We start from the raw sequence: 72089 nt of genomic DNA, 5'->3' as shown, positions 1-72089 counted from the left end.
ACCTGGACTCGCCTACCCCAAGGTTTCATTGACAGCCCAAGTATTTTCTCCCAAGCTTTGCATGACTGTTTACAATCTTTTCAACCTGAGAGCGGGTCAGTATTAATACAGTATGTCGATGACTTATTGCTGTGTTCTGATTCACTCGAATCGTCCTTGAAAGACACGAAACAGCTTCTGTTTCACCTTTCCAATACGGAACACAAGGTTTCAAAGGATAAGTTGCAGCTGTGCCAGTCCAGGGTAAAATATTTGGGACATTGCTTGACTCAAGGACTTAGACATCTCACCGCTGATAGAATTCAGGCGATTCGTGACATGACCCTGCCACAAACCCAGCAACAGATCCGCACTTTCCTTGGAATGTGTGGGTACTGCCGAAACTGGATCCCAGGATTCTCCATGCAGGCTTTACCTTTGCAAGAAATGGTCTCCTCGAACAAACCAGATCGGATCTCGCACACAGATGAGTCCGAATTGGCCTTTGAGAGACTCAAGCAGTGCCTATCACAGGCACCTGCATTAGGTATGCCAGATTATGAGAAGCCTTTTGAATTATACGGTACAGAAAGTGCAGGGTGCGCAGCAGGAGTCTTAACCCAGAGACATGGTGATGCCAGCAGACCGGTAGCTTACTACAGTGCACAGTTGGACACCGTAGCGCGGTCTCTCCCCACATGCTTGCGAAGTGTTGCAGCGATAGCTTTGCTAGTAAGTAAAAGTGAAGACGTAGTGCTAGTACACAACCTGACAATCCATACACCTCATGCAGTATCAGCCTTACTGAACTCCACCCAAACCAGACATGTCTCATCGGCACGGTTTACAAAGTGGGAATTATCACTGATGGCCCCTGTAAACATCACCATCAAAAGATGCAGCGCACTAAATCCTGCAACTTATCTGCCAAGTGTGCCTCGACAGGCACAAAGGGTGGAGGATGAGAATGATGGTGAAGGAGGATTTAGTGCAGATACTGATACGCATGATTGTATGGAATACCTGAATCAGAATTTCACTGCGAGACCTGACATCAGTGACAACCCACTGGAAGGCGTAGACTTTACTTTTTACACTGACGGTAGTTGCCACAGACAGACGGACTCGGGAGACTTGTGCACTGGATACGCAGTCGTAGATGACAGAGATATCATGGAAGCTGAACACCTGGGCCCACTGCACTCAGCACAAGTTGCTGAGCTGGTCGCCCTAACCAGAGCGTGTGAATTGGCCAAGGGTAAGACAGCCAATATATACACAGATTCTAGGTATGTCTTTGGAGTAGTGCATGATTTCGGGGCCCTATGGCGCCTCAGAAATTTTATGACGGCAGCTGGCACACCTGTAGCGCATGCATCCCACATAAAAAGGCTTCTAACAGCGATACAAGAACCAGACAGAGTGGCTGTTATCAAGTGCAAAGCACACACTTACAACCAAGACCCAATCTCAATTGGTAACAGCCGGGCAGACGAAGCTGCTAAATCAGCAGCCAGCACCCCCATACAAACGAACATCACATCACTGATGACATTCAACACAATCAACACACAAAAATTAATTGAAATGCAAAATTTGTGTTCTCTCCAGGAAAAGGCGGTCTGGAGGTCAAAGGGGTATGACCAGGAGTCCTCAGGACTCTGGACAGGTGGACACGGTAAGCCAGTGGCCCCCAGAGCATATCTTACAAGCTTAGCTGTGGCGGCACACGGTCTGACTCATCTGGGTAAAGAGGGTATGTGTAAGCTGGTGAGAGCCTACTGGTGTGCGCCAAGATTCTCTTCTCATGCGGGTAAGAGAGCAATGACATGTCTTACTTGCTTGAGGAAGAATATTGAAAAGTCAATACCAACAGAACCATCCCATATCACTCCGACAGACGGCCCTTTTCAGGTAATACAAATTGATTTCCTACAGTTACCACCCTGTAGGAATTTAAAATATGTGTTAGTCTGTATTGATGTATTTTCCAATTGGGTAGAAGCGTTCCCTGCTGCCACAAATACTGCTACGTTCACTGCAAAGAAAATTGTGCAGGAATTTGTGTGTAGATATGGTATCCCTCGAATAATTGAAAGTGACAGGGGTACCCATTTTACAGGTGAAGTCTTTCAGGTAATGTGCAAACTGATGGAAATTAATAGCAAGCTGCATACTCCGTACCGACCACAGGCGAGTGCGAAGGTGAAAAGAATGAACAGCACTATTAAGAACAAGCTGAGCAAAGTGATGGCTGAGACTGGATTGTTGTGGCCAGAAGCTTTGCCACTAGTATTGTACAGCATCAGAACCACTCCCAGGTCCCCCCTTAACCTATCACCCTTTGAGATTCTTTTTGGCCGACAACCTCATGTAGTGATAGACCCCCAGGATGATTTGAAATGCAATAACGAAGTGACTGTAACAAATTTGGTTAGGATTAGCTAGCAGCTGAGGAATCAAAATAGAAATCTAAAGCTGGTGATTCCTGACCTACCGAACAGTAATTGTCATGACATTGAACCTGGGGATTATGTAATGATTCAAAATTTTCTACGCTCAGGTTGCCTCATTGACAGGTGGGAAGGACCGTACCAAGTCTTGCTAACCAGCACGACAGCATTAAAGGTTGCCGAAAGAGAGACTTGGGTCCACTCGTCCCACTGTAAGAAGGTCGCTGACCCGGAGAGAACCCGTGACTGCCTCACTGACAGCAGCACATCCCTGCCTCACTGACAGCAGCACATCCCTGCCTCACTGTCAGCAGCACATCCCTGCCTCACTGACAGCAGCATATCCCTGCCTCACTGACAGCAGCACATCCCTGCCTCACTGACAGCAGCACATCCCTGCCTCACTGACAGCAGCACATCCCTGTCTCACTGACAGCAGCACATCCCTGCCTCACTATCAGCAGCACATCCCTGCCTCACTATCAGCAGCACATCCCTGCCTCACTGACAGCAGCACATCCCTGCCTCACTGACAGCAGCACATCACTGCCTCGCTGACCGCAGCACATTACTGCTTCACTGGTAGACATACACATTTCTGACAAGAAAATCTAAACTATTTTACTTACTTGCACTGTTATCCAGTTAAGTGTATATCATTAAAAATAATTCTAATTAAACAGCCTACAGTATACTGAACTATTTTCAAGTTTTAAGAGGAAGGATAGGCTACTGCTATGGAGTATTAGGGTCTTAGGGGCATATTCATAAACCTTAAAATGTCACAATTTTTACACTTCCCAGGGAATGTAGAAATTGTGACATTCATCAACTTTTGGAAATGCATTTTTTCCAGAGTTTGACAGTGAAACTGTTCGCCATCCTGAGATGTCGAACAGCTACCGAATCTCAGCACAAGTTGCCATTTACATGTGTTATATAGTGTGATCTCTGCAGCTGGATATCCCCGGTGATAGTTGCCGGCAGTAGGGGAAGGTGAGTGGAGGCCACAGCGAGACTTATGCAGCCAGAGAAGAACGGACCGGGCTGTCTCAGCTGCGGCACTCCCTATAATATATATATAATTTCCCAGCTCTGGCACTCCAAAGACTCCCATGTAGTTACTCCGCCCGGTGCTCTCCACGACACAGCCAGCACGGCTGCACACTACACAGACCTCCAATGTCAGCACTCAGGACTAGCTCTGAACAAATGACAGTAGACAGCTATGCTTGGGCAACGCTTCAGCGCCATATAGTGCTTTTATCAAGGCTTGATAAAGCTATATATATACATATATATATATATATATATATATATATATATATATATAAAAATCTCTTATTTGGGTGTTCTTCCTCTGTGTTCTTCAAGCGCAGTATTAAGAACACAGGGCAGACAAGTGTGCTGCAGAGGTGAAAATTATCACTTTCCGAAACACTGTCTTCTCAAAGGGGCCAGATACTTAAAAGGACAATCCTGTTACTAGCAAGATGAGGTTAGTAAAAGCATTGCCCTTTTAAATTTGACCATAAACACGAACAGAACCTCTGGGTTCGTAAATGAACCCCTTATTGTTTACTTCTTACAGCTCAAATGTTTCTGCCCATAGGGGTTAAATTGTTATGCATTTCCAGATAGAGATGAGTGGTTTGGATTTTAGGAAATCCGAATGCACCTGAACTTCTGGGATCCGAGTAAATCTGAGCCCTGGCTCGGGTTTTCCCGATAAGCTCAAATTCCAAATCGAGTCAAAATGTCATCCACCCGGATGCCATTTCAAGCCAGACTTGTTGCTATATGCTGCGCTCTGCTTTGCTTTGTCATCCATCTAAGGGCTGTGCAGTGTCTATCTAAGTGGCTGTGTGGGGTGTCCATCTAAGTGGCTGTGCTTTGTCCTTCTAAGAGGCTGTGCTATGTCCATCCACAAGTGGCTGTGGTATGTCCAGCCACACGCTGTTTCCAGTCCCCTTAGTCTAATTCCATCACATTGTGGTGCTACACTCCGCAGGCCCCACCAACTGAGTTGACATTCAGTAATCAGTGTGACTCAGTATTGTTTGTCAGTTGCAAAAAAAGTTAAAAATAAATATAAAAGGTTAAAAGTAAAAAAAAGTTATAAAAAGTAAAATAATTGTACAATTTGTTTGTATTGTTCTGTGCACTGCACCCCAGTATCCTGTACCCCAGTGCACTTTGTTCATTTTATATACATATTAAAGTGGTCTAACTCCACACAGTGTGAGCCAAGCTGCCAGCTGAAAAAAGAAAAGGATTAAAAATATATTGCTGTATAATTTGTTTGTACTGTTCTTTACACCTTACCTATCTCAGTATGCTCTGTGCCCCAGTGTGCTTTTTCACTTCACGTAAGCCCTGTGACTCCACGCAGTGTGAGCCGAGCTGCTGGTTAAAAAAATAATTAAAACGAATTGTTGTATAATTTGTTTGTACTGTTCTGTGCACTCTACCAGTCCCAGTATGCTCTGTAGCCCAGTACACTTTGTTCACTTCACGTAAGCCCTATGACTCCACACAGTGTGAGCCGAGCTGACAGTTAAACATAGAAAAAATATATACTGTATATTGTTGTATCATTTTGGCAAACCAAACAGGTCAATATCCCAACAGGGAAGTTTAGCTGGAATGGTTAGTGTTTAGCTCTTGGGAAAGGGTAGGGTGAGTAAGAATACTTCTCTCACCCCTGTCGGGATTGTGACCATCGGGATGCCGGTGTCAGTATTGCGAGTGCCGGGATCCCGTCCACTGGTCACGCATATCGTTCCCCTAAGAATAGTGGCACTGTACAAATAGGCATGTCACAGATTCCCTTTGACTACTGGAAGGCAAAAAAGGCAATTTGGATGTGTATTACTTAAGCTGCTTACCCTCCAGTGTGTACTCAGAAAGAGGCTTCAGCACATCTGGGAGCCTCATCAGCAATTGGCATAGGAGGCTAGTTCCGTAAAATGTGTAAAAGATGACGTTTATCAAAAATGTACTACAAATTCCATGTGGAAGACCACTGGCAATCATTGTAAAGCGCTGTGGAATATGTGTGCGCTGTATAAATAACTGGTAATAAATAAATATTACATCAAAGTACAAAGTACAGAGACTTTGTAATGGTGGATTCCAGCAGGGATGAACTGATATTGTGTGAGCATGATGTACACACTGATGAGGGTGAAGATGAGGATTGTAGTGACGACGACATCTTGCCACTGCAGAGCTGTCAACTTAGCTGCCTTAAGCCCATTGGTAGCTTGTTTCCCTAGTTCCAGAACATATATATACTGTATGATATGAACTCAGCTACTGTATATATTGTGCATCCTATCAGGAGTGAAGTACTATCAATGTAAATGTATTACTTTGAGGAGCATTTGTAAATTGTTTATATACTAAGACATGCAAGAACAATAAAAAAAAATTGTCTCTGACTGTGTAAGTGTAGTTTGTAATTCTGCTTCCCATAAATTTTAGACAATAACTTTGTTATGCAAATAATAATAATAATAATAATAATAATACTTTTATATATATAGCAATGTTTTTCCAAATGGACTCACAGGTAGAAATAAAATTGTATAGCCAGGGCTTAAAGTGGTCCTGGAGAGGTGGTGGAACACATTTACCCCGCCACCTACCCCCCCAACCTCACATTAAGCAGAGCCAGGCACCCTCTGTTTTCGGCACCCTCAGCAAACTATAAATTAGTGCCCTACTTCCCATACTTTATAAAGGGACATTGATCTCACAAAGAAGCAGCGTGGTCACATAATAGTACCCCCAATTCAAATTACTTGTCTTCAAGATGCACAGAGCCTACTCCTCTTTATGCCTCCACTTCAGCAGCGATGATAGCATGACATCACATATGTCGTGTTGGAAAAGGAAGCTACTAGGACCTGAGGAGGTTATGAATGCTGTACAACATACACAGCGTGTGTGAGTACCAGGAGGGGTGGGCTGTAGATGGAGGAGGACCATGGAGCCACCAGCATCATCTATTGATATAGGTAATCGGGCAGATTTTTCTGTTGGAATTACTGTGCAGGGCAATGGAGGTGGTGGAACTCAGTTCTACCTCGTCACTCCCACTTTAACCCCTGGGTATAGCAGTTGCTCATCTTGTACTTGAAAGTACCAGGCCAGGCAGCCATCTATTGCTCACTACATACAGTAGGTTATCTCTCCCGGAGGAGGATAAATGTCCAGTGACGTGTGTTGAAGTGAGGCCTTTCCTGTCATACTCCAGTATACTCCAGAATTTGACTATAAAAAATATATGAAAAATATAAAGAATATATTAAAAATATCTTCTTTGTATCATATTAATTGATTTTATGGTCAAAACTCTGGAGCAAAAAAGGCTATAACAGGTGTGGCACTGCCTCCCCTGCCCACCTTGTTCGCACATCTCTGCTAAAAACTCACCAGATTTCCAGCAGTATATACTGCTGCACCTGTGTATAATACCCACATGAACCCTTTGGCTCATATATAGTGTGTAAAACTGGCTCTGGCAGTAGCCTATGCCTAATTAGCAGAGGAGCATTTAGATCGCATGGGGCTCTAAACAAGACACCCATTTGGGGCCCCCTTCCTCAAACAATCCATAGCTGCCCCCCCACAGATTGTAGCAGACAGGCCCCCAATTAATTAATTGTAACAGGCAGCACCATCCCCACATATCTCTCCAGCACCATCCCCGCATGTCTCTGACCCTCACTACCACCCCCTCCCAGAACTTGCTGATACCCCTTCAAGGCTTACACACTCACTCACAGCACACATGACCCTCTTCAAAGCACCATGCGCAACAGCCTGTTCCTTTATTCAAGGGACCATATAGGCATTCGGTCCCATATTATCCACTTTATATGTCTCCCCTCAAGGGGTGAGACAAGGACCATACCTTCACCCCAAGGGCTCCCCCTGCACCCAAAAAACAGAAGCCATACCAGGAACATACGAGAGCACTGCACCTTACAGAAGACAAACAGGTCATGCATGATCTCCTGCTGGGGGTCGTGTTCCTGCCGCCAGCAGTGAAACTGCTGGAGCTCTTCACACAGCCGCTGCCATTCCCCTCTGCACCCCACACAACACCTAGGAGTACTGCTCATAAAGATGGAGCTCTTTATGCACAGCCACACCGCCGTGGCTGCCGGGAAACTTAAACCAACAGCAGGTGCTGCTTACCTGGCAACTCGCCTTACTCAACTTACCTGACTGTACCGCTCACTTTTATAAGCAGGTACTGAGGACCCTCCTCTAACTATGACTGTTCCATTCCCCCACTCATCCTCCCCTTCCGGCTTAGAGTGAATCTCAGAAAGCAGCTTAGCAGCTTCAGGGTACTGATGGCCTGCAGCAAGTGGCTGCTCATAATGAGTCAAATCGTTATGCTGCAGGCTGTGGGTCGCTTCACTACGGCGACTCCCTGGGACCTGCTAGACCCTAAGTAGCCCCCTATATTGCCTAGGGGTAAATCTGCTACTGCTCCTCAGCCATTTATCTCACTGCATGTCACTGTAAATATCACGGATGTGCAGTGACGTAAATGACTCAGGAGGCCCTGGCTAGTACCAGAGCCAGATATACACACAATGTATGAGCCCAAGGGTTCATGTGGGCATTATACACAGGTGTGGCAGTATATACTGCTAGAAATTTGGTGGGTTCTTTTGCTCATAGATATGCAGAAAAGGCAGGGGTGGCACTGCCTCACCTGCTATAGACTTTTTACTCCAGTGTTTTGTTTACTATAAATATAACTAGAATAATACAAAGAAGATATTTCTAATATATTCTTTGTATTTTTATAAAATGTATATAGTTAAAACTCTGGAGTATACTGGAGTAAGTCCGGAGAGGCCCTGCCTCACCTCACCACACGCAGGGCTAATTCTAGCCAATTTGGCTCCCAGTGCGAGATTTAAAAATGCGCCCCCACCCCCATTGACATAACAAAAAATGCGCACCCCCATAGATATAAAAAGAAAAAGTATGCGCGCTCGTTCCGCTATAAAATGGGCGTGGTCTCTGTAAAATAGGCATGGCATTGTCCGAAAAGACTACCTTACACCCCAGTTTTTGACCTTGCACCAACAGATCACGGCGAGCACAGGAAAAAAAATAAAAAAATAAATATTATGCCATACACCGCAATGCCCTTGATACATTAAATCCCCATTACGGCAGGCAAGAGTCCCCATTTTACACATTACGGCAGGTAAGAGTCCCCATTTTCCACAATATGGCAGGCAAGAGTCCCCATTTTCCACAATACGGCAGGCAAGTGTCCCCATTTTCCACAATACGGCAGGCAAGTGTCCCCATTTTCCACAATACGGCAGGCAAGTGTCCCCATTTTCCACAATACGGCAGGTGTCCCCATTTTCCACAATACGGCAGGCAAGAGTCCCCATTTTCCACAATACGGCAGGCAAGTGTCCCCATTTTCCACAATACGGCAGGCAAGTGTCCCCATTTTCCACAATACGGCAGGCAAGTGTCCCCATTTTACACAATACGGCAGGTGTCCCCATTTTCCACAATACGGCAGGCAAGAGTCCCCATTTTCCACAATACGGCAGGCAAGTGTCCCCATTTTACACATTATGGTAGGCAAGAGTCCCCATTTTAGACAATACGGCAGGCAAGTGTCTCCATTTTCCACAATACGGCAGGCAAGTGTCCCCATTTTCCACAATACGGCAAGCAAGTGTCCCCATTTTACACATTACGGCAGGCAAGTGTCCCCATTTTACACAATACGGCAGGTGTCCCCATTTTACACATTACGGCAGGCAAGAGTCCCCATTTTACACAATACGGCAGGCAAGTGTCCCCATTTTACATGTTACGGCAGGCAAGAGTCCCCATTTTACACATTACGGCAGGCAAGTGTCCCCATTTACAACATTACGGCAGGCCAGAGTCCCCATTTTACACAATACGGCAGGCAAGTGTCCCCATTTTACACATTACGGCAGGCAAGAGTCCCTATTTTACACATGATGGCAGGCAAGAGTCCCCATTTTACACATGACGGCAGGCAAGTATCCCCATTTTACACATGATGGCAGGCAACAGTCCCCATTTTACACATGATGGCAGGCAAGAGCCCCCATTTTACAAAAAGAAAAGGAAAAAGGTATGCGCGCTCGTCCCCGGCAAAGGGGGCGTGTCCGCTATAAAATGGGCGTGGTCTCTGTAAAATAGGCATGGCATTGTCCGAAAAGACTACCTTACACCCCAGTTTTTGACCTTGCACCAACAGATCACGGCGAGCACAGGAAAAAAATAAAAAAATAAATATTATGCCATACACCGCAATGCCCTTGATACATTAAATCCCCATTACGGCAGGCAAGAGTCCCCATTTTACACATTACGGCAGGCAAGAGTCCCCATTTTCCACAATATGGCAGGCAAGAGTCCCCATTTTCCACAATACGGCAGGCAAGTGTCCCCATTTTACACAATACGGCAGGTGTCCCCATTTTCCACAATACGGCAGGCAAGAGTCCCCATTTTAGACAATATGGCAAGCAAGTGTCCCCATTTTACACATTACGGCAGGCAAGTGTCCCCATTTTACACAATACGGCAGGTGTCCCCATTTTACACATTACGGCAGGCAAGAGTCCCCATTTTACACAATACGGCAGGCAAGTGTCCCCATTTTACACGTTACGGCAGGCAAGAGTCCCCATTTTCCACATTACGGCAGGCAAGTGTCCCCATTTTCCACATTACGGCAGGCCAGAGTCCCCATTTTCCACAATACGGCAGGCAAGTGTCCCCATTTTATACATTACGGCAGGCAAGAGTCCCTATTTTACACATTATGGCAGGCAAGAGTCCCCATTTTACACATGATGGCAGGCAAGAGTCCCCATTTTACACATGATGGCAGGCAAGTATCCCCATTTTACACATGATGGCAGGCAACAGTCCCCATTTTACACATGATGGCAGGCAAGAGCCCCCATATTACACATGATGGCAGAGGGGGGGAGAGAGAGGGAGAGGCTGACTTATGTTTGAAGTGGTTCTTCCCACTCTTCGGCAGCCTCTCCCTCGTCTTCGCGGCAGTTGGCTCCCCCTCCTGGCCTCCTCCCTCCTCCCGAGTACCCAGCTCAGGGGGCGGAGTTTCACGGAATGACGCAGGTGCGTCGTGACGTCACGGCGCACCCGCGTCATTTCGCGAAACTTCGCCCCCCGAGCTGGGTACTCGGGAGGAGGGAGAAAGGGGAATCAAAGAACACAAGAAGTGCCGCAGCGGGCGCAGCGGGCGCAGCGGGCGCAGCGGGCGCCCCGTGCGGTTGCACGGCTCGCCCACCGCAAGAAACGGCACTGACTGCAAGTCACTGGTAAATATACCAGAATGAAAGATCCATGGGTAGCTCATGAAACCTGATACTCCTGTGTCTCTGCCTGCACTGCATACTGTCCTGCTTGCAATCTGGCTGCCTGGTTCTGCTGCTGCATAAGAGGGAAAGCTAGTAATGTCAGTGTCCTCTGGCCAGGGGCCCCTGACAAAGGGTGGCACGGGGTAGAGTATGTCAACCGCCCCCCTCCCCCCTACTTAATCTGGGTATGCGCTGTGGTCTAGGAGGGAAGGGCAGTCTCAAGGGGAGGAGCACTGTGCCACGGGAATGGTGGGGAGAGGGGAGGTGTTATACCCCCCCAATTTTTTTAAATACACTAGGGGGAGACAAGTAAATACTTATATAGGGTTGGTACTGATACAGGAAGGTCTATAGACACTGGTAGGTGTGTGGGCTGGGGGAGGTTTGTACTACTGGGAATTTATCACCACTAGGGGGTGGGGGCATTGCTACATTTATGGCCTAAGGACACAGTGGGTGGAGGAGGTTGCAAGACATTTTTAATTAAAAAATGTAAATAGCTTTTTGAAAGTACAGTATGTTCTAAACATATTTAAATATTTTGTCCATTTTTTTTAAATTAACCAGGTAAGTGGGTAATGAACATTATCAGCTTGTTAACTAGAGATGTGCGTATGGCCATTTTTCAGGTTTTGGTTTTGGTCTTTTTTTTTTCTTCATGTTTTAGTTTTGTATTGGTTTTGCCAAAACAACCAATCTGTGTTTTGGTTCAAATTTTTTTTTAAATCATAAAAACCGCTAAAATCACAGAATTTGGGGGTGTTTTTGTTCCTACAGTATTATTAACCTAACCTCAATAACATTCATTTCCACTCATTTCTAGAGATGAGCGGGTTCGGTTTCTCTGAAACCGAACCCGCACGAACTTCATGTTTTTTTTCACGGGTCCGAGCAGACTCGGATCCTCCCGCCTTGCTCGGTTAACCCGAGCGCGCCCGAACGTCATCATGACGCTGTCGGATTCTCGCGAGACTCGGATTCTATATAAGGAGCCGCGCGTCGCCGCCATTTTCACACGTGCATTGAGATTGATAGGGAGAGGACGTGGCTGGCGTCCTCTCCATTAGAAATTAGATTAGAAGAGAGAGAGAGATTGTGCAGAGTCAGACAGAGTTTACCACAGTGACCAGTGCAGTTGTTGTTAGTTAACTTTTATTTATTTTAATATATCCGTTCTCTGCTATATCCGTTCTCTGCCTGAAAAAAAACGATACACAGCAGCAGCCAGTCACACAGTGTGACTCAGTCTGTGTGCACTCAGCTCAGCCCAGTGTGCTGCACATCAATGTATAAAAGGCAAAGCTTATAATAATTGTGGGGGAGACTGGGGAGCACTGCAGGTTGTTATAGCAGGAGCCCCCAGGAGTACATAATATTATATTAATTTAAAATTAAACAGTGCACACTTTTGCTGCAGGAGTGCCACTGCCAGTGTGACTAGTGGTGACCAGTGCCTGACCACCAGTATAGTAGTATATTGTTGTATGTATTGTATACTATCTCTTTATCAACCAGTCTATATTAGCAGCAGACACAGTACAGTGCGGTAGTTCACGGCTGTGGCTACCTCTGTGTCGGCAGTCGGAACTCGGCAGGCAGTCCGTCCATCCATAATTGTATTACAATATATACCACCTAACCGTGGTATTTTTTTTTCTTTCTTTATACCGTCGTCATAGTGTCATACTAGTTGTTACGAGTATACTACTATCTCTTTATCAACCAGTGTACAGTGCGGTAGTTCACGGCTGTGGCTACCTCTGTGTCGGCAGTCGGCAGGCAGTCCGTCCATCCATAATTGTATTATTATTATAATATATACCACCTAACCGTGGTTTTTTTTTCATTCTTTATACCGTCATAGTGTCATACTAGTTGTTACGAGTATACTACTATCTCTTTATCAACCAGTGTACAGTGCGGTAGTTCACGGCTGTGGCTACCTCTGTGTCGGCAGTCGGCAGGCAGTCCGTCCATCCATAATTGTATTATTATTATAATATATACCACCTAACCGTGGTTTTTTTTTCATTCTTTATACCGTCGTCATAGTGTCATACTAGTTGTTACGAGTATACTACTATCTCTTTATCAACCAGTGTACAGTGCGGTAGTTCACGGCTGTGGCTACCTCTGTGTCGGCAGTCGGCAGGCAGTCCGTCCATCCATAATTGTATTATTATTATAATATATACCACCTAACCGTGGTTTTTTTTTCATTCTTTATACCGTCGTCATAGTGTCATACTAGTTGTTACGAGTATACTACTATCTCTTTATCAACCAGTGTACAGTGCGGTAGTTCACGGCTGTGGCTACCTCTGTGTCGGCAGTCGGCAGGCAGTCCGTCCATCCATAATTGTATTATTATTATAATATATACCACCTAACCGTGGTTTTTTTTTCATTCTTTATACCGTCGTCATAGTGTCATACTAGTTGTTACGAGTATACTACTATCTCTTTATCAACCAGTGTACAGTGCGGTAGTTCACGGCTGTGGCTACCTCTGTGTCGGCAGTCGGCAGGCAGTCCGTCCATCCATAATTGTATTATTATTATAATATATACCACCTAACCGTGGTTTTTTTTTCATTCTTTATACCGTCGTCATAGTGTCATACTAGTTGTTACGAGTATACTACTATCTCTTTATCAACCAGTGTACAGTGCGGTAGTTCACGGCTGTGGCTACCTCTGTGTCGGCAGTCGGCAGGCAGTCCGTCCATCCATAATTGTATTATTATTATAATATATACCACCTAACCGTGGTTTTTTTTTCATTCTTTATACCGTCGTCATAGTGTCATACTAGTTGTTACGAGTATACTACTATCTCTTTATCAACCAGTGTACAGTGCGGTAGTTCACGGCTGTGGCTACCTCTGTGTCGGCAGTCGGCAGGCAGTCCGTCCATCCATAATTGTATTATTATTATAATATATACCACCTAACCGTGGTTTTTTTTTCATTCTTTATACCGTCGTCATAGTGTCATACTAGTTGTTACGAGTATACTACTATCTCTTTATCAACCAGTGTACAGTGCGGTAGTTCACGGCTGTGGCTACCTCTGTGTCGGCAGTCGGCAGGCAGTCCGTCCATCCATAATTGTATTATTATTATAATATATACCACCTAACCGTGGTTTTTTTTTCATTCTTTATACCGTCGTCATAGTGTCATACTAGTTGTTACGAGTATACTACTATCTCTTTATCAACCAGTGTACAGTGCGGTAGTTCACGGCTGTGGCTACCTCTGTGTCGGCAGTCGGCAGGCAGTCCGTCCATCCATAATTGTATTATTATTATAATATATACCACCTAACCGTGGTTTTTTTTTCATTCTTTATACCGTCGTCATAGTGTCATACTAGTTGTTACGAGTATACTACTATCTCTTTATCAACCAGTGTACAGTGCGGTAGTTCACGGCTGTGGCTACCTCTGTGTCGGCAGTCGGCAGGCAGTCCGTCCATCCATAATTGTATTATTATTATAATATATACCACCTAACCGTGGTTTTTTTTTCATTCTTTATACCGTCGTCATAGTGTCATACTAGTTGTTACGAGTATACTACTATCTCTTTATCAACCAGTGTACAGTGCGGTAGTTCACGGCTGTGGCTACCTCTGTGTCGGCAGTCGGCAGGCAGTCCGTCCATCCATAATTGTATTATTATTATAATATATACCACCTAACCGTGGTTTTTTTTTCATTCTTTATACCGTCGTCATAGTGTCATACTAGTTGTTACGAGTATACTACTATCTCTTTATCAACCAGTGTACAGTGCGGTAGTTCACGGCTGTGGCTACCTCTGTGTCGGCAGTCGGCAGGCAGTCCGTCCATCCATAATTGTATTATTATTATAATATATACCACCTAACCGTGGTTTTTTTTTCATTCTTTATACCGTCGTCATAGTGTCATACTAGTTGTTACGAGTATACTACTATCTCTTTATCAACCAGTGTACAGTGCGGTAGTTCACGGCTGTGGCTACCTCTGTGTCGGCAGTCGGCAGGCAGTCCGTCCATCCATAATTGTATTATTATTATAATATATACCACCTAACCGTGGTTTTTTTTTCATTCTTTATACCGTCATAGTGTCATACTAGTTGTTACGAGTATACTACTATCTCTTTATCAACCAGTGTACAGTGCGGTAGTTCACGGCTGTGGCTACCTCTGTGTCGGCAGTCGGCAGGTATCCAATACTAGTATCCAATCCATCCATCTCCATTGTTTACCTGAGGTGCCTTTTAGTTCTGCCTATAAAATATGGAGAACAAAAAAGTTGAGGTTCCAAAATTAGGGAAAGATCAAGATCCACTTCCACCTCGTGCTGAAGCTGCTGCCACTAGTCATGGCCGAGACGATGAAATGCCAGCAACGTCGTCTGCCAAGGCCGATGCCCAATGTCATAGTACAGAGCATGTCAAATCCAAAACACCAAATATCAGAAAAAAAAGGACTCCAAAACCTAAAATAAAATTGTCGGAGGAGAAGCGTAAACTTGCCAATATGCCATTTACCACACGGAGTGGCAAGGAACGGCTGAGGCCCTGGCCTATGTTCATGGCTAGTGGTTCAGCTTCACATGAGGATGGAAGCACTCAGCCTCTCGCTAGAAAACTGAAAAGACTCAAGCTGGCAAAAGCACCGCAAAGAACTGTGCGTTCTTCGAAATCCCAAATCCACAAGGAGAGTCCAATTGTGTCGGTTGCGATGCCTGACCTTCCCAACACTGGAGGTGAAGAGCATGCGCCTTCCACCATTTGCACGCCCCCTGCAAGTGCTGGAAGGAGCACCCGCAGTCCAGTTCCTGATAGTCAGATTGAAGATGTCAGTGTTGAAGTACACCAGGATGAGGAGGATATGGGTGTTGCTGGCGCTGGGGAGGAAATTGACCAGGAGGATTCTGATGGTGAGGTGGTTTGTTTAAGTCAGGCACCCGGGGAGACACCTGTTGTCCGTGGGAGGAATATGGCCGTTGACATGCCAGGTGAAAATACCAAAAAAATCAGCTCTTCGGTGTGGAGGTATTTCACCAGAAATGCGGACAACAGGTGTCAAGCCGTGTGTTCCCTTTGTCAAGCTGTAATAAGTAGGGGTAAGGACGTTAACCACCTCGGAACATCCTCCCTTATACGTCACCTGCAGCGCATTCATAATAAGTCAGTGACAAGTTCAAAAACTTTGGGTGACAGCGGAAGCAGTCCACTGACCAGTAAATCCCTTCCTCTTGTAACCAAGCTCACGCAAACCACCCCACCAACTCCCTCAGTGTCAATTTCCTCCTTCCCCAGGAATGCCAATAGTCCTGCAGGCCATGTCACTGGCAAGTCTGACGAGTCCTCTCCTGCCTGGGATTCCTCCGATGCATCCTTGCGTGTAACGCCTACTGCTGCTGGCGCTGCTGTTGTTGCCGCTGGGAGTCGATGGTCATCCCAGAGGGGAAGTCGTAAGCCCACTTGTACTACTTCCAGTAAGCAATTGACTGTTCAACAGTCCTTTGCGAGGAAGATGAAATATCACAGCAGTCATCCTACTGCAAAGCGGATAACTGAGGCCTTGGCATCCTGGGTGGTGAGAAACGTGGTTCCGGTATCCATCATTACTGCAGAGCCAACTAGAGACTTGTTGGAGGTACTGTGTCCCCGGTACCAAATACCATCTAGGTTCCATTTCTCTAGGCAGGCGATACCGAAAATGTACACAGACCTCAGAAAAAGAGTCACCAGTGTCCTAAAAAATGCAGCTGTACCCAATGTCCACTTAACCACGGACATGTGGACAAGTGGAGCAGGGCAGGGTCAGGACTATATGACTGTGACAGCCCACTGGGTAGATGTATGGACTCCCGCCGCAAGAACAGCAGCGGCGGCACCAGTAGCAGCATCTCGCAAACGCCAACTCTTTCCTAGGCAGGCTACGCTTTGTATCACCGCTTTCCAGAATACGCACACAGCTGAAAACCTCTTACGGCAACTGAGGAAGATCATCGCGGAATGGCTTACCCCAATTGGACTCTCCTGTGGATTTGTGGCATCGGACAACGCCAGCAATATTGTGTGTGCATTAAATCTGGGCCAATTCCAGCACGTCCCATGTTTTGCACATACCTTGAATTTGGTGGTGCAGAATTTTTTAAAAAATGACAGGGGCGTGCAAGAGATGCTGTCGGTGGCCAGAAGAATTGCGGGACACTTTCGGCGTACAGGCACCACGTACAGAAAACTGGAGCACCACCAAAAACTACTGAACCTGCCCTGCCATCATCTGAAGCAAGAAGTGGTAACGAGGTGGAATTCAACCCTCTATATGCTTCAGAGGTTGGAGGAGCAGCAAAAGGCCATTCAAGCCTATACAATTGAGCACGATATAGTAGGTGGAATGCACCTGTCTCAAGTGCAGTGGAGAATGATTTCAACGTTGTGCAAGGTTCTGATGCCCTTTGAACTTGCCACACGTGAAGTCAGTTCAGACACTGCCAGCCTGAGTCAGGTCATTCCCCTCATCAGGCTTTTGCAGAAGAAGCTGGAGGCATTGAAGAAGGAGCTAACACGGAGCGATTCCGCTAGGCATGTGGGACTTGTGGATGCAGCCCTTAATTCGCTTAACAAGGATTCACGGGTGGTCAATCTGTTGAAATCAGAGCACTACATTTTGGCCACCGTGCTCGATCCTAGATTTAAAGCCTACCTTGGATCTCTCTTTCCGGCAGACACAGGTCTGCTGGGGTTGAAAGACCTGCTGGTGACAAAATTGTCAAGTCAAGCGGAACGCGACCTGTCAACATCTCCTCCTTCACATTCTCCCGCAACTGGGGGTGCGAGGAAAAGGCTCAGAATTCCGAGCCCACCCGCTGGCGGTGATGCAGGGCAGTCTGGAGCGACTGCTGATGCTGACATCTGGTCCGGACTGAAGGACCTGACAACGATTACGGACATGTCGTCTACTGTCACTGCATATGATTCTCTCAACATTGATAGAATGGTGGAGGATTATATGAGTGACCGCATCCAAGTAGGCACGTCACACAGTCCGTACTTATACTGGCAGGAAAAAGAGGCAATTTGGAGGCCCTTGCACAAACTGGCTTTATTCTACCTAAGTTGCCCTCCCACAAGTGTGTACTCCGAAAGAGTGTTTAGTGCCGCCGCTCACCTTGTCAGCAATCGGCGTACGAGGTTACATCCAGAAAATGTGGAGAAGATGATGTTCATTAAAATGAATTATAATCAATTCCTCCGCGGAGACATTGACCAGCAGCAATTGCCTCCACAAAGTACACAGGGAGCTGAGATGGTGGATTCCAGTGGGGACGAATTGATAATCTGTGAGGAGGGGGATGTACACGGTGATATATCGGAGGGTGAAGATGAGGTGGACATCTTGCCTCTGTAGAGCCAGTTTGTGCAAGGAGAGATTAATTGCTTCTTTTTTGGGGGGGGTCCAAACCAACCCGTCATATCAGTCACAGTCGTGTGGCAGACCCTGTCACTGAAATGATGGGTTGGTTAAAGTGTGCATGTCCTGTTTTGTTTATACAACATAAGGGTGGGTGGGAGGGCCCAAGGATAATTCCATCTTGCACCTCTTTTTTCTTTTCTTTTTCTTTGCATCATGTGCTGATTGGGGAGGGTTTTTTGGAAGGGACATCCTGCGTGACACTGCAGTGCCACTCCTAGATGGGCCCGGTGTTTGTGTCGGCCACTAGGGTCGCTAATCTTACTCACACAGCTACCTCATTGCGCCTCTTTTTTTCTTTGCGTCATGTGCTGTTTGGGGAGGGTTTTTTGGAAGGGACATCCTGCGTGACACTGCAGTGCCACTCCTAGATGTGCCCGGTGTTTGTGTCGGCCACTAGGGTCGCTAATCTTACTCACACAGTCAGCTACCTCATTGCGCCTCTTTTTTTCTTTGCGTCATGTGCTGTTTGGGGAGGGTTTTTTGGAAGGGCCATCCTGCGTGACACTGCAGTGCCACTCCTAGATGGGCCCGGTGTTTGTGTCGGCCACTAGGGTCGCTTATCTTTCTCACACAGTCAGCTACCTCATTGCGCCTCTTTTTTTCTTTGCGTCATGTGCTGTTTGGGGAGGGTTTTTTGGAAGGGACATCCTGCGTGACACTGCAGTGCCACTCCTAGATGGGCCCGGTGTTTGTGTCGGCCACTAGGGTCGCTAATCTTACTCACACAGCTACCTCATTGCGCCTCTTTTTTTCTTTGCGTCATGTGCTGTTTGGGGAGGGTTTTTTGGAAGGGACATCCTGCGTGACACTGCAGTGCCACTCCTAGATGGGCCCGGTGTTTGTGTCGGCCACTAGGGTCGCTTATCTTACTCACACAGCGACCTCGGTGCAAATTTTAGGACTAAAAATAATATTGTGAGGTGTGATGTGTTCAGAATAGGCTGAAAATGAGTGTAAATTATGTTTTTTGAGGTTAATAATACTTTGGGATCAAAATTACCCCCAAATTCTATGATTTAAGCTGTTTTTTAGGGTTTTTTGAAAAAAACACCCGAATCCAAAACACACCCGAATCCGACAAAAATAATTCGGTGAGGTTTTGCCAAAACGCGTTCGAACCCAAAACACGGCCGCGGAACCGAACCCAAAACCAAAACACAAAACCCGAAAAATTTCAGGCGCTCATCTCTACTCATTTCCAGTCTATTTTGAACACCTCACAGCTCGCAATATTGTTTTTATTAGAGATGTGCGGCGGACACTTTTCGTGTTTTATGTTTTGGTTTTGGTTCTAATTCCCCGCTCTTGTTTTGGTTTTGGATTGGTTTTGCCAATACAACCCTTTCGTGTTTTGGTTTTGGATCTGGATGATTTTTGAAAAACAACATACAAACAGCTAATATCACAGAATTTGGGGGTGATTTTGCTCCTACGGTATTATTAACCTCAATAACATTAATTTTCACTCATTTCCAGTTTATTCTGAACACCTCACACCTCACAATATTGTTTTTAGGCCTAAAAGTTGCACCAAGGTGGCTGTATGACTAAGCTAAGCGACACAAGTGTGCGGCACAAACACCTGGCCCATCTAGGTGTGTCACTGCAGTTGCAGACAAGATGACACTATTCAAAAACTAGTCCCCAAACAGCACATGATGCAAAGAAGAAAAAGAGATGCAATTAGGTAGCTGGATGGCCAAGCTAAGCGACACAAGTGTGCGGCACAAACACCTGGCCCATCTAGGAGTGGCACTGCAGTGTCAGACAGGATGGCACTTTTCAAAACCTAGGCCCCAAACAGCACCTCATGCAAAGATGTAGAAGAGGTTGCAATGAGGTAGCTGTATGATTAAGCCAAGCGACAGAAACAATTGGCACATCTAGGAGTGGTACTGCAGTGGCAGACAGAAGGGCAGATATCAAAAAAGGCCCCAAACAGCATATGATGCAAAGAAGAAAAAAAGGTGTACTGAGGTTGCTGTATGACTAAGCTAAGTGACACAACCACCTGGCCCATCTAGTAGTGTCACGCAGTGGCTGAATGTCGAGAGTGGGCCGCAATTGTTCGGTCCACTGACAGCATCTCCAGCACGCCCCTGTCATTTTTTTTTAAGATTCTGCAATTGGTGGACTTATACGGCAGTACCCCAGGACTAATACAGCAGTACCCCTGGACTCATACGGCAGTGTCAGACCGGATGGCACTTTTCAAAAACTAGGCACCAAACAGCACCTCATGCAAAGATGTCAAAGAGGTACAATGAGGTAGCTGTATGACTAAGCCAAGTGAAACAAACAATTCCCACTGGAATTATACGTCCAAATCACTGGAATTATACGTCCAAATCACTGGAATTAAATGGCGAAATCACTGGAATTAAATGGCAAAATCACTGGAATTATACGTCCAAATCACTGGAATTAAATGGCAAAATCACTGGAATTATACTGCAAAATCACTGGAATTATACTGCAAAATCACTGGAATTATACACCCAAATCACTGGAATTATACGGCCAAATCACTGGAATTATGCGGCCAAATCACTGGAATTAAATGGCAAAATCACTGGAATTAAATGGCACAATCACTGGAATTATACATCCAAATCACTGGAATTAAATTGTAAAATCTCGGTATCGCCTGCCTAGTGAAGTGGAATCTAGATGGGATTTGGTACCGGGGACACAATACCTCCATTAGTTGTCTAAATCCCACTGCACTAATGGTGGATACCGGACGCACGTCTAACACCAACATAAGTGTCAAGGCCTCAGTTATGATGGCTTCCATCGCTATGTGAAGCTGAAGCACTAGTCATGAACATAGGCCTGGGCCTCAGCTGTTCCTTGCCACTCCGTGTCGTAAATGGCATATTGGGAAGTTTACGTTTCTCCTCAGACCATTTAAATTTCTTTTTTTGGGTCTTTTTACTAAACTTTGGCTTTTTGGATTTTACATGCCCTCTACTATCACATTGGGCATCGGCCTTGGCAGACGATGTTGATGGCATTTCATCGTCTATGTCATGGCTAGTGGCAGCATCTTCAGCACTAGGAGGAAGTGGTTCGTGATCTTTCCCTATTTTATCGTCCAAATTTTTGTTCTCCATTATTTTTTTGGAATTATATAACACAATATGAGGCACAGGAATGACTGATGGCTGATGACCAGGACACTACCACTGGTCTGATGCAGCACAACACAGCAACACTGTAAAGGTCTTGTTGTTATTATTATTATTATTATACGGCAGCAGTAGATATATAGCAGCAGCGTATACCACTGTCACTGCCTGGTCACTGGAATGACTGTTGGCCAGGACACTACCACTGGTCTGATGCAGCACAACACAGCAACACTGTAAGGGACTTGTTGTTATTATTATTATTATACGGCAGCAGTGGACATATAGCAGCAGCGTATACCACTGTGACTGCCTGGTCACTGGAATGACTGATGGCCAGGACACTACCACTGGTCTGATGCAGCACAACACAGCAACACTGTAAGGGACTTGTTGTTGTTGTTGTTATTATTATTATTATTATTATTATATTACGGTTTGTTAAAGAGTGCATGTCCTATTTATACAACATATGGGTGGGTGGGAGGGCCTAAGGACAATTCCATCTTGCACGTCTTTTCTTTGCCACATCATTCCAGGGGTGCTGCCCTATATGGGGTGCTGCCCCACTGCCATTTAAATCCAGGGGTGATGTTGCCTGTCTGCTGTGCTGTGTAATTCTCCAGGGGTGCTGCCTATGCTGTATAAGTCCAGGGGTGCTGCTGTACTTGATCCTAGGTTTAAATGAAAGCCTAGAGCAGATATGAAACAAGCTTCAACATCACAAATAGATTTGTGAAAACATAGCCGCAAAGGTGGAAATGGAAATAGCTATTTTGCCGAATGGTTTTTAAATAAAGTTAGGAGAGACCACATTTCATTTGTGGCCAAAGTCAGTGTGACTCAGAAGAGACTGAATCATAACCCAGCGCAACAGCCGGAGAGGTAAAAGGGAGATTTTCTGCCAGAGCATTAGAGAGAGGTTCTTCTCAATTATTTCATATTAGGGACTCACTCAAAAGAATGGCTCCAATTAGTCAATCTTAATTTTGATTTATTATTGATGTTCCACATTTTGGGATAATTTATTTAGAAGATGCGCATTTGTTGTACACAGATCTTCTTTTCCTAAGGGCTGCATAGGGTTATCGCAAGACCTCGCGGTGTTAAAAGAACAGAGTTTCAGTGATCTTGCATTGCATAAGCTTTCCATTGCACTGCAGCACTAGGTGGGCCAGGAGCTCCTGTGAGGCATAAACAGTTACTGAATAAGGCCCAGTATGGAGTCTCATGGTGGCTTACAGCCAGAAAGATGTCTTGCTTGCCAGGCTGAGGCATGCTGTGGGCACAGAGGTTATCATTGCTTCCTTCCACATTCCTACTTTTAGTATGAAATGCGTTTGGACTGTAGAGTGGGCTCAATAAAAAATATTACAGCACAGTCGTGTTTAGTACTTTACCAAACCCACCCGAAGTCAACTTGCCCCATCCGGTGCTGCTGTGGGGGCTCAGGAGGGGCTGCTAAAACATCTAATGGGCTGCTTTATTTAAAAATAAAATATGAATAAAATAAACAAGACACACAGGTATGCTCACATGCGTGTAACTGGGACACACAGGTATGCTCACATGCGTGTAACTAGGAGCTGTGAAAAACAAACATAAGGCATCTACCACAAAATATGTAAATAATAATGCAATAAAAAAATTGAAAAAAAGGAAACCCACGAGATTTTTACAAAATAAATCTCCAGACTCCATGGAGGGGAAATTACAGTATCCAATCTTGATCCTGTGGTATACACCAGTTTATTTGCATCCCAGCATTAAATCCGAGATTATCTTAATCCCTGAAAATGAAGAAGGGGGTACAATTTTGGAGGCTTTGGCCCTAAGTTTTTCAGTTTGTCCAGTAATGTGGTAATTAATAATTATATATTTGCTTGGTTGAAGTCCTTTCTATTCCACACCAATATAGGAGTGGAGGTGAAAGACTGTGTGTTGTTCTTGATTGCATGTGCCTCTCTAATTTTTAATGACCTTCTTGACACTGTCCTCTTCCTCTTGCCTATGGAGGTGGTATGTTTGTAGCTAGCTATGATTCAGAGAACTTGCCGAGCTTTTTCCAGGGGGACCACCTCTTGATGAAATGATGGGTTTATTAAACTGTGCATGTACTGTTTAAAAAACATAAGAGAGGGTGGGTGGGCCCAAGACAATTTCATCTTGCACCTCATTTTTTTCTTTGCATTATGTGCTCTTTGGGGCCTAGTTTTTAAATCTGCCATCCTGTCTGACATTGCAGTGCCACTCCTAGATAGGCCAGATGTTTGTGTCGCCCACTTGTGTCGCTTAGCTTAGTCATTCAGTTACCTCTGTGCAACCTTTTGGCCTAAAAACAATATTGTGAGGTGCTCAGAATAGACTGGAAATTAGTGAAAATAAATGTTATTGAGGTTAATAATACTGCAGGATCAAAATTACCCCCAAATTCTGTAATTTTATCTGTTTTAATGGTTTTTTTTAAATCATCCAGAGCCAAAACCAAAACTAAAACCCAAAAGTGTGGTTTTGGCAAAACCAATCTAGATCCAAAACACGAGCGGGGATCCAGATCCAAATCCAAAACACAAAACCCGAAAAGTGTCCGCCGCACATCTCTAAATTCAGAGTAGAGGACAGAATGGGGCAAAATGGGGGCGGAGCTTGAAGTGACCCAGCGTATGATGGTCCATTAACTTAGTTTATGTCTATATATAATACATACACCTTCAACATCACACACCCTGCTGTAGCACACAGTAGGCACATCTATCTATCTATCTATCTATCTATCTATCTATCTATCTATCTATCTATCTATCTATCTATCTATCTATCTATTTATCTATCTATCTATCACACACAGTGACTAACTGACATTGTCAATCACTGCTGAATTCACAATAGACAACAAGCCCTGTCCTATGTGCTGCTGATGATTGGCTGACCAGAGTTTCTATCACTCTGTCAGCCACCACCCCTAGCAGCAGCAGCAGCAGCAGCAGCAGAAACGCGAACACAGAAGTCCAGTCAGTGAAAGTGTGTCAAAGTCAGAAAAATATCACTATGCACACTGCCATATTTGCACCTCATACATGTCCGCGCTGCGCATGCGGGCGCTCTCCCGTGCGTGCGCATACCCGCTGTTACGTGCACCCGCAGGCGCACTGTATGCGCATTTACGGTAGAGTTTCTGTGTGCCCAGCGTGCGACTCAATCGTTACATAATTCAACCATATAATGTATTTTATAAGTTAATATTCCCCTGAGTCCAACAGGTATCAGTGGGTCTCAAATGGCTCTTTGACCTTAGAGATCCCCCAAACAATAGTTTGCATGTTGTGAGGGCTTCACATCTTCATATGCATAGCTAAAGCACAGGAATAGTAATTGAAGATTAATTGTATTCCGAATCAGTATCTTTCCCGCAGACAAAGTACAATAGCCTTTAATTACACTGAGCTTTGAGACTCAATGAGGAGGGCCAACACCTGTGTTTACGAAATGGGGCTGGATTTGTATACAGAAGAATGATTGCTGAGATGTCATTGTCTCAACTGAGAGTGGACAGTGGGACAGTATTCGCCAAACAATAGCTTCCCACAAGACAGGAATGTGTCGGTCATCACCCATTGTTTTGCATAAGCAAGGCCACTGATGCAGCTGGCTCACATGCTGTGAGGGACACACACACACATCTTGTTGTTGACACACCCCCACAGCTGGAATGAGGGTATGATATACCCACTGGAGATCACAGGGCTCACTCACTCACTCATACAGCTACCTGACACACAGCAAGCATGGCTGGATCATCACCAGGCTCCTTACGAAAGGCTAAGTATCATAATTTCAATATCTCATGGCTGATTGGCATAGATTAGTTAGTTTGGAGATACAAATGGCTTAAGGTTAACGAGGTTTGGGCAGTTGTGTGATTGTTGGGTGTTTCTGTTGATACTCTGTGAAGTCTGTGATGAATTGGAACAGTAGACAATCTGTAGCATAGCATTTGTGGTATTTGTTTGCCTGTGGTGATTTAAAATAGATTGTACTGGTTAGTTATAATATATCTTGTTAATCATAAATACCACCATGCAGTTACGTTTGAACATGTGCTGGTAGCAATGGCAGGCTGAGATGTGTGGTTACATTGTGATCTGGTCTTGTGATGAATATGCTCTGGTTATTGAGATACTGAAGTTGTTTGGAATGTGAAAGTGAATAAGATGGTTCTAGGAAGTTGGATTGAAATTGTGAAAGGTGATTTAGATGGTTTGGAATTGTAAAATCAGAACATATGCATTGTTTTGAGGCTTGGACATTTTGGAATAAAATGGAGTCTTGTGTTTTCTGCTATGTGATTGTGGTGTAGTAGAGAGTGCCATGTGTTTGGACCTGCAAATCTAAAATGGCTGCTGCCGGGTATTTTCCCCTCCCCCTTTCAGCCATGTGGTGTAGTCTTTGGAATCAAGTGGAGTTTTCCCAAAATGGAGTCTAGCTTCTGCCCCATGCGGCATTGTAGGGACAATTGTGTTGCTGGGTGTTGTGTATATAGGGACAGGCAGCATGGGTAAGCTCAAGTACTTTCTAAACAAAGATTCTCAGCATTGACTGACTGCGCAGCGATTGTTCCTCACATGTGTAAGCTTTCTCTGCAATCATATTTGTCTTCTTGTTATTGTGAGCCATTTCTTTCTCTCTCTCTCTTCTCCTCTTCCCCTCTTATTTTCCCTTAAACGTAATTGTATTGTATTGTATTTCCCGTGTAGTTATCTGGTTAGGTAGTCTATGTTATATTGTAGTGTATGACTTGTATTGTGTTAAATTCTTTTGCAAGTATATCATTCATAATATATATTTAGGCGTTGGACCCTGAGCACGGTATCTGTGTATTTCTTATAGTATTAAGTAATCTCAGAGCGTCAGTGACGCTCGAACAGCTTTAAAGGTAATAAGGTTATACTGTGTTGCATCTACACTCTCCCACTACACAGAGGTTTACAGTATAAGTACATTCCTTAAGGTATAGTTAAGGGAGTACCCTTGCGGTACTTTTTACGCCAATTGCGTACTGTGTTCTTTAACCTTTAACGTGTTTTTAATAGGACAAATATTATAGACATTGTCAAGTGTATGTTACTTTTTTTGTATCAGTCTCTTAAGTTGGTATCTAATATAAAACAAGGAAAGAGTGAGTTGGCTCCAGTTAAAGTATCACACAGTAACACAAAAACATTGAAAAACTGAGAAAAACATCGGGGGGAGAAATCTAGCGATGGTGAGGTAACAGTGGATCCTCAACATTGCAGAGTTAAACATCTGATGAAACATATTGGTGAAATGGTCTCATTGCCTCCCCCTACATCCCGCTCCTTCACAATCCCGACAGTCGGCATGCTTACCAACAGGGACTATTCCTACTCGTGGGTGTCCGCGATACCCATAGAGTGGGAATAGAACTTGTGGCGGGGTGAGCGCAGCTCGCAAGGGGCTTCTTGCACTGTCCCCTGCCCCCCCCCCCCCTTCCCTGCCTGCAATCTGCAGCCAGGATCCTGGCGTCAGGATGCTGACCGATGGGATCCCGGCCGCCGATATAACGATTATCACCCTGTAGAAACATAGAATGTGACAGAAGATAAGAACCACTAGGCCCATCTAGTCTGCCCCTTTTTACCATATTTTTACCTCAAACCTTATTTGATCCTGATTTCTTTGTAAGGATATCCTTATGTCTATCCAATGCATGTTTAAATTGCTCTACTGTCTTAGCCTCAACCACCTATGATGGGAGGCTATTCCACTTGTCCACTACTCTCTCTGCTAAGTACTTTTTCCTCAAATTTCCCCTGAACCTCCCTCCCTCCGGTTTCAGTGCATGTCCTTGTGTTCTAATACTTCTCTTTATTTGAAGAATGTTTCCCCCCTGGACTTTGCTAACTTAAAACCCTTGATATGTTTGAAAGTTTCTATCATGTCCCCCCTTTCCCTTCTCTGCTCCAAACTATACATATTGAGATTTTTTAGTCATTCTGTGTATGTTTTGTGATGTAGGCCATGCACCATTTTAGTTTACCTTCTTTGTACAGTCTCTAATGTATTAATATTAGTGATGTGTACCGGACATTTTTCGGGTTTTGTGCGTTGGTTTTGGATTCGGTTCCGCGGCCGTGTTTTGGATTCGGACGTGTTTTGGCAAAACCTCCCTGAAATTTTTTTGTCGGATTCGGGTGTGTTTTGGATTCGGGTGTTTTTTACAAAAACCCCTCAAAAACAGCTTAAATCATAGAATTTGGGGGTCATTTTGATCCCATAGTATTATTAACCTCAATAACCATAATTTCCACTCATTTCCAGTCTATTCTGAACACCTCACACCTCACAATATTATTTTTAGTCCTAAAATTTGCACCGAGGTCGTTGGATGACTAAGCTAAGCGACCCAAGTGGCCGACACAAACACCTGGCCCATCTAGGAGTGGCACTGCAGTGTCAGACAGGATGGTCGATTTAAAAAATAGTCCCCAAACAGCACATGATGCAAAGAAAAAAAGAGGTGCACTGTGGTCGCTGGATGGCTAAGCTAAGCGACACAAGTTGCCGACACAAACACCTGGCCCATCTAGGAGTGGCACTGCAGTGTCAGGCAGGATGGCACTTCAAAAAAATAGTCCCCAAACAGCACATGATGCAAAGAAAAATGAAAGAAAAAAGAGGTGCAAGATGGAATTGTCCTTGGGCCCTCCCACCCACCCTTATGTTGTATAAACAGGACATGCACACTTTAACAAACCCATCATTTCAGCGACAGGGTCTGCCACACAACTGTGACTGAAATGACTGGTTGGTTTGGGCCCCCACCAAAAAAGAAGCAATCAATCTCTCCTTGCACAAACTGGATCTACAGAGGCAAGATGTCCACCTCCTCCTCATCGTCCGATTCCTCACCCCTTTCACTGTGTACATCCCCCTCCTCACAGATTATTAATTCGTCCCCACTGGAATCCACCATCTCAGGTCCCTGTGTACTTTCTGGAGGCAATTGCTGCTGGTGAATGTCTCCACGGAGGAATTGATTATAATTAATTTTGATGAACATCATCTTCTCCACATTTTCTGGAAGTAACCTCGTACGACGATTGCTGACAAGGTGAGCGGCTGCACTAAACACTCTTTCGGAGTACACACTGGAGGGGGGGCAACTTAGGTAGAATAAAGCCAGTTTCTGCAAGGGCCTCCAAATTGCCTCTTTTTCCTGCCAGTATACGTGCCTACTTGGATGCGGTCACTCATATAATCCTCCACCATTCTTTCAATGGTGAGAGAATCATATGCAGTGACAGTAGACGACATGTCAGTAATCGTTGGCAGGTCCTTCAGTCCGGACCAGATGTCAGCACTCGCTCCAGACTGCCCTGCATCACCGCCAGCGGGTGGGCTCGGAATTCTTAGCCTTTTCCTCGTACCCCCAGTTGCGGGAGAATGTGAAGGAGCAGCTGTTGACGGGTCACGTTCCGCTTGACTTGACAATTTTCTCACCAGCAGGTCTTTGAACCTCTGCAGACTTGTGTCTGCCGGAAAGAGAGATACAATGTAGGTTTTAAATCTAGGATCGAGCACGGTGGCCAAAATGTAGTGCTCTGATTTCAACAGATTGACCACCCGTGAATCCTGGTTAAGCGAATTAAGGGCTCCATCCACAAGTCCCACATGCCTAGCGGAATCGCTCTGTTTTAGCTCCTCCTTCAATGTCTCCAGCTTCTTCTGCAAAAGCCTGATGAGGGGAATGACCTGACTCAGGCTGGCAGTGTCTGAACTGACTTCACGTGTGGCAAGTTCAAAGGGTTGCAGAACCTTGCACAACGTTGAAATCATTCTCCACTGCGCTTGAGTCAGGTGCATTCCCCCTCCTTTGCCTATATCGTAGGCAGATGTATAGGCTTGAATGGCCTTTTGCAGCTCCTCCATCCTCTGAAGCATATAGAGGGTTGAATTCCACCTCGTTACCACCTCTTGCTTCAGATGATGACAGGGCAGGTTCAGGACTGTTTGCTGGTGCTCCAGTCTTCGGCAGGCGGTGGCTGAATGCCGAAATTGGCCCGCAATTCTTCGGGCCACCGACAGCATCTCTTGCACACCCCTGTCATTTTTTAAATAATTCTGCACCACCAAATTCAATGTATGTGCAAAACATGGGACGTGCTGGAATTTGCCCAGATGTAATGCACGTACAATATTGCTGGCATTGTCCGATGTCACAAATCCCCAGGAGAGTCCATTTGGGGTAAGCCATTCTGCGATGATGTTCCTCAGTTTCCGTAAGAGGTTGTCAGCTGTGTGCCTCTTCTGGAAAGCGGTGATACAAAGCGTAGCCTGCCTAGGAATGAGTTGGCGTTTGCGAGATGCTGCTACTGTTGCCACCGCTGCTGTTCTTGCTGCGGGAGGCAATACATCTACCCAGTGGGCTGTCACAGTCATATAGTCCTGAGTCTGCCCTGCTCCACTTGTCCACATGTCTGTGGTTAAGGACACTGGTGACTCTTTTTCTGAGGTCTGTGTATATTTTTGGACACTGGTGACTCTTTTTCTGAGGTCTGTGTATATTTTCGGTATCGCCTGCCTAGAGAAATGGAACCTAGATGGTATTTGGTACCGGGGACACAGTACCTCAATCAAGTCTGTAGTTGCCTGTGAATTAACAGTGGATAACGGAAACACGTTTCTCACCGCCCAGGCTGCCAAGGCCTGAGTTATCCGCTTTGCAGCAGGATGACTGCTGTGATATTTCATCTTCCTCGCAAAGGACTGTTGGACAGTCAATTGCTTACTGGAAGTTGTACAAGTGGTCTTCCGACTTCCCCTCTGGGATGCCGATCGACTCCCAGCAGCAACAACAGCAGCGCCAGCAGCAGTAGGCATTACACTCAAGGATGCATAGGAGGAATCCCAGGTAGGAGAGGACTCGTCAGACTTGCCAGTGACATGGCCTGCAGGACTATTGGCTTTCCTGTGTAAGGAGGAAATTGACACTGAGGGAGTTGGTGGTGTGGTTTGAGGGACCTTGGTTACAAGAGGAAGGGATTTAGTGGTCAGTCGACTGCTTCCGCTGTCATCCAAAGTTTTTGAACTTTTCACTGACTTATGATGAATGCGCTGCAGGTGACGTATAAGGGAGGATGTTCCGAGGTGGTTAACGTCCTTACCCCTACTTATTACAGCTTGACAAAGGCAACACACGGCTTGACACCTGTTGTCCGCATTTGTGTAAAAATAATTTGACCAGGCATGTCAATGGCCATATTCGTCCCACGGACAACAGGTGTCTCCCCGGGTGCCTGACTTAAACAAACCACCTCACCATCAGAATCCTCCTTGTCAATTTCCTCCTCAGCGCCAGCAACACCCATATCCTCATCCTGGTGTACTTCAACACTGACATCTTCAATTTGACTATCAGGAACTGGACTGCGGGAGCTCCTTCCAGCACTTGCAGGGGGCGTGCAAATGGTGGAAGGCGCCACCTCTTCCCGTCCAGTGTTGGGAAGGTCAGGCATCGCAGCCGACAAAATTGGACTCTCCTTGGGGATTTGTGATTTAGAAGAACGCACAGTTCTTTGCTGTGCTTTTGCCAGCTTAAGTCTTTTAATTTTTCTAGTGAGAGGATGAGTGCTTCCATCCTCATGTGAAGCTGAACCACTAGCCATGAACATAGGCCAGGGCCTCAGCCGTTCCTTGCCACTCCGTGTCATAAATGGCACATTGGCAAGTTTACGCTTATCCTCAGACGCTTTTTAATTTTGATTTTTGGGTAACTTTACTGAACTTTTGTTTTTTGGATTTTACATGCTCTCTACTATGACATTGGGCATCGGCCTTGGCAGACGACGTTGATGGCATTTCATCGTCTCGGCCATGACTAGTGGCAGCAGCTTCAGCACGAGGTGGAAGTGGATCTTGATCTTTCCCTATTTTACCCTCCACATTTTTGTTCTCCATTTCTTAATGTGTGGAATTATATGCCAGTATCAATAGCAATGGCCTACTACTAAACTGCGCACAACTGAAATGCACCACAGGTATGGATGGATAGTATACTTGACGACACAGAGGTAGGTAGAGCAGTGGCCTGCTGTACCGTACTGCTATATATTATATACTGGTGGTCAGCAAACTGTGCAAAACTGAAATGCACCACAGGTATGGATGGATAGTATACTTGACGACACAGAGGTAGGTAGAGCAGTGGCCTACTGTACCGTACTGCTATATATTATATACTGGTGGTCAGCAAACTGTGCAAAACTGAAATGCACCACAGGTATGGATGGATAGTATACTTGACGACACAGAGGTAGGTAGAGCAGTGGCCTTCTGTACCGTACTCCTATATATTATATACTGGTGGTCAGCAAAATTATGCACTGTACTCCTACTATATACTACAATGCAGCACAGATATGGAGTGTTTTTCAGGCAGAGAACGTATAATACTGGTGGTCACTGGTCAGCAAAACTCTGCACTGTACTCCTCCTATATAATACTGCTGGTCCCCAGTCCCCACAATAAAGCAGTGTGAGCACAGATATATGCAGCACACTGAGCACAGATAGGGAGCGTTTTTCAGGCAGAGAACGTATAATACTGGTGGTCACTGGTCAGCAAAACTCTGCACTGTACTCCTCCTATATAATACTGCTGGTCCCCAGTCCCCACAATAAAGCAGTGTGAGCACAGATTTAGCGATGAGCGGATTCGGTTTTACTTGGTTCTCAAAACCGAATCTTATTGGCTATCCAAAACACGTGACATCAGTGAGCCAATAAGATTCGGTTTTGAGAACCGAGTAAAACCGAGTAAAACCGAATCCGCTCATGATGGCGACTGAGCACAGATATGGAGCGTTTTGCAGGCAGAGAACGTATAATACTGGTGGTCACTGGTCAGCAAAACTCTGCACTGTACTCCTCCTATATATTACTGCTGGTCCCCAGTCCCCACAATAAAGCAGTGTGAGCACAGATATATGCATCACACTGAGCACAGATATGGAGCGTTTTGCAGGCAGACAACGTATAATACTGGTGGTCACTGGTCAGCAAAACTCTGCACTGTACTCCTCCTATATAATACTGCTGGTCCCCAGTCCCCACAATAAAGCAGTGTGAGGACATATATATGCAGCACACTGAGCACAGATATGGAGCGTTTTTCAGGCAGACAACGTATACTGGTGGTCACTGGTCAGCAAAACTCTGCACTGTACTCCTCCTATATAATACTGCTGGTCCCCAGTCTCCACAATAAAGCAGTGTGAGGACAGATATATGCAGCACACTGAGCACAGATATGGAGCGTTTTTCAGGCAGACAACGTATACTGGTGGTCACTGGTCAGCAAAACTCTGCACTGTACTCCTCCTATATAATACTGCTGGTCCCCAGTCTCCACAATAAAGCAGGTTGAGCACAGATATATGCAGCACACTGAGCACAGATATGGAGCGTTTTTCAGGCAGACAACGTATAATACTGGTGGTCACTGGTCAGCAAAACTCTGCACTGTACTCCTCCTATAATACTGCTGGTCCCCAGAATAAAGATATTTGCACTGCAGACCACTGAAACAAAGTGAGAGGACTCCAGCCACGTCCTCTCACTATCATTTCCAATGCACGAGTGAAAAATGGCGGCGACGCGCGGCTCCTTATATAGAATCCGAATCTCGCGAGAATCCGACAGCGGGATGATGACGTTCGGGCGCGCTCGGGTTAACCGAGCCATATGGGAGAATCCGAGTATGCCTCGGACCCGTGTAAAAAGGGTGAAGTTCGGGGGGGTTCGGATTCCGAGGAACCGAACCCGCTCATCACTAATTAATATCCTTCTGAAGATATGGCCTCCAGAATTGAACACAGTATGCTAGATGAGGACATACCAATGACCTATACAGTGGCATTATTATTTCTTTCTGCTGCTGATTCCTCTCCCTATGCTACCAAGCATCTGATTAGCCTTCCTTATTGCTTTGTTACATTGCTTACCTGCCTTTAAGTCACCTGAAATAGTGACTTCTAGATCCCTTTCCTCCACAGTAGTTTCCAGTATAGTACCATTAAGATTATACTTAGCTTTTGGATTTTTGAGACCCAAGTGCATGAGTGTGCATTTTTTGGCATTAAACTGTAATTGCCATGATCTTGACCATTCCTCTAGTCTACCTAGATCCTCAGTCATTTGTTTTACTCCTCCTGGTGTGTCTACCCTGTTGCATACCTTTGTGTCATCTGCAAAAAGGCATACTTTCCCATTTGCAATGTCACCAATAAAGATATTAAAAAGCATTGGTCCAAGTACAGATCCATGGGGCACTCCACTGGTAACATTTCCCTTCTGTGAGTGGAGTCCATTTACTGCTGCTCTCTTTCTTCTATCCTGCCACCAAGATATTATCCAATCAACCAACTTATTATCCAATCCCAAGCTTTCGAGTTTATTTAGCAGCCTGCGATGAGGGACAGTGTCAGAAGCCTTAATAAAGTCTAGATAAGCTATACGGCTACACCTTTATTTCTTACTTTAGTCACACAGTCAAAAAGTCAATAAGTTTTGTTTGACCTTATCTCCCCCAAGTGAATCCATGCTGTCTAGGACCCTGTAAATTGCAGGATTTGAGATAATCTACAACTCTTTCTTTTAAGAGTGTTTCCATCAATTTCCCTTCTACTGATGTAAGTCTCACTGTTCGGTAGTTGCTCACCTCTTCCTTACTTCCACTTTTGTGCAGTGGGACTACATTCACGCTTTTCAGTCATCTGGAATGACTCCTATAGCTAGTGACTGGTTAAATAATTCTGTTAATGGTGCTACCAGCACCCCTTTAAACTCTTTAAGTATCCTTGGGTGTATCCCATCTGGCCCCATTGATTTATCCACTTTCAGCTTTGAGAGTTCTGTTAGGACCTTCACCTAAATGCACTTGTTTCATTTTTCTGAATATCACTGAAACTTAACTGTGGCCCTTTCCCCTCTCTTTTAGCAGTGAATACAGAGCAAAAATAATTATTAAGATGATCTGCTAATACATTGTCTCCCTCAAGAAGACTCCTAGTCTCTGTCTTTAGTCTTATTATTCCGCCTTTTGTTTTCCTCCTTTCGCTTATACCTGTCTACCTAAGAAAAGTTTTGCCTCCTTTACCCAATGACTGGGCCATTTTCTCTTCAGCTTGTGCCTTTGCACATCTGATTAACTTCTTAGTCTCCTTCTGTCTAACAAGAAATATCGCTTTGTCTTTATTATTTTGTGTCTGATTATTTATTTTATTTTAACAACAGCACCCCTGTAATTTTACAGCATACAGGACAGAGCCAGTGTACTTTTATTTTAACCACAGCACCCCTGTATTTTTACAGCATACAGGACAGGTCCGGCACCCCTGTATTTGAACAACACCCCTTTAATGTTACAGTATTCAAGACAGGGCCAGTGTAATTTTATTTTAACAACAGCACCCCTGTATTTGGGCCAGTGTACTTTTATTTAAACAACAGTACCCCTGTATTTTTACAGCATACAGGACCGGGCCAGCACCCCTCTATTTGAACAACACCCCTGTGATTTTACAATATACAAGACAGGAACAGTGTAATTTTATTTTAACAACAGCACCCATGTATTTGGGCCAGTGTACTTTTATTTTAACAACAGCACCCCTGTATTTTTACAGCATACAAGACAGGGCCAGTGTACCTTTATTTTCACAGCCCCCCTTAATTTTTCAGCATACAGGACTGGACCAGCACCCCTGTATTTTAACAACACCCCTGTAAGTTAACAGCATACAAGACAGGGCCAGTGTACATTTATTTTCACAGCACCCTTGAAGTTTTACAGCATACAAGACAGGGTCAGTGTACATTTATTTTCACAGCACATTTTACAACATACAGGACAGGGCAAGCACCCCTGTATTTTCACAGCATACAGGACAGTGCCCCTGTACAGCAGTGACAGGACAGCAACACCCATGTACAGCTGCAGCACCCCTAACAGCACATGACAGTGACACCAGAGACAGGACAGCACCCCTAGCAAGCACACACTGACTCCACCCAACGCCACCACCCACAGAGAGACAGAGGTCTGTCTCCCTCACTCTCCAAGTCCGGAGTGAAAATGGCGGTGATGCGCGGCTCTTTATATGGAATCCAAAACCCGCAAGAATCCGACAGCGGTATGATGACGATTTGCATCCTTCTGGGATCAGAGTCTGGCGATAAGTCCCGAGCCAGACCCAGTTCCTGGCTTGGATCCTGAAGTTCGGGGGGGGGGGGGATTCGGGGGTTTGGATCTCTGAGATCCAAACCTGCACATCTCTGATTAAAATAAATAGAACTGGGGGCGTGGCCTGGCTGCAGAAGGAGACAGAGGTGCATCACAGGAGCTCCTGCAAAACGGGGCTCCTAACTCATCAAATAGCCCACTCCAGGGCTTCATACTGACGCTTAGTGCCCCTCCTGTCCCCCTTATTCCCCCTGCAGCACCCCTGAACGAGCCGCGGAATCGGGGAGTAGTTTTTACTACTCCCGCGGATTGCGGCCTAGGAGAAGCCCACAAGCCGGGGCCTCGATTATCACCTCACACCGGAGGTGTGACCAGATCCGGCCGTGAACAGCTCCCGGATGCCGGACACCCGCACTGCCGCTAGCCGCGGCTGAGGGACCTTCCTCACCACCCGCCGCACACCCTCACTGCACAAGAGCCGCTGAACATCCCAACGAGGGACGAGGCCGCAGGACGACTGGAGACGGCCCCAGCTACATGCCCACGGCTCCCAGCTGCCACATCTCTGCTACTCCACTCCTGCTGGGCCCTGTAAGTACATTTACACTTCACTACACTTATCTGAGGGACCCCAGCGGAGCAAGGAGGTAGTAGTGCAGTGATTTTGCAAAGGGGTGTACTGGACAGTGGTGACTGGACCCTCAATTACGACCTGCAGTTCATCCACCAGAGGGCCTTGCATTTTTCATACTCATATTGAGACATTATCTATTTTTATGCCGGTTAGCCAGATACTGAAGCACCAGCAACTGAATAAAACCTCCCTCACCTGACACCCCCTCCCCCCCCTGATATTATACATTTTCATACCTTCAAACTTCAATAAGGAGAGGGAAGGAGAGGGAAAGGGAGAAAAGGAGAGGAGTAACGTGGAAACACATAGAAGAAACATAAGCCTGACGCCCCCTGCAGATTGCAGGCTAGAAGTGCACATTAGAGTGAGTCTATAATTGCTATGGACAAATTCATGTCTAAATCATTACGTAACCCACGGGGTGCTCAGTCGGGTAAAGGCAAAAATCGCGAAAATCCCGCTAGTAGTGCCCCTGTTTCCCCGACGTATAGTCAGGGCTCTAGCCCCCGGGGACAACCCGCACCAATTATGGATCCATCTAAATCCTTCACCACGAATGAAATCACAAACATACTATCATCCCTGCTAGATCAAAAACTGGCACCTTTGAAAACCTCTCTGGATTCAGCGCTCGCACAACTTACAGCCCATGATCAACGTATCTCGGAGGCAGAGCAACGAATCTCGGATTTAGAGGATGATCTATCAGCAGCTAAAACAACCCAGGTGGAACACGATAAGCTGATGGCATTTCTGCAAGACAAATTAGAAGATTTGGAAAATCGGAATAGAAGAAATAATGTACGTCTGGTGGGCTTTCCAGAATCTGTGAAATTCTCCGAACTCATGGCTCTGGTCTCCCAGTGGTTACCCAGAGAGCTAGGATGCGTATCTGCCACAGGTTCCATCCTAGTGGAACGTGTCCATCGAATTGGTCCTGATCGTCAGTCCGGCAGAGATAGACCCAGGCCGGTCATCATGAGAATCCTCAACTACGCCGATAAGGTTCGGTTGCTGGAGGCCTATAGAAGACACACAGATCTCCGATACCAAGACTCCAGAATTCTATTATTCCAAGACTTCTCATATCTGGTTGCTGCAAGACGACGAGAATTCTCACCTATTTGCAAACGCCTCTTCGAGATGGGCCACAGGTTTGCGTTGTTGTATCCAGCCAAGCTGAGAATCACCTATGGTGGAAAAATCCACCTTTTTGAAACAGCGCAAGAGGCTAGAAATTTTGTGAACTCCTTGGATGCAGCTCTTCTATCGGGTACAGATGATGCTGACTGACTTAATATATCCTTCTCAAGTGGGTTAATCGCCACCATTACTTGACTCATTTATGTTTCAGTCAAATAATGCCTTTTTGTTTGATAAGCTGAATTGAAGGTATTTCTACACTGTGGAGAAGGCTTACTGTAGCGACCGGAGCTTGAAGAAGGCTACGGTGCGACAGTACCATATTGGTTGTGTTCTACTACTTTTCTCTCTGTATAACTTTTCCCCCGTACAATTGTCTCTGACATTGTTCTGTTTGTTTCCTCCCTTTCCCCCCACCCTCTTTTCTCATCTTTTGTCATATTGTTTTAGAATATGGTGCCCATGGTTACCAGGTTGGAGAATATCCTCCCCACATGTTTTACTGCTCTCCATTTGGAGATCGCTATTGTTTAACAGGGCGCCCATTTGGGTTCGCAAAAAGTTAAAATGGTTTTATAACTTAGTTCATAATATTGACACTGTGCACACACATGGTTTACGTATAATGATAGGAATGTACCTGATGTTTTACACTTATTATTTATCATCAACGATCCACATCGGTCCGCTCGCTGGGACGGACTGGGATCGACAGTTATGGTATATTATTCCCCGTGGATGGCCTAGGGTTGGTATCGGCTGAATGCCGTCGACTCATGATCCTTCCACAATAATGCAGTCACGATTTCGATTAGTGTCCTGGAACGTAGATGGGCTTAATACTCCCATTAAACGGAAAAAGGTCCTGGCCTGTTTGAAACGACTGAAACCAGATATAGTATTATTGCAGGAAACTCATTGGCGGATGTCAGATCCGAATGTATTACGGGATACGTGGGTTGGAGAGTATAGAACAGCTTCCTTCACATCCAAACGTAGAGGCGTACTAACTATTCTCAATAGATCACTCCCTGCCACTATCTTAGATAGCTTGGTCGACCAAGAGGGTAGATTCCTGTTTTTGAAAATAAAAATACTAAATACGCTCTATACGATAGCCAACATATATGCCCCTAATGGCCCTAACGCATCATTCTTTTCTGATATCTACAAAAATTTGCAAGATTGGGCAGAGGGAGAAATTATCATGGGAGGAGACTTTAATTGTGTACAGTCAGCTGGTATTGACAAAACAGCTATATCCGGTACTCATACGATCACCACTCCACCCTCACTCACCATACTCACCACTTCTCTACGACTGTCCGACCCCTGGAGAATTCGTAACCCTGACGCTCGCGAATATACCTTCTACTCCCACCCACATCATTCCTCCTCCAGATTAGACTATTGGTTAATCACTGATTCTCTTTTACATCATGTAGTGGATACTAAAATTGAACCAATCTCACTCTCGGACCATGCTCCGATTTGGTTATCAATCAACCTAGATACTCCCTTACCTAGGTCCTATAATTGGCGCTTCCCCGCTTATCTAGAAACTTCTGAGGACTTTAAACAATTTCTCACCAGAGCCTTCCTTAACTACACTGAGGATAATAAGGTTCATGAGAACGACATTAATTTGTTCTGGTCGGCTTCCAAACCAGTTGTCCGAGGACAATTATTAGAATACGTTTCCAGGAAACGTAAACATCTGAATACCCAGTTGAGTGACCTGAGCAAGGCTTTGACCGCAGCGTATAATACTCTGACATTAAATGATTCTCCAGTCAACAGACAAAATTATATCGATGCGAAACATCTCTATGATGCACTTTGCACCGAGAGAGCCAGTTTCTCCTATGACGTACAGAGGAATAAATTCTTCCGAGGGGGTAATAAGTCGGGTAAATTATTGGCCAACTTAGTGAGATCATCTACTGCTCCCTCCCGTATAACTAGCTTACATACCGACCCGACTTCCTCAACTATGGACACACAAATTATGTCAAACACCTTCCTACAATACTATTCAAACTTATACGCGGCACCTTTAGATAGCCCCACAGAGGGTATGAAGTTTTTGGACGAAGCTAACTTACCTACATTGACAGAGGAAGAACGAGAATCACTAACGTGCCCTATAACAGACACAGAGCTGTTGTTCTTGATTAAGTCACTTCACAATGGAAAATCACCAGGCCCGGATGGGTTTGGAGCAGTATATTACAAAATGCTAGCTCCCCACATAACACCATATTTATTGACGTTGTTTAATTCACTGCTGAAAGGGTCCCCACCACCCCCGAGATTCACAGAAGCTAGAATAGTAGTATTCCCTAAACCGGGTAAAGACCCATCATATGTCCAGTCCTACCGACCCATATCTCTTCTTAACCAAGATCTAAAACTATTCACCAAACTATTGGCCACTCGTCTCCAACCGATACTAATGCGTATTTTACATCCTGCCCAAACGGGGTTTGTTAAAACTAGAACATCAGTACATAATGTACGAACCCTGATAGCAGCAATACATAGTGTCAAAGACTCCACAACATCCAAGGCACTTGTGGTCAGCTGTGATGCTGACAAAGCGTTTGACCGTGTATCATGGGCACATCTATTTCGAATTTTCCACACTCAACAATTCGGAGAGGGGTTCACTAAAGTCTTCAGTATGCTTTACTCTAATCCACAAGCTCACCTAACCATTAATGGATTGAACACACCGGCCTTTTCTTTACATAGAGGTACGCGCCAGGGATGCCCCCTATCTCCCTTACTTTTTAACCTAGCTCTAGACCCACTGATACGCACCTGCGTGCAAAATGATGCCTGGGAAGGAATAAAAATTGGCACGCAACCAGTGAAGGTCTCGGCCTTTGCGGATGACCTTTTATTATATTTTAGTGATCCCATAAAGGCGTTCCCTTCATTACTGACCACGCTACATGATTTCCACTTGATCTCGGGCTTCTTAATCAATTTCGAGAAAACAGAAGCTTTGGCTCTTGGACCCAAGGCCGCACGAAATTGGGGCTCCAGATTTCCCTTTAAATGGGCGTCTGGTTTCATAACCTACCTGGGCTTACGCTTCTCACCTACCCTAGCCGAACTGTACCCACTGAACTTTTCCCGTGCCATTAACAAAATGATTGAAGATTTTACACGCTGGCAAACCTTACCAATCTCATATATAGGTAGATGCCACTTATATAAAATGATCTCCTTCCCCCGTCTACTATACCCGATCCAAATGCTCCCATATCTTCTGACCAAACGAGATATACAAACAATTAACAAGGCCCTTAATACTTTCATATGGACAAACAAACGTCCACGTATAGCCCTTTTTAAACTGAAACAACAGACAACGCTGGGTGGCATGAATATACCATGCCCAGAAGACTATTCTTTAGCCGCTAATTACAGATATGCCCTTGACTGGGTGAGAGGTTCCTCTAACTACACTAATATATCTTTGGAACAGAGTATGCTATCCCATGGTACTTTGTCTACCATATTAAATTTTCCAGACCCCTTCACACTGACGTCCATCCGCTCGAACCCGCTGCTACTCGCTCCATACAAAGCGTGGCAACATCTTCGAAAACGCAAAGGGCTGACAACTACCTGCTCCCTATTCCAACCGCTCCTGCATAACCCAGACTTTCAAGGCGGAGACACAGATGCTATTATCAAGACTTGGTACTCCCAAGGCTTACGTTTAGTGTATCAATTCTTAAATGTCACCTGCACCGAAGTACTTACCTTGTCACAATTAAAGATTAAATTCCCGAACTTACATATACCACTATTCGCATATTTTCAAGTATGCAGCTTTACAACACAATTGATAACACGCTTACGGCCAGCAGACTATAACTTTCCCCTGGACACCCAACTGCGTTTAAACCCCCAATCTTCCTATCCAACATCCTTTATTTATGCACACACCAGACGCCAACTTGACCTAGATTGTCAAACCACAGGCCTAGCTAAATGGACGACCACTCTGCCAGACATCCCTCTACAGACCATAATACACTGGCACTTGTTACTTAATAAATCTTTAGTATCCTCTTCCTATGCAGAAATGCATTTAAAAATATTGCACAGGGCGTATTATACTCCCCGTCTCAGATACCTCACGGGCATCTCTGATAACTCCAATTGCTTCAAGTGCTCCACACCTGATGCTGACATAATCCACTGCCTTTGGTCATGTCCTATAATACAGCTATTTTGGAAAGACGTCTGTAATTACATTACAATGACTCTAAACATCCCTATCAAACCAACTTTACTCTGGGCTTTCTGGAACCAATATGACTCTGATAGTTGCTCATTACCTACAGGCAATAAACTGTTATTAGCTAGGATAGCGGCAGCTTCGAAAAAGACCATACTATCCCAATGGATACACGGAACCCCTATACCCATAACCCTTTTATTCCCTAGACTGACGCATCTATACCAAATGGACTGGATTGAATGCTCTCTTAGAGCGGAATCCAACTCTTCCAAGTTTTTTACAATATGGCTACCCTATGTGATAACCTTGCCACAACCAATTCGTGATAGCATGCGAAAAGTAGTTAAATATACTAGAGATGAGCGCCTGAAATTTTTCGGGTTTTGTGTTTTGGTTTTGGGTTCGGTTCCGCGGCCGTGTTTTGGGTTCGAACGCGTTTTGGCAAAACCTCACCGAATTTTTTTTGTCGGATTCGGGTGTGTTTTGGATTCGGGTGTTTTTTTTCAAAAAACACTAAAAAACAGCTTAAATCATAGAATTTGGGGGTCATTTTGATCCCAAAGTATTATTAACCTCAAAAACCATAATTTACACTCATTTTCAGTCTATTCTGAATACCTCACACCTCACAATATTATTTTTAGTCCTAAAATTTGCACCGAGGTCGCTGTGTGAGTAAGATAAGCGACCCTAGTGGCCGACACAAACACCGGGCCCATCTAGGAGTGGCACTGCAGTGTCACGCAGGATGTCCCTTCCAAAAAACCCTCCCCAAACAGCACATGACGCAAAGAAAAAAAGAGGCGCAATGAGGTAGCTGTGTGAGTAAGATTAGCGACCCTAGTGGCCGACACAAACACCGGGCCCATCTAGGAGTGGCACTGCAGTGTCACGCAGGATGGCCCTTCCAAAAAACCCTCCCCAAACAGCACATGACGCAAAGAAAAAAAGAGGCGCAATGAGGTAGCTGTGTGAGTAAGATTAGCGACCCTAGTGGCCGACACAAACACCGGGCCCATCTAGGAGTGGCACTGCAGTGTCACGCAGGATGTCCCTTCCAAAAAACCCTCCCCAAACAGCACATGACGCAAAGAAAAAAAGAGGCGCAATGAGGTAGCTGTGTGAGTAAGATTAGCGACCCTAGTGGCCGACACAAACACCGGGCCCATCTAGGAGTGGCACGGCAGTGTCACGCAGGATGGCCCTTCCAAAAAACCCTCCCCAAACAGCACATGACGCAAAGAAAAAAAGAGGCGCAATGAGGTAGCTGTGTGAGTAAGATTAGCGACCCTAGTGGCCGACACAAACACCGGGCCCATCTAGGAGTGGCACTGCAGTGTCACGCAGGATGTCCCTTCCAAAAAACCCTCCCCAACAGCACATGACGCAAAGAAAAAAAGAGGCGCAATGAGGTAGCTGTGTGAGTAAGATTAGCGACCCTAGTGGCCGACACAAACACCGGGCCCATCTAGGAGTGGCACTGCAGTGTCACGCAGGATGTCCCTTCCAAAAAACCCTCCCCAAACAGCACATGACGCAAAGAAAAAAAGAGGCGCAATGAGGTAGCTGTGTGAGTAAGATTAGCGACCCTAGTGGCCGACACAAACACCGGGCCCATCTAGGAGTGGCACTGCAGTGTCACGCAGGATGGCCCTTCCAAAAAACCCTCCCCAAACAGCACATGACGCAAAGAAAAAAAGAGGCGCAATGAGGTAGCTGTGTGAGTAAGATTAGCGACCCTAGTGGCCGACACAAACACCGGGCCCATCTAGGAGTGGCACTGCAGTGTCACGCAGGATGTCCCTTCCAAAAAACCCTCCCCAAACAGCACATGACGCAAAGAAAAAAAGAGGCGCAATGAGGTAGCTGACTGTGTGAGTAAGATTAGCGACCCTAGTGGCCGACACAAACACCGGGCCCATCTAGGAGTGGCACTGCAGTGTCACGCAGGATGTCCCTTCCAAAAAACCCTCCCCAATCAGCACATGATGCAAAGAAAAAGAAAAGAAAAAAGAGGTGCAAGATGGAATTGTCCTTGGGCCCTCCCACCCACCCTTATGTTGTATAAACAAAACAGGACATGCACACTTTAACCAACCCATCATTTCAGTGACAGGGTCTGCCACACGACTGTGACTGATATGACGGGTTGGTTTGGACCCCCCCCAAAAAAGAAGCAATTAATCTCTCCTTGCACAAACTGGCTCTACAGAGGAGTGGCACTGCAGTGTCACGCAGGATGTCCCTTCCAAAAAACCCTCCCCAAACAGCACATGACGCAAAGAAAAAAAGAGGCGCAATGAGGTAGCTGTGTGAGTAAGATTAGCGACCCTAGTGGCCGACACAAACACCGGGCCCATCTAGGAGTGGCACTGCAGTGTCACGCAGGATGGCCCTTCCAAAAAACCCTCCCCAAACAGCACATGACGCAAAGAAAAAAAGAGGCGCAATGAGGTAGCTGTGTGAGTAAGATTAGCGACCCTAGTGGCCGACACAAACACCGGGCCCATCTAGGAGTGGCACTGCAGTGTCACGCAGGATGTCCCTTCCAAAAAACCCTCCCCAAACAGCACATGACGCAAAGAAAAAAAGAGGCGCAATGAGGTAGCTGTGTGAGTAAGATTAGCGACCCTAGTGGCCGACACAAACACCGGGCCCATCTAGGAGTGGCACTGCAGTGTCACGCAGGATGGCCCTTCCAAAAAACCCTCCCCAAACAGCACATGACGCAAAGAAAAAAAGAGGCGAAATGAGGTAGCTGTGTGAGTAAGATTAGCGACCCTAGTGGCCGACACAAACACCGGGCCCATCTAGGAGTGGCACTGCAGTGTCACGCAGGATGTCCCTTCCAAAAAACCCTCCCCAACAGCACATGACGCAAAGAAAAAAAGAGGCGCAATGAGGTAGCTGTGTGAGTAAGATTAGCGACCCTAGTGGCCGACACAAACACCGGGCCCATCTAGGAGTGGCACTGCAGTGTCACGCAGGATGTCCCTTCCAAAAAACCCTCCCCAAACAGCACATGACGCAAAGAAAAAAAGAGGCGCAATGAGGTAGCTGTGTGAGTAAGATTAGCGACCCTAGTGGCCGACACAAACACCGGGCCCATCTAGGAGTGGCACTGCAGTGTCACGCAGGATGGCCCTTCCAAAAAACCCTCCCCAAACAACACATGACGCAAAGAAAAAAAGAGGCGCAATGAGGTAGCTGTGTGAGTAAGATTAGCGACCCTAGTGGCCGACACAAACACCGGGCCCATCTAGGAGTGGCACTGCAGTGTCACGCAGGATGTCCCTTCCAAAAAACCCTCCCCAAACAGCACATGACGCAAAGAAAAAAAGAGGCGCAATGAGGTAGCTGTGTGAGTAAGATTAGCGACCCTAGTGGCCGACACAAACACCGGGCCCATCTAGGAGTGGCACTGCAGTGTCACGCAGGATGTCCCTTCCAAAAAACCCTCCCCAAACAGCACATGACGCAAAGAAAAAAAGAGGCGCAATGAGGTAGCTGACTGTGTGAGTAAGATTAGCGACCCTAGTGGCCGACACAAACACCGGGCCCATCTAGGAGTGGCACTGCAGTGTCACGCAGGATGTCCCTTCCAAAAAACCCTCCCCAATCAGCACATGATGCAAAGAAAAAGAAAAGAAAAAAGAGGTGCAAGATGGAATTGTCCTTGGGCCCTCCCACCCACCCTTATGTTGTATAAACAAAACAGGACATGCACACTTTAACCAACCCATCATTTCAGTGACAGGGTCTGCCACACGACTGTGACTGATATGACGGGTTGGTTTGGACCCCCCCCAAAAAAGAAGCAATTAATCTCTCCTTGCACAAACTGGCTCTACAGAGGCAAGATGTCCACCTCATCTTCACCCTCCGATATATCACCGTGTACATCCCCCTCCTCACAGATTATCAATTCGTCCCCACTGGAATCCACCATCTCAGCTCCCTGTGTACTTTGTGGAGGCAATTGCTGCTGGTCAATGTCTCCGCGGAGGAATTGATTATAATTCATTTTAATGAACATCATCTTCTCCACATTTTCTGGATGTAACCTCGTACGCCGATTGCTGACAAGGTGAGCGGCGGCACTAAACACTCTTTCGGAGTACACACTTGTGGGAGGGCAACTTAGGTAGAATAAAGCCAGTTTGTGCAAGGGCCTCCAAATTGCCTCTTTTTCCTGCCAGTATAAGTACGGACTGTGTGACGTGCCTACTTGGATGCGGTCACTCATATAATCCTCCACCATTCTATCAATGTTGAGAGAATCATATGCAGTGACAGTAGACGACATGTCCGTAATCGTTGTCAGGTCCTTCAGTCCGGACCAGATGTCAGCATCAGCAGTCGCTCCAGACTGCCCTGCATCACCGCCAGCGGGTGGGCTCGGAATTCTGAGCCTTTTCCTCGCACCCCCAGTTGCGGGAGAATGTGAAGGAGGAGATGTTGACAGGTCGCGTTCCGCTTGACTTGACAATTTTGTCACCAGCAGGTCTTTCAACCCCAGCAGACCTGTGTCTGCCGGAAAGAGAGATCCAAGGTAGGCTTTAAATCTAGGATCGAGCACGGTGGCCAAAATGTAGTGCTCTGATTTCAACAGATTGACCACCCGTGAATCCTTGTTAAGCGAATTAAGGGCTGCATCCACAAGTCCCACATGCCTAGCGGAATCGCTCCCTTTTAGCTCCTTCTTCAATGCCTCCAGCTTCTTCTGCAAAAGCCTGAAGAGGGGAATGACCTGACTCAGGCTGGCAGTGTCTGAACTGACTTCACGTGTGGCAAGTTCAAAGGGCATCAGAACCTTGCACAACGTTGAAATCATTCTCCACTGCACTTGAGACAGGTGCATTCCACCTACTATATCGTGCTCAATTGTATAGGCTTGAATGGCCTTTTGCTGCTCCTCCAACCTCTGAAGCATATAGAGGGTTGAATTCCACCTCGTTACCACTTCTTGCTTCAGATGATGGCAGGGCAGGTTCAGTAGTTTTTGGTGGTGCTCCAGTCTTCTGTACGTGGTGCCTGTACGCCGAAAGTGTCCCGCAATTTTTCTGGCCACCGACAGCATCTCTTGCACGCCCCTGTCGTTTTTTAAAAAATTCTGCACCATCAAATTCAAGGTATGTGCAAAACATGGGACGTGCTGGAATTTGCCCATATTTAATGCACACACAATATTGCTGGCGTTGTCCGATGCCACAAATCCACAGGAGAGTCCAATTGGGGTAAGCCATTCCGCGATGATCTTCCTCAGTTGCCGTAAGAGGTTTTCAGCTGTGTGCGTATTCTGGAAAGCGGTGATACAAAGCGTAGCCTGCCTAGGAAAGAGTTGGCGTTTGCGAGATGCTGCTACTGGTGCCGCCGCTGCTGTTCTTGCGGCGGGAGTCCATACATCTACCCAGTGGGCTGTCACAGTCATATAGTCCTGACCCTGCCCTGCTCCACTTGTCCACATGTCCGTGGTTAAGTGGACATTGGGTACAACTGCATTTTTTAGGACACTGGTGAGTCTTTTTCTGACGTCCGTGTACATTCTCGGTATCGCCTGCCTAGAGAAGTGGAACCTAGATGGTATTTGGTAACGGGGGCACACTGCCTCAATAAATTGTCTAGTTCCCTGTGAACTAACGGCGGATACCGGACGCACGTCTAACACCAACATAGTTGTCAAGGACTCAGTTATCCGCTTTGCAGTAGGATGACTGCTGTGATATTTCATCTTCCTCGCAAAGGACTGTTGAACAGTCAATTGCTTACTGGAAGTAGTACAAGTGGGCTTACGACTTCCCCTCTGGGATGACCATCGACTCCCAGCGGCAACAACAGCAGCGCCAGCAGCAGTAGGCGTCACACGCAAGGATGCATCGGAGGAATCCCAGGCAGGAGAGGACTCGTCAGAATTGCCAGTGACATGGCCTGCAGGACTATTGGCATTCCTGGGGAAGGAGGAAATTGACACTGAGGGAGTTGGTGGGGTGGTTTGCGTGAGCTTGGTTACAAGAGGAAGGGATTTACTGGTCAGTGGACTGCTTCCGCTGTCACCCAAAGTTTTTGAATTTGTCACTGACTTATTATGAATGCGCTGCAGGTGACGTATAAGGGAGGATGTTCCGAGGTGGTTAACGTCCTTACCCCTACTTATTACAGCTTGACAAAGGGAACACACGGCTTGACACCTGTTGTCCGCATTTCTGGTGAAATACCTCCACACCGAAGAGCTGATTTTTTTGGTATTTTCACCTGGCATGTCAATGGCCATATTCCTCCCACGGACAACAGGTGTCTCCCCGGGTGCCTGACTTAAACAAACCACCTCACCATCAGAATCCTCCTGGTCAATTTCCTCCCCAGCGCCATCAACACCCATATCCTCCTCATCCTGGTGTACTTCAACACTGACATCTTCAATCTGACTATCAGGAACTGGACTGCGGGTGCTCCTTCCAGCACTTGCAGGGGGCGTGCAAATGGTGGAAGGCGCATGCTCTTCACGTCCAGTGTTGGGAAGGTCAGGCATCGCAACCGACACAATTGGACTCTCCTTGTGGATTTGGGATTTCAAAGAACGCACAGTTCTTTGCGGTGCTTTTGCCAGCTTGAGTCTTTTCAGTTTTCTAGCGAGAGGCTGAGTGCTTCCATCCTCATGTGAAGCTGAACCACTAGCCATGAACATAGGCCAGGGCCTCAGCCGTTCCTTGCCACTCCGTGTGGTAAATGGCATATTGGCAAGTTTACGCTTCTCCTCCGACAATTTTATTTTAGGTTTTGGAGTCCTTTTTTTACTGATATTTGGTGTTTTGGTTTTGACATGCTCTGTACTATGCCATTGGGCATCGGCCTTGGCAGACGACGTTGCTGGCATTTCATCGTCTCGGCCATGACTAGTGGCAGCAGCTTCAGCACGAGGTGGAAGTGGATCTTGATCTTTCCCTAATTTTGGAACCTCAACATTTTTGTTCTCCATATTTTAATAGGCACAACTAAAAGGCACCTCAGGTAAACAATGGAGATGGATGGATTGGATACTAGTATACAATTATGGACGGGCTGCCGAGTGCCGACACAGAGGTAGCCACAGCCGTGAACTACCGCACTGTACTGTGTCTGCTGCTAATATATAGACTGGTTGATAAAGAGATAGTATACTCGTAACTAGTATGTATGTATAAAGAAAGAAAAAAAAACCACGGTTAGGTGGTATATACAATTATGGACGGGCTGCCGAGTGCCGACACAGAGGTAGCCACAGCCGTGAACTACCGCACTGTACTGTGTCTGCTGCTAATATATAGACTGGTTGATAAAGAGATAGTATACTCGTAACTAGTATGTATGTATAAAGAAAGAAAAATAAACCACGGTTAGGTGGTATATACAATTATGGACGGGCTGCCGAGTGCCGACACAGAGGTAGCCACAGCCGTGAACTACCGCACTGTACTGTGTCTGCTGCTAATATATAGACTGGTTGATAAAGAGATAGTATACTCGTAACTAGTATGTATGTATAAAGAAAGAAAAAAAAACCACGGTTAGGTGGTATATACAATTATGGACGGGCTGCCGAGTGCCGACACAGAGGTAGCCACAGCCGTGAACTACCGCACTGTACTGTGTCTGCTGCTAATATAGACTGGTTGATAAAGAGATAGTATACTACTAATATTATATATACTGGTGGTCAGGTCACTGGTCACTAGTCACACTGGCAGTGGCACTCCTGCAGCAAAAGTGTGCACTGTTTTAATATAATATTATGTACTCCTGGCTCCTGCTATAACCTATAACTGGCACTGCAGTAGTGCTCCCCAGTCTCCCCCACAATTATAAGCTGTGTGAGCTGAGCAGTCAGACAGATATATAATATATATAGATGATGCAGCACACTGGCCTGAGCCTGAGCAGTGCACACAGATATGGTATGTGACTGACTGAGTCACTGTGTGTATCGCTTTTTTCAGGCAGAGAACGGATATATTAAATAAACTGCACTGTGTGTCTGGTGGTCACTCACTATATAATATATTATGTACTCCTGGCTCCTGCTATAACCTATAACTGGCACTGCAGTAGTGCTCCCCAGTCTCCCCCACAATTATAAGCTGTGTGAGCTGAGCAGTCAGACAGATAATCAGATATATATAATATTATATATAGATAATAGATGATGCAGCACACTGGCCTGAGCCTGAGCAGTGCACACAGATATGGTATGTGACTGACTGAGTCACTGTGTGTATCGCTTTTTTCAGGCAGAGAACGGATATATTAAATAAACTGCACTGTGTGTCTGGTGGTCACTCACTATATAATATATTATGTACTCCTGGCTCCTGCTATAACCTATAACTGGCACTGCAGTAGTGCTCCCCAGTCTCCCCCACAATTATAAGCTGTGTGAGCTGAGCAGTCAGACAGATATATAATATATATAGATGATGCAGCACACTGGCCTGAGCCTGAGCAGTGCACACAGATATGGTATGTGACTGACTGAGTCACTGTGTGTATCGCTTTTTTCAGGCAGAGAACGGATATATTAAATAAACTGCACTGTGTGTCTGGTGGTCACTCACTATATAATATATTATGTACTCCTGGCTCCTGCTATAACCTATAACTGGCACTGCAGTAGTGCTCCCCAGTCTCCCCCACAATTATAAGCTGTGTGAGCTGAGCAGTCAGACAGATAATCAGATATATATAATATTATATATAGATAATAGATGATGCAGCACACTGGCCTGAGCCTGAGCAGTGCACACAGATATGGTATGTGACTGAGTCACTGTGTGCTGTGTATCGCTTTTTTCAGGCAGAGAACGGATTATAAATAAAACTGGTGGTCACTATCAGCAAAACTCTGCACTGTACTGAGTACTCCTAATGCTCCCCAAAATTAGTAAATCAAGTGTCTCTCTAATCTATTCTAAACGGAGAGGACGCCAGCCACGTCCTCTCCCTATCAATCTCAATGCACGTGTGAAAATGGCGGCGACGCGCGGCTCCTTATATAGAATCCGAGTCTCGCGATAGAATCCGAGCCTCGCGAGAATCCGACAGCGTCATGATGACGTTCGGGCGCGCTCGGGTTAACCGAGCAAGGCGGGAAGATCCAAGTCGCTCGGACCCGTGAAAAAAAACATGAAGTTCGTGCGGGTTCGGATTCAGAGAAACCGAACCCGCTCATCTCTAAAATATACTATATGGTACAATATAGAAATGCTTACGAGGGGATCACCACCCTTCTAACCCCAACTTTACTGTTTCCAGGAACACTGTTTTAGACTAGAATATACACACGGTAATGGCATGGCACCGGGAGATGACAGATCCTTGCAATGTATTTAGCAATATCCGTAACCTACTGTTATTATCACTTCCTCTACTAGTGTACGTGATTGCTCTTGTGTGGAAATAATGTTATACATTCCTATACAACCTGAGATTTGATATTGTCGCTATACAGCTGTCGTGTGCAATATGTGTGTTACACTTGTATTTTTCTCTTTACCAATAAACAGATTTAAAAAAAATAAATAAATAGAACTATTGTCATTTATGTACTTTTTCTATCATTCGTACTACGTTATATCAAAATGTAGAAATACAATTTGGGAATTTTTTTTTTCAAATGCTATTAGTTTTTTAAACTCCAGCATAATTAAATGCTAATGAGCAAGAATTAGCCATGATTATATTAGTTGAGTAGAAGAAGAAAAAAATAAATATCTCTATTTTATTTTAGGCATTAGCTAGGCAGCAGCTGGTACTACAGATAGAAAAAGTCAGAAGGAATGACACAGGATTTAATATGCCAGATGCTTCCTCCTGAGTTTGAGAATCATTACATTCAAAAGAATGTTGCAGTGCATGCACCTTAATATTTTGGAGGTAGGAAGATGGGTTAATGTTAAATTAGGAATGAAGAATGTGCTGTGAGTTTGTTAAGAATTTAGTTGTGCTGATTGAAGATTTTGTACTTTTGTATGATTAATATACTGTATGTTGTGATGAGATATATATACTGTATATAACCCTCTCATGTGAGCATCCCATTCATTTACAATCAGCTTCTGTCCGGAAGTTCAGTATCTCTGATGATGTTATTTTCTACAGGAAGACATTGGATAATAGTGGAAAAAGTAGAGATGAGCGGGTTCGGTTCCTCGGAATCCGAACCCGCCCGAACTTCAGGTTTTTTTACACGGGGCCGAGCGACTCGGATCTTCCCGCCTTGCTCGGTTAACCCGAGCGCGCCCGAACGTCATCATCCCGCTGTCGGATTCTCGCGAGGCTCGTATTCTATCGCGAGACTCGGATTCTATATAAGGAGCCGCGCGTCGCCGCCATTTTCACACGTGCATTGAGATTGATAGGGAGAGGACGTGGCTGGCGTCCTCTCCGTTTAGACTAGAGTACTAGAGAGAGACACAAATTTTGGGGAGCATTATTAGGAGGAGTACTACTTGCTGCTGATAGTGTGACCAGTGACCACCAGTTTAATTAATCCGTTCTCTGCCTGAAAAAAAAAACGATACACAGTGTGACACAGTCACATACCATATCTGTGCTCAGCCCAGTGTGCTGCATCATATGTAATACTGTATATCATTATCTGACTGTGCTGAGTGCTCACTGCTCACACAGCTTAATTGTGGGGGAGACTGGGGAGCAGTTATAGCAGGAGTACATATTTTAAGTACAGTGCACACTTTTGCTGCCAGAGTGCCACTGCCAGTGTGACTGACCAGTGACCACTGACCACCAGTATTGTGATTGTCTGCTGACCACCAGTATATTGTGATTGTCTGCCTGAAAAAGTTAAACACTCGTCGTGTGGTGTTTTTATAAACGCATTCTGCAGACAGTGTCCAGCAGGTCCGTCATTACATAATATATACCTGTCCGGCTGCAGTACTAGTGTGATATATATATATTTTAATTTTATCTCATTATCATCCAGTCTATATTAGCAGCAGACACAGTACGGTAGTCCACGGCTGTAGCTACCTCTGTGTCGGCAGTCGCTCGTCCATCCATAATTGTATACCACCTACCCGTGGTTTTTTTTTTCTATCTTCTTGATACTAGTAGCTTACTTTAGGAGTCTGCAGTGCTGAGTCTGACAGACAGTGTCCAGCAGGTCCGTCATTACATAATATATACCTGTCCGGCTGCAGTACTAGTGTGATATATATATATATATTTTAATTTTATCTCATTATCATCCAGTCTATATTAGCAGCAGACACAGTACGGTAGTCCACGGCTGTAGCTACCTCTGTGTCGGCAGTCGCTCGTCCATCCATAATTGTATACCACCTACCCGTGGTTTTTTTTTCTTTCTATCTTCTTGATACTAGTAGCTTACTTTAGGAGTCTGCAGTGCTGACAGACAGTGTCCAGCAGGTCCGTCATTACATAATATATACCTGTCCGGCTGCAGTACTAGTGTGATATATATATATATATATTTTAATTTTATCTCATTATCATCCAGTCTATATTAGCAGCAGACACAGTACGGTAGTCCACGGCTGTAGCTACCTCTGTGTCGGCAGTCGCTCGTCCATCCATAATTGTATACCACCTACCCGTGTTTTTTTTTTTCTATCTTCTTGATACTAGTAGCTTACTTTAGGAGTCTGCAGTGCTGAGTCTGACAGACAGTGTCCAGCAGGTCCGTCATTACATAATATATACCTGTCCGGCTGCAGTACTAGTGTGATATATATATATATATATATTTTAATTTTATCTCATTATCATCCAGTCTATATTAGCAGCAGACACAGTACGGTAGTCCACGGCTGTAGCTACCTCTGTGTCGGCAGTCGCTCGTCCATCCATAATTGTATACCACCTACCCGTGGTTTTTTTTTTCTATCTTCTTGATACTAGTAGCTTACTTTAGTAGTCTGCAGTGCTGACAGACAGTGTCCAGCAGGTCCGTCATTACATAATATATACCTGTCCGGCTGCAGTACTAGTGTGATATATATATATATATTTTAATTTTATCTCATTATCATCCAGTCTATATTAGCAGCAGACACAGTACGGTAGTCCACGGCTGTAGCTACCTCTGTGTCGGCAGTCGCTCGTCCATCCATAATTGTATACCACCTACCCGTGGTTTTTTTTTTTTCTATCTTCTTGATACTAGTAGCTTACTTTAGGAGTCTGCAGTGCTGAGTCTGACAGACAGTGTCCAGCAGGTCCGTCATTACATAATATATACCTGTCCGGCTGCAGTACTAGTGTGATATATATATATTTTAATTTTATCTCATTATCATCCAGTCTATATTAGCAGCAGACACAGTACGGTAGTCCACGGCTGTAGCTACCTCTGTGTCGGCAGTCGCTCGTCATCCATAAGTATACTAGTATCCATCCATCTCCATTGTTTACCTGAGGTGCCTTTTAGTTGTGCCTATTAAAATATGGAGAACAAAAATGTTGAGGTTCCAAAAATAGGGAAAGATCAAGATCTGCAGTGCCACTCCTAGATGGGCCCGGTGTTTGTGTCGGCCACTAGGGTCGCTTATCTTACTCACACAGCTACCTCATTGCGCCTCTTTTTTTCTTTGCGTCATGTGCTGTTTGGGGAGTGTTTTTTGGAAGGGCCATCCTGCGTGACACTGCAGTGCCACTCCTAGATGGGCCAGGTGTTTGTGTCGGCCACTAGGGTCGCTTATCTTACTCACACAGCTACCTCATTGCGCCTCTTTTTTTCTTTGCGTCATGTGCTGTTTGGGGAGTGTTTTTTGGAAGGGCCATCCTGCGTGACACTGCAGTGCCACTCCTAGATGGGCCAGGTGATTGTGTCGGCCACTAGGGTCGCTTAGCTTACTCACACAGCTACCTCATTGCGCCTCTTTTTTTCTTTGCGTCATGTGCTGTTTGGGGAGTGTTTTTTGGAAGGGCCATCCTGCGTGACACTGCAGTGCCACTCCTAGATGGGCCAGGTGTTTGTGTCGGCCACTAGGGTCGCTTAGCTTAGTCATCCAGCGACCTCGGTGCAAATTTTAGGACTAAAAATAATATTGTGAGGTGTGAGGTGTTCAGAATAGACTGAAAATGAGTGGAAATTATGGTTTTTGAGGTTAGTAATACTTTGGGATCAAAATGACCCCCAAATTCTATGATTTAAGCTGTTTTTTAGTGTTTTTTGAAAAAAACACCCGAATCCAAAACACACCCGAATCCGACAAAAAAAATTCGGTGAGGTTTTGCCAAAACGCGGTCGAACCCAAAACCGAAACACAAAACCCGAAAAATTTCAAGTGCACATCTCTAGGAAAAAGGTATATCATGTTACATTAACACTTTTCCTTTTTTTTTAGTTATACTGGGTTGGGAATGCGTGACCGGCGGTCAGCATATCGATGCCGGTATCCTGGCAGCGGAATGCCTTTCGGGGGCGCGGGGGGGGGGGGGGGGGGGGGGTTAGCGCACTAAGTCCCTTGTGGCCACAGGTTTTATTCCCACTCTATGGGTGTCGTGGACACGCATGAGTGGGAATAATCCCTGCCGACCACCGGGATTGTGAGCGGGCGGGATTTCGTGGCCGGTATTGTGACCGCCGGTCTGCTGACCACTGGTCACATAACTGCAAACTGTTACACTAAGTAAGTTTCTCTTACGTCCTAGAGGATGCTGGGTTCCACATTAGCACCATGGGGTATAGAGTAGACGGGTCCCTTGGGAGCAATAGGCACTGTAAGAGTTTAATAGTGTGGGCTGGCTCCTCCCTCTATGCCCCTCCTACCAGACTCAGTTTAGAAAATGTGCCTGGTGGAGCCGGTCACAGCTAGGGGAGCTCCTAGGAGTTTTCCTAGTTATATTGTTTTTTAAATAGAGTTAGGTACAGGAAGGCTGCTGGCAACAGCCCCTGCTTCGTGGGACTTAGAGGGGGAGTGGGATCCAACCCTAGAGGTTAATGGCTCCTATCTCTGCTGACAGGACACTGAGCTCCTGAGGGTGATGATCGCAAGCACCCAAGGCCACCGCTCACTCCCGCAGCACGGCCACCACCCCCTAACAGAGCCAGAAGATGGAGTGGTGAGTATGACGCCAGTGTCCCGGTAAGCGGGTCACGGGCGTGAAATGGCGGCATAAGGGTTGGAGCGCAGCCTGTGAAGCTGCGCTCTGGAAGGCTCAGCGGTACTGATGTGCGGCACTGTTAGGGGCGCCCTGGGCCAGCGCAACATACCCTACACTGGTTACTATGCTAACAGGGGCTAGTCCCACTCTTAGCAGCTAAATCACCTCAGGCCAGTGTAATCCTGGAAAGTGGGAAGACGCGCCATTACAAGGGGCGGGGCTTCTTCCTCAGAGCAGATTCAGCACTCACCAGCGCCATTTTCTCTTTGCAGATCACACTGAAGAGACGCTGACAGGGAGCACTGCCCTCCACATAGCTCCAGCATACCTCTTCGGTACCAGGGTGTTACAGACAGGGGGGAGAGTGTAAAATTAACTGTTTAATCTATGAAGGTTATTCAGTCAGCGCCGGCTGTTTACTATATAAACTGCCTACTGGGGCGCTGTGTGGCTGGCTCCTTATACTCTGTGTCTCTCTGAAGGTACTTTGGGGGAAATTGTGCTTGACATTTTCCTGTGTGTGTGTGTGTGTGTGTGTGTTTGTTAGCTCACATAATCATGTCTAGGGACTCTGTATATTGTACTGCAGAGTGTGTATCTTCACCTGAAGAGTCTATCCCATGTACTCAGGACTGTAATATACTGTCTCAGCCTTCTGAATCCGAACCCCCATGGGTGAATTCTCTTAGGGGAATGATATCCCAGATTTCATCTAGGATATCTCATAATGAGACTGAAACACAGGTTTTGAAAAAGTCTGTTGAGGTTTTGTCGTATTCAGCTCCCACTACCTCTTCAAAGACCCCACTCATTTACCATAAGAAGCGTGCTCTTGCCCAGATAATGCAAGATGACACGGATACCGACTCTGATACAGGGGACGGTCAGGGGGATATGCGGGGATGAAGGGGGTGCAACTCATGATTGAGGCTATTAGGGATGTTTTACACATTACTGATAAGGTACCTGAGCAGGTAGAGGAGGCTTACTTTACTGACACTAAGAAATCCTCCCTTACTTTCCCTGCGTCTAAGGAATTAAACGCTTTGTTTGAAAAATCCTGGGAAAACCCAGATAAAAAATTCCAGATCCCAAAAAGGGTTCCCATTGCTTTTCCTTTCCCTGAGGAGGACAGGAAAAGTGGGAAATCCCACCTATAGTAGACGGTTCTGTGTCTAGGTTGTAATAAAAAGTGGTTTTACCTGTCCCTGGGTCCACCGCTTTAAAAGAGCCGGCTGACCATAAGATTGAGACTACACTCAAATCATTATACACAGCTACTGGCATAGCGTTAAGACCCACTATTGCTTGTGCGTGGATTTCTAAAGCCATAGTAAAGTGGTCAGACACATTACTAGAAGAATTAGATTCTGTGGACAGAAGTGACATTGAATTGTTCTTACATCACATACAGAACTCTGCAGGTTTCATGGTGGAGGCCATGAACGACCTTGGCCAGCTTAATGCGAGGGCTTCTTCCATGGCTGTCTCAGCAAGTAGGGGACTCTGGCTGCACCAATGGTCTGCGGATGCGGAATCCAAGAAGAGTGTGGAGAATCTGCCCTTCACAGGTCAGGCTCTGTTTGGGGAAGTGTTAGATGATTTCTTCCCTCAGCTACACCACCTGCTAGGAAATCTTATCCTACATCCACAAAGCAGTCCTTTTGGGCCACGAAAGTTAAAAAGTCCAAACCCCCTTCCACTTTCTTTAGAGGTGGTTGGGGGAAATCCAGAAAACCTGCACCTACAGGTTCCCAGGTACAGAAACCTGGTTCTGCTTCCTCAAAATCCTCGGCATAACGGTGGACCTCCCAGCCTGGATACCGGGCATGGGGGAGCAAGATTAAGAAATTTCAGTCATGTCTGGGCGTCATCTGGCCTAGTGACCTGTGTGCAAGATATTGTTACCCAGGGATACAGACTGGAGTTTCAAGAACTCCCACCTCACAGGTTCTTCAAATCAGGCTTACCAGCTTTTCTGACAGAAAGTGCTATCCTACAGGAAGCCATTCAAAAATTGCTAAGGTCAAATGTCATTGTTCCAGTTCCACCTCACCTAGAAAACAAGGGTTATTACTCGAACCTGTTTGTGATACCAAAACCGAGTGGTTTCTTTCAGGCCAATATTGAACCAAAAGTAACTGAACCTTTATTTGAGGGAATTCAAATTCAAGATGGAGTCTCTGAGAGCGGTGATCTCAGGTCTGGAGGAGGGTGAATTTCAAGTATCCCTGGATATCAAGGATGCGTACCTTCACGTTCCGATCTGGCCGCCTCACCAGGCTTTTCTAAGATTTGCGCTGCTGGACTGTCACTATCAGTTCCAAGCATTGCCGTTTGACCCCTCCACAGCATCGAGGGTGTTCACCAAGGTAATGGCGGAGATGATGCTACTCCTCCGCAAGCAGAGTGTGAACATAATCCCTTATCTGGATGATCTGCTGATAAAAGCATCTTACAGGGAGAAGCTGTTGCACAGCATTGCTCTCTCAGCTCAACTACTCCAGGATCATGGATGGATCCTGAATCTTCCAAAGTCGCATCTGGTGCCGACAAGGAGACTGTCCTTCCTGGGGATGATCCTCAACATGGTAGTACAGAGGATGTTTCTGCCGTAAGAGAAAGCCTTTGTTATACAAACAATGGTCCAGGATGTCCTGAAGCCAGCTCGGGTATCGGTTCATCAGTGCATTCGCCTTCTGGGGAAGATGGTTACCTGCTACGAGGCTCTACAGTATGGAAGATTTCATGCACGGTCTTTACAACTGGATCTCCTGGACAAATGATTGGGATCTCATCTTCACATGCACCAGACGATTTGTCTGTCACCGAAAGCCAGAATCTCGGTCCTCTGGTGGTTGCAAACCTCTCACCTACTAGAGGGCCACAGGTTCAGGATTCAGAATTGGATCCTCCTAACCACGGATGCGAGTCTCAGAGGTTGGGGAGCAGTCACCCAAGGGGAAAACTTCCAGGTGGTCAAGTCTGGAATCCATCCGTCCAATAAACATTCCGGAACTAAGGGCTGCATACAATGGTCTTCTACAAGCGGCACATCTTCTACAAGATCAGGCAATTCAGGTTCAGTCGGACAATGTAATGACTGTGGCCTACATAAACCGACAAGGCAGAACGAAGAGCAGAGATGCAATGTCAGAGGTAACAAAAAGTGCAAAAACGAATATCCAGAGATATTCTGCGCAATATAATCTATGGTGCAGCTATAATCTAAATCTAATAGTGGTTTCCCCACGGCACTACAGGTGAATACAATTTCAAAGAGGATAAGAAGTAGATTACAAACGCTCCACAGATAGACCAGTTCACCGTTTGTCTAACCACAATATTATCAATAAAAAAGGGGAACAATACCGTCTTGTAAGATGTATCAAATTCACAATTATCTGGTAGTGTTCCAACTTAGTTCTTTGCAAGTAATCTGTAACAGACTTGTGCCCCCTTCATATGTACAAGAGCCAATTTAGCTCATAAATGGGAACACAATAAAAAATATCATTATCATTAAAAAAATTTTTTTTTAAATTATCATTTAAAACACTGGAGTTTAATACTAGAATTCACTTACAAACATAGAAGATAAAAAGCTAGGGCCGGGCTGAGACAAATTTTTCTGGTAAGCGAATATATATTTTGGCTCTCCTTAGTGGAATATATAGAGGCGTGGCTTCATGGGGGAGGGGTGTGGTCACAGAATAGTACCAACTCACATTACACCTCACAGTAGTGTCTGTTATTCAGAATACACTACACAGTACATCGTCTTATACATGTTACACCACATAGTAGAGCCACTTATACATGTAACGCCACAGTAGAGCCCCTTATACGCGTTTCAACCCTTTTAAATTGGGTCTTTCTCAAGGTAGTGATGCAATATCTGCCTCTCGGTGCTGAACAACCAGCGGGTTATCCGTCTCTGACGCTTGACCTTTTAGATCTCCACGGCACTCCCAACTGCACAGGCGGCTCGCCTCTTCCTAGGATGCCCTAAGTCCACTCCACCTGAAGTTCCAATGTTCGTCCGACAGTATGAAGTAGTTCGTGATGGGCAGAAATTTATACTAACACAACTTTCAGTCTATATCCTCTATAGTCCCTGAGGAAAGGAATCAGAAAGGCTAAAATTGATTTCTCCAGAAGAATGGAGGTCAAGGTTAGTCAAAGTAACAATACTAGGAGTATGTGGCAGAGTCTGCAGGAAATCACTGATTATAGACCAAAAAAGATAGAGCAAAGGGTAGAGAATAGTTCCCTAGTAGAGGAGTTAAATACTTTTTACTCCAGATTTGACAAGAAAAATAGTATCAGTGTTGAAGCTGTGGAGACTAGACTAGGCGAGGTCCCCATAATACTTGACGAACAAGAAGTCTTGAGATGTTTGCATGGTGTCACTATAGGTAAAGCTGCTGGTCCTGCTATGATTCAGAGTAAAATCCTTAGGGACTGTAGCGATCAGTTAGTGGGTATCCTTACGTTGCTTTTTAATGTATCTTTACATTATTGTATAGTTCCCAAATGTTTCAAAGCAATGACCATTATTCCTGTGGTGAAAAAGAGTGTGCCCAAATGTTGAGACAATTATCGTCCTATTTCATTGACTTCCTTGGTTATGAAGTGCTTTGAATGCCTGATGTTAAGACATATTAAATCTAATTTTTCAGCAAATTTTGATCCTTTGCAATTTGCATATCGAGAGAATCGCTCTACTGATGATGCAGTTCTGACTGTATTACACCAGGCGCAGAACCACTTAGAGAAGAAGGGGACATATGTATGAATTTTATTTGTGGATTTTAGTTCTGCTTTTAATACTATAATACCAGTATCTCTGGTTTCTAAGCTTTTTTTCTTTAGGCTTAAATGGGTTTACGTGCAACTGGATTTTAATTTTTTTGACTCATCGCCCCCAAGTAGTTAAGCTAGGTAGTTTTGTTTCTAGCAAGGTACAGTTAAAAACTGGTGTGCCTCAGGGGTGTGTCCTGAGCCCATTATTATATTCCATATTTACATATGATTGTTTTTCAGCTGTCGAATCTGTTAAGGTAGTGAAATTTGCCGATGATACAGCAGTAGTTGGTTTGATTAGCGCAAATTATGAGGATGCTTATAGACAGGAGGTTTTTAGATTGCTAAAATGGAGTAAGGAAAATTGTTTGCTTTTAAATACATCTAAAACAAAGGAGTTGGTAGCTGATTTTAGGCGAGGTAGTCGAAGACCGCTACTCCCTGTTTTTGTGGATGGGATGCAAATTGAGGAGGTAGATTCTTTTAAGTTTTTGGGCATCTATATTTCTAGAGACCTAACGTGGTCTTTAAACTGTACCTTCTTAGTTAAGAAGGCGCAGCAGCGCCTTTTTTTCTTAAGACGACCTAAAGCTGCTTGTTTGAGTACAAATATCCTGATTACGTTTTATTGCAGTATAGTAGAGAGTGTTCTGACTTACGGGGTAACAGTATGGTATGGAAACTGTACTGTGGCTGAGAAGATTTCCTTGGAATGTGTGGTCAGAACTGCAGGCAGGGTCATTGGGGTGTCCCTTCCATGTATACATGATCTTTATGAAAAGAGAGTGTTAAAAAGAGCTAGAAACGTATTGGCAGATTCTAGTCATCCAAATTACTCAGTTTTTAAGAGATTACCATCACAAAAACGCTTTAGAAGTGTACGTACGCATACAAAACATATGCTTAATAGTTTTTTTCCAACAGCTATACGTGCACTAAACGGCTTAATGAAATTAGATAATTTATAAGTAAGACTTTTTAAGACATTTTATTGTTTGTTTTATTGTGCAGGATGTTTATTGGAAAATGTCATTGACATTTCATTTGTCTTGTCTTGTTAATGACAATAAAGTATTTTTATCTTATCTAGTTCGGGGTGGGGCCCTTCACTCAGTCTGTAGAACCCATGAAGCTCACCTGGTAATGTTTGTCTCCTCGAGACCTCACCATATAAGCAATGGTCTAGTACTAGTCATGTGGGACACTAGATCAGCACTGGTGCCTCAGGGTCCCTCACTTTTATATTCAGTCCCGGATGATATTGAGACCTGCGGCAGTTTACCCCTTTTATAATGAATAGCCTTCTTTTCGTAAACTATCTGTGGGAAATCACAGAAATTATAGAGTCACTGGCCAACTATCCTCATTGTTGGACCCATAGGATAGGCGTTGTCTATGAACCACCCTCCTTTTGGAATTATGACTACCACACGTTGCACCCTACTGAGAGGACTCATGCAACCATTAGCCGACCTTCACTCTGCACTCTTTTGCCTAGGACCCTGAATCTGGCATCACAGTCTCTATATCTCCGGCAATACTCCCCCGACTACGGTCTGACCAGCAGGCATTCTGATCCTGATAACATGTACATGCTTGCTCATCAGACCCTAACATCTGGGGGCTGAATAAGTTTATTATCCCCCCTTTTTTGTTAATCTAAGGGATAATGTAGTCTCTACCCCTGCTGATAGGGGGCGAAGATCCAGGGGCTCTACCGTGCGTTCTGGTGGGCAGGGGAATGAAGTAAGTGTAGTGAAATGTATAGCAGCTGTGTCTTAGATGCTCACTGTCTTAAACTACCTGGCTGCTTTTGCTCAATTAGTCTCTCTGTAGCGGATGGTTAGGCCTCGCCACTGCCACTAATGTGCTCCCTCTCTGTAAGGGCTTCTTGACCAGCGGGGAGGGTTTCCCGACAGTGCACTGCTCCCAGGTCCGCCTCTCCCCTGCGTCACTCACCGGGACCGCCCTGCATGCAGGCTCCAGCGGTCACCTTCGATACTCAGCCTGCTATGGCCACTGTCCGGATCACCGCCTCTCCTCCGCGCCACACTTTAGGTCAGCTATCTCCACTTGCTACGGGCAGATCCCTCTCTGGTCCCTCCGTTTCCCAGGTCAGTTTTATCGTCACCCCCTGCTCGGCTCCACCGACCCAGCTCTCTCCCTACGCACTCTCTCTCCCCGCTGCCGTTGGATACCACGCGCTGCTCCCCCGTCCTTACTGGACTGCCTCGCGCCCCAGCTCCTGAGACTTCCAGAGCCTTCTCCACACTCACTGCCCACCAATGTTAATACATCCTTTAATACCACATATGCACAGGGTAATATCCCTATATACATGGCCCCTTTGTTCCATCCGGACAAGACAGTACAGTAATAGTACTCTTGTTTATTATGATTCATTAGAATTGGCATATTTATTGGAGCTATGCTCCCTTAGGATATATGTAGTAACAATAAATACTTTCCAACTCAACCTATAGGGCTAGACCATGAAAGCAGCAAACCTCAACTGATGAATCAGAGTAAGTCTGATTGCTTCCAATTTTTTGCTATTAGTGTTTTGGCTGTATTGCAGATATTCATCAGCAGTCTGTTACAGAATATAGATATGTGCCGAACCCGGGCAGCTTAGCAAAGCCACTGCCGGGTTCATAGGAGGTGACAATTCCATTACAGACAACAGTCTAGAATTGCTGAATGACCCGGCAGGACCACCAGAGGTGGTGGAAAGTACCAATCTCTTCACATTGTCTCCAGCAAAGGCCCTCATTCCGAGTTGTTCGCTCGCAAGCTGCTTTTAGCAGCTTTACACACGCTAAGCCGCCGCCTACTGGGAGTGAATCTTAGCTTCTTAAAATTGCGAACGAAAGATTTGCAATATTGCGAAAAGACATCTCTGTGCAGTTTCTGAGTAGCTCGAGACTTACTCTGCCAGTGCGATCAGTTCAGTGCTTGTCGTTCCTGGTTTGACGTCACAAACACACCCAGCGTTCGTCCAGGCACTCCTCCGTTTCTCCAGCCACTCCCGCGTTTTTCCCAGAAACGGTAGCGTTTTTTCCCACACGCCCATAAAACGGCCTGTTTCCGCCCAGAAACACCCACTTCCTGTCAATCACATTACGATCACCAGAACGAAGAAAAAGCCGTGAGTAAAATTCCTAACTGCATAGCAAATTTACTTGGCGCAGTCGCAGTGCGAACATTGCGCATGCGCACTAAGCGGAAAATCGCTGCGATGCGAAGAAATTTACCGAGCGAACAACTCGGAATGACCCCCAAAGTTTGGAGAAACTGGGGAACATGGCATGCAGTTTCATGGATACTAAGGGGCTAATTCTTGTTTGTACACAATGAGCAATTATCATGCAGTGGAGTGATTATCAGCAAACTGTGGATGTGCTGTGATTGCTATGCGCATGCAAGATGGTGCAGCTGTGATCCCACTCCACTGAGAACCTTGTCGCAAAGTAACTGACAGGAAGTGGACGTTTGGAGGTGTTAACGCCGAGTTTAAAAGAAGTGGTTGGGAAAATGTAGGCGTGTTATGGAGGATGAGGATGTTGCCCATACATGCACCAGATCTTCCTCTCTTTCATGTAGGGGCCTACTGCATCCTACTACTGCAGAGCACGGCCCCTACCCTTTCCCTGGCAGCTCCTCCCTAGCCCTAATGCACAGCATCAGGAGCGGGACCAGGAATGCTGTACACTATGGCTACGCGCTCTCTGAGAGCATCATGATACTGTGTGACAGTTACTGGGCCTTTCTCTATAATGTACATCATCACTAGGGTGCCCTCTGTATTGAATGAGGAGCACTAGGATGCTTTCTGTATTGTATATAATGGTCTCTGTTTTGTGTTATTGCTGCTGGTTTATTGCAACAAGTATTTTTTTCATTGTTTCAAACTGTAACATTTAGAACACAGCGGGACAGCGGTAAGAGTTGTGATTTTTATTTTAGAATTTCGAAGTGCGTAAGGTGCTGGGAAGTGGGTATTGGGGAGGAGGGGGCGGTAGGCTAAAGGCTTACCTAAGGTGCCAAAACACTTGCATTGGCCCTGGATGCCTGTCTCGTGAGTACAAGCCCCACTTGATGTGAAGCTATCAGAGATGGCAAAACCATGTTCAGTCTAGATGCCTATAATAGTCTATAATATCTTTGTGAACAGTTTTTTAATAATTATTTTGCAGGGAAATGGGATGGTAGTTGGAGCAAAGCATGGCATCTTTACCCGGCTTGGGGATCATTACTATACAAGAGATCACAGAGGATGAAAGGATAAGGAGCTAGGTGTTTAATAAACATTTTATAATAAGTCATCAGGAAAGCAGATCTTTAGATGGTATTGCATTTTCGAGGCATTCGTGAGTTCCTCCATCATGATATCGGCATTAAGACAACCTTCGGATGCCGAATCCATTTGAGCGAAGGTGCACTTGATCAAGTAGTAGTCAGTAATAGCAGCTACATGACCCTTAGCATCTTGCAGTTTGTCCAGGTTATAAATGTGATCATGGAACATTGCAAAGGTACTATTGCCCATTACAAACTGTGTTCAGTACATTCCACTAAAATTAACTAGAATCCAGACCTACTGTAAGTTACGTCAGACTACACAGAAACGTGGGAGAACGGGAGCGATTATGTTCAATTTCACGGTTGGCAGTGTAATTTAGAGTCAGCGCAATGACAGTGTTAAAGTCCCCGTGAAGAGAACCCTATCCCTTTGAAAGCTGTTTAGGTCAGCAAAAAAAAAAAGCTCAGAAGTAGCCAGCATGACCCGAATTGGGAGCATATAAATGTTAGTGTAATCTCTTTATCGCCCAGTCTACCAGAAAACAGGACGTACCGGCCCTCCAAGTCCATTTTGGAACCCGTCACAACAAACGGAAGAGAACCTTGTATCATTATAGCTACACCATTCCTCTTAGATACAGGGATGGAGTAGTACACAATTGGAAATGCCCGGAGGACAGCAAAAGATGCCCCACCTTCTTAAAATGTTGGATATGGTTTTTTGATAGAGGGGGCACCAACCTCATCCATCTCCATACCGCAAACAGGGAAGCAGACGATAACCATGGAAAATGATGAGTAATTTCAGATGCAGTCCCTATTTTAGCATGGGCCATAGACCGATGCATGGCAACAAATAGGAGTGCTAGGGGCCAAATAGAAAGGCTTTGTATTCTGAAGTAAAGACACAAGCTCTGTTTGGAAGGATCAGAGGTGACTAGAACATTTGCCTTATTGAAGATAAACTCTCTGTTAAGAAAGTGATGGTGAAGTCAGCCACAGGAACAGCCTGAGGCCTGGAAGCGGTAGCCAGGAGGCAGAGTAGATGAGGCTGCAGGCTTCACAGACGTGACGCTGATCTCTCACAGGGTAAGAGGGAGGTGAATATAATTTGGGTACATCTGCTCTGGAAAGCAGCAACTGCAGATAGTCCAGACGATTACACTGTAGAAATCTCCATGTAATGTTCTAGGATACTAGGCCAGCCAAACAGCCTTGAGAGCACCAATAATTTCAATCCCAACAGTGAAGCAGGACAGAGGGTCACAAATCAGCATATAATTCACAGGGGCCAGTGAGGAAGCAGACTCTCATCACATCCTCCAGAGACAGATGGGAAACCTTTAGAAGATAGCCACAGCAGAAAGCAGAAAGGTAGGATCCTGGCCCGCGTAACATATGCACAGTTACATCAGGCTGTGCCAGCTCCAGCATGTTTGGTATATGCTGAGCAGCTGGTAGAGTCACTGGGGCCAGCCATCAGCTTGCGAGTGAGTGAAGTATCCGCAGCACCCCATGCCTATTTGAAGCACACTTGAAGGTCACTCTGGGAAAGGATGAACTTTTGGGTCACTCCATCACTCCTGGAGGTCAGCCAGCGGTAAGCCTCAAGATGGTGGCAGGCTCCAAGCTGCAGGCAGACCAGGGAGTGGATCCACTGACAAGGGCGGCACACAGGTCCTGAAAGTGCAGTGGCAAAATGTCCAGACAGGCACAGTGGTGGTCTTCCAGTCTGAAACTCTCCCCTGAAGTTGTGGCGAGAGAGTGAACTGATAGGAGCTGGGTCACAGCATGTCAGCCATCTTAGGTGGCTAGGCCACTGACCCCATCACTTTTCTTTTTATAATGAAAGCAATTGTAAAATACCGAAATGATAAATGCTTTTAATGCATGTCTGTGCAAAGTAAAAAGCTAAAGCTGGTAATTATACTTGCTTTTTAAATACAGAAACGCATTTGTCCAAAGACAAAATGTCATTAGTTATGTAAAAGCAATTTAGCCATTTAGTGGAGCATACCGACAATGCATACCTACAATCTCTTTTAATGTAAATTTTAAAATATAGTAAGAATTAGAATGTAAAAAGCTAAATCCCTTTATACAGAAAATGGAACCACTGAAACATTCCAATGGCCTTCTGCATATGCAATTTCTCTACCATATTCCTTTTTATGGCTCTTTTTCATCTGTTTCATTAAGTCACAGGTGCTCTTTATTGTTTTTCCTTAGATGTTCTTTTGATGTTTTACATTAAAAAGCTTAAAGAATACTGATTAAAATGTAATGTCTGAAGATTGAGTTTTATTTATCTAGAAAGTAAAAGCACTTTTTGACATTTATTCATATCAAAGACTGCATATTATTAAATATAATAATAAAATGTACATGAAATACATGTTTAAACGAGTATACCTAGCAGTAGACTCTGGCATAATGCCAGAGTCTACTGCGCTTGCGCAGGTCTCCAGGACAGGGACATCTCTAGTGCGCATGCTGAAATCACTCGGAAATGGCCGCAGCGAGACTTCAGAGGGGTAAGTATAATATATGGGTGCAGTGTGTGTGGTGTGGCCCCCCTTGACCCAGGGGCATGTGTGCACCGCACACACTGCACGCATTATAGAAATGCCTATGATTCCTAGTTATATATGTCCATCCCTCAACATCAGAACTTCTCCTGTGCCACTCCCCACCCCTGGACTTCTCTACCATGCCCTTCCCATCCAGAATTGAAACATGCCGTTATACCAGTGGTTCCAAAACTTTGGGCCTTATCCAGACCCTGTCACAAATGGCTGAAAACGGCAAACAGATTATTTCCGTCCGTCTGTGCATGCACCGTGCCCGCAGTGAGCATGCATGGGATATCATGATGCAATTGCACCCCGGAAGGATGTGTTCATATCATAATTGACAGGTGACAGGCGCCCGAGGGCGACAACACTGTGTTGGGGGGCAGTACACAAGGAAACGCAGGCGTGACAGGGACATTTTCGGGGCTGGCCGATGACGTCGCCTGTGTTTTCTGAGATCGGAAAAATGGCATATGCTCAGGGGTCAACCCGTATTTGAGGTTTTTGCGATGTGATCGCAAGTAAATTGCGATCACAACATGGGGCGGGTCCACATATGTTGGGGGGCCGTGCCCTGTGCATGTGATTTTAGTGGTCGCAGATTTTGCTACGATTGCAAAATCTGCGACCAACTCTGAAGGTCCTCAAGGCCCACTAACAGTCGTGGTTTTAAGAATAACCATGCTTGTGCACAGATACTGTAGTTAAATCAAATTGACTGAGGTACTCATGGCTGTCTTAACAGCAGTGGAGGCCCCTGGGCACAGCAATGCACAGGGGCCCCTACCCATCCTCCAGCGCTAGAGGTGAGGGGTGCTATCAGTGGCAGCTTTGATGTCTTGCGGGCGGCAGGGGGTGTTCTCTCCTCCACTCAACAGTTATTCCTGCTAATTACTCCTTTACAGCACAGATAGGGTGGGAGGAAAACACGAAACTGTAGAAAGGAGCATTGGGCTGAATGAAGGGGCCCTGGTACATGACTTTCAGGGTGGTTGGGGGTGTTTGATACGTAGGGGAGGGGTGGATAGTGGAGTGTGCTCAATATTCATAATTTTCTGGTGGGAAGGCAGCTTGTTTTACTGCAGATATCTCAAGCTCCTGGAAATAGATTTCTTAGCTTTGAATGGGATAAAAAAAACTAGAGTCCCGCCTTTCAGGAGGTACTGGGTACTTTGGGATCAGAGTTCAGGAGCCAGAGCAATCCACAAAGGAATATATAAAACAACATATTAGGCATGTGGAGCTGGAACATGGACCAGCTGCTTGAAGGCTGATATCTCTGTTTCTGGGCATAGCAGAGACAAGCTGCTAGTGATCACCAAAAGGGGAGTGTCCCAGCTTTTGAAGTTTGCCCTCAGAAAAACTCAAAAAGTCAGACAGAACTTGAGATATCTGGTTGGGAAAACGAGTTTTATGGTAAGAACTTACCTTTGTTAAAACTCTTTCTGCGAGGTACACTGGGCTCCACAAGGAATGGACAATGGGGTGTAGAGTAGGATCTTGATCCGAAGCACCACCAGGCTCAAAGCTTTGACTATTTCCAGAATGCATAGCGCCGTCTCCTATATCACCCCGCCTCCCTGCACAGGATCTCAGTTTTTAGTTAACCAGTCCAATGCAGTAGCAGGAAAAGAGACGACAATGGTTAGTAGCCACAACACCGCATTCTCACGACAGGAGACGTGTCAGCGGCTAATGCCATACCAACCCAAAGAAGCTAAGTACGTCAGGGTGGGCACCTTGTGGAGCCCAGTGTACCTCGCAGAAACAGTTTTAACAAAGGTAAGTTCTTACCATAAAACTTGTTTTCTGCTGCGGGGTACACTAGGCTCCACAAGGAATGGACAATGGGGATTGTCACGATCCGGGTATCTGGACGCCATTTCTTACCTATCAGATGCCTCCTAAGGCTGGCTCAGCGCTCCAGGACCGGATCCCATCTGTTATCCTGATGTGCACATTCCCGCATCCTCTCCTGTCTCTCTGGACGCAGTCACAGTAACGCCTTATACATCTGGCATGGCGTCTCCCGCGGCCTCCGCCGCCGTCCCTGAGCTTCTGCATTCAGAGTGGCGATTACGTCAGCCGCGGCCTCCGCTGTGTCCGCGTGGTCGGAGGTGCATCTGTCAGCCTGGCGTCTCCTGTCTCCGGTGGCCGGCGCCGCCATTACTGTTTTCCAGACCACATGGATTACAATCCAAACTTCCCTCCAAGTGTCTGCATGGGCGCAGCCATCTTGGATTCTGTCAGCTGATCTTTCCTACCAATCCGTTGTCAGTATTATTAATTTGCATAATTGCCTAGCCAATGCCTTCCTTGCTGCAGGTATAAATAGGTTGTGCCTGAGCAAGGAAGGCGTCAGTGCTTTGGTTGTCAAACCTAGTTCCAGTTTGTCTCTCTCCTGTGATTGTCTTCCAGGTTCCAGCTCCTGTCTCCAGACTTCTGCTATAGAGACCCGCACCAGCATTCCATCTGCGGTGTAGCCTGACTCTCCGATCCATTCTGGACTCACCTGTTTCCAGCTACAGCATCACCTGCTTCCAGCTCAGCTTCCAGCAGTGTACAGCTTCTCTTAAAGGGCCGGTGTCCTTTCTGCAGTTTACCACTCTCCACCGGTATTATTATTTCTCCGCTCTCAAATTCTACATTTCATCTATATTGCATCGCTCTCAAGCTTTATTTATTATTTAACTGGTTCCAGCCAGTATCCACTCCGTGCCAACACCTGTCTGGTTCTAACCAGTACCCACAGCAGCATTTTATCTACAGCAGTCCAGCTTTCCCTGGAACACCAGCTGGTACGACCCTGGGCTTTCCTCATTGCTACAGTTGAGCCTGGTAAGGACTTTCCAACTTGCAGATAATAAGAACTGTCTCATACCACCAGAGCTCTGTGGCCCCTGCCACCCTGTAGTACCCAGGAACTGTATTATTATTTCTCTGCTGATTTTTATGTTTCTTTTTACTGCTACTGTGATGCATGGAGTTTGTCATAAATAAATATCATTGACTTTTACTCAAGTTGTCGTGGTCACGCCTTCGGGCGGTTTCTCTTCATGTTACTTACATGTCCAGGGGTCTGATACAACCTCCCAGGTTCCGGTACATCTCAGCCCCTACAACTGAGGCTGCCTTCCGTCAGCTCAGGCCCTCAGTTGTGACAGTAAGCACTGACCAAATGAATCCAGCCGGAGACCAGGATCAAGCGGCCAGGCCGATGCAAGAACTGGCAGCCCGACTTGAACATCAGGAGGCTGCACAGGGCCACATCATCCGCTGTCTCCAGGATCTCTCTACTCGGCTGGATGGGATTCAGACAACTCTCCGTGGATCAGGCGCATCTGGGGCGTCAACCACAGTGACTCCAACTATAACCCCACCCACCTTACCCGTTTCTGCTCCACGTCTTCATCTTCCAACGCCAGCAAAATTTGACGGATCTCCAAGATTCTGCAGGGGATTTCTCAACCAGTGTGAGATTCAGTTTGAGCTACAACCTGGCAATTTTCCCAGTGACCGTACAAAAATTGCCTACATCATCTCTCTTCTCAGTGGCTCAGCCCTCGACTGGGCATCACCGTTATGGGAGAGGTCCGACATCCTGCTATCTTCTTACACTGCATTCGTGTCAACATTCAGGCGCATCTTCGACGAGCCAGGCCGGGTAACTTCAGCTTCGTCTGAGATTCTCCGTTTACGCCAGGGATCACGTACTGTAGGAAAATATCTTATACAGTTCCAGATTCTGGCATCTGAACTGGCATGGAACGACGAGGCCCTGTATGCTGCATTCTGGCATGGTTTATCCGAGCGTATTAAAGATGAGTTAGCTACCAGAGACTTACCCTCCAAGTTAGATGAGCTAATCTCACTTTGTACGAAAGTTGACTTACGTTTCAGAGAGAGAGCAACTGAGCGTGGAAGATCATCTGCTCCAAAATCTTCTGCTCCTCCTCCTCGCCAACTGTCACCAACTAAAGATGAACCCATGCAAATTGGCCGTTCCCGTTTAACTCCTGCTGAGCGCCGAAGACGTCTCTCTGAGTCTCTCTGTCTGTATTGTGCAGCTCCGTCTCACACTATTAATGCCTGTCCCAAACGTCCGGGAAACTCCAAATCCTAGCTCGCCCAGGAGAGGGCCGGCTAGGAGTAATGATCTCCTCTCCATCTCCTCAAGATTGTAATCTCCCAGTCTCGCTTCAAGTTGCTCAACGTTATCAGAACGTCATTGCCCTCCTGGATTCCGGAGCAGCTGGGAACTTTATTACCGAAGCCTATGTTTTTTTTTTTTAAATAATTTTTATTGAGTTTTTTCCTCGTACAATACAAAGGTAATATGTTCAATTATGCAAAGAACAGTAGAAACATGTTTATCAAAAAGAAAACTCAAATACAAAGCCACAATTAAGACTTAGTTATTTTACGGTAGCCTTCCTTATTTTGGAAAATGTTTAAATAACAATGAATCAAAAGTACAGTTTCACACCAATGATTAGTAGCGTAGTATA

Source organism: Pseudophryne corroboree, chromosome 5 (assembly GCF_028390025.1).
Source record: "Pseudophryne corroboree isolate aPseCor3 chromosome 5, aPseCor3.hap2, whole genome shotgun sequence".
Taxonomy (NCBI): Eukaryota; Metazoa; Chordata; class Amphibia; order Anura; family Myobatrachidae; genus Pseudophryne; species Pseudophryne corroboree.
Note: the sequence above shows the minus strand (reverse complement) of the source record.